The sequence below is a fragment of the Urocampus carinirostris genome, chromosome 8, assembly GCF_059441175.1.
Source record: "Urocampus carinirostris isolate Australia breed hairy pipefish chromosome 8, RoL_Ucar_1.0, whole genome shotgun sequence".
NCBI classification, from domain to species: Eukaryota; Metazoa; Chordata; class Actinopteri; order Syngnathiformes; family Syngnathidae; genus Urocampus; species Urocampus carinirostris.
The window spans coordinates 20,309,490-20,371,568 of NC_142356.1; the positions used below are offsets into that span (position 1 = coordinate 20,309,490).

The 62,079-nt window shown below is 39.9% G+C and overlaps 1 protein-coding gene and 1 long non-coding RNA gene across 3 annotated transcripts; one reads left to right on the forward strand and one right to left on the reverse strand.

The window, feature by feature from the left end:
* The first annotated feature begins 8,183 nt into the window (after positions 1-8,183).
* LOC148361187 (uncharacterized) lies at positions 8,184-12,030 on the forward strand. Its single transcript, XR_015851205.1, has 4 exons — positions 8,184-8,276; positions 9,338-9,418; positions 9,493-9,578; positions 11,791-12,030. It is a non-coding gene; the product is annotated as an uncharacterized LOC148361187 (long non-coding RNA).
* Positions 12,031-21,963: 9,933 nt separating this feature from the next.
* On the reverse strand, positions 21,964-56,696 carry LOC148361188 (vasorin-like). 2 transcript variants are annotated; one of them, XM_088341907.1, is made up of 2 exons: positions 56,534-56,696; positions 21,964-25,647 (listed from the first exon to the last, which is right to left on the reverse strand). In XM_088341907.1, exon 2 carries the CDS (start codon positions 25,624-25,626, stop codon positions 23,512-23,514), a length of 2,115 nt encoding a protein of 704 aa, XP_088198033.1. In that variant the 5' UTR covers positions 25,627-25,647; positions 56,534-56,696; the 3' UTR covers positions 21,964-23,511. The 2 variants fall into 2 exon arrangements, with proteins under 2 accessions (XP_088198033.1, XP_088198034.1); XM_088341908.1 differs by lacking the exon at positions 56,534-56,696 and having other exon boundaries at positions 21,964-25,421; positions 25,495-25,605.
* Between the last annotated feature and the right edge of the window lie 5,383 nt (positions 56,697-62,079).

Consider the following 62,079-nt stretch of genomic DNA (forward strand, 5'->3'; position numbering starts at 1 on the left):
GAATTTTAGCGCAGCAGTTCGTCATCTCGCGGTTCGATGCCACTTCCAGTTGTTAAATGGTCCAGTTTATTGTCCAGAGAGCGAACGTTGGAGAGCAAAATGGATGTTAGAGGGGTTAGCCTTTAGCCTAGCTGTTAGCCCGGCCCGCTTCCTCGTCACGCCGCTGTCTTGCCACTCTGCTTCGCTGCTTTGTAGGCCGCTGGGTCTTGTTGACATAGCAGTCCGTGGCTAATAAACACTCCCGAGTGGTCGTAGCACCGAGCGCTTGATGTCGAGTGGTCGTAGCAGCGCTTGATGTCCTCGTTCGGCGGTCACGCCGCTGTCTTGCCACTCTGCTTCGCTGCTTTGTAGGCCGCTGGGTCTTGTTGACATAGCAGTCCGTGGCTAATAAACACCGAGCGCTTAATGTCTGGATGATCGCATATCCAGCAAAAAAAACTGCGATCGTATCTTAATCTGCAGTTCGAGCCGACTTTGTGCGCCATCAAAACTGAGTCGAAGACTGGATCTTATGGCCGACATGTAAAAAAAACGTTGCAAGCCGATGCAGCCGCAGCCGAACAGGGCGCCGCCATGATGATGATTATTATAATTTCATACATTTGATTAAATCATCAAATGACACACTGTGAAATAAAATGTGCTGAAGAATTAGCTTTTGTCTAGAGAGCGTGTTTGGCAGTTTTTTCAATTTTGTCTGAAAATATATGATGTGGCTCTCTCAATTTCTTTTTAAAACATTTTTTGCTTTTATGGCTCATTGGGTCGAAGGGTTCCTGACCCCTGGTCTACGCCTTGGTCTGGTCCACCAAAATGGAGTGACACCACATGTGCCACTGCGTATACCTGATGTTAGCGAGTCTATATATAAAATATATGATAAGGTTTGGTTTAGTGGATTCATATGTTTGAGTTTGTGCGAGTGCATGAAAACGAGCACGTAAAAGTGTCCATGCATGAGTGAAAGTGTGTGTTGATAGTGACACATGGGATCGTGGGAAGATGCTCTCGCCTAAAAAATATAACAAACAGATCAATAAAATAGCAAAAATAAACCGATTTAACACACAACTGTTCACTCCTCCTGTCACTTTGAGTTATTTTTAGCAACAGTTCCTTTCCACTATGAGGGGTCTGTTTTGGGTCATGTGTGAAATAACACAGCTCCCAGAGGACTTAATGTGTGGGAATATAAGGACATTACAAGCTTTTCTCAGTGTAACATTATAGCTATGAAAGTCAGAAGTTTAGGTTATATTTTTAACGTCTTTTTTTTCCTCAGGAAAAACAAAACAAAAAACGTGGGGCGACCGCGTTGTTTTTGCTGTGATTAGAGTTTCATGGGTGTTGGGAAAAAAACATGAATTTTCAATACTTTTTGGGACTTGAAACCATGTCCAAAAAGTTGCACACTTGTCAGCCAAGTAAAAATGTCTCTAATATAAAGAATATTAACCAGTACAATCCGCCACAGTGATATAAATATACAATCCAAATTGTCCCTAGGTGTGACTGAGCGAGTGAGTTGTCCCCTGCGACGGGCTGGCAACCAGTTCAGGGTGTCCTCTGACCACTGCCCGAAGACGGCTTACCAAAATGATCATACAAAAAAAAAATCAAACAACAAATGTCTTTGGTCTAAAAATCCACATGAGATGAACATTAAATGAAAGGCACCGTCAGTAGCATATTGTCTATGTTTTAACAAAACCGGGCTAAATCACTATAAAAAATGATAACACATTTCCATCACTAAACTTAAACGGAAGTACAATAAAATAAAGTGCAAGGAGAAGTAACGTTCAGTAAACAAATACACAACAATTCCTGGTGTAAAATCATCTCAGGGGCTGAAGAAAACCTCAGTGGGCTGGATACGGCCTGCAGGCCTTGACTTTAACATAGGTGTCCTAGACGATCCATCAAAACGACTTCAAACTTGGGCCATATCATTTCTTCAGACCACAACTAAGCTTGGAAAAAACACATTTTCCTAATCGGCACCAGTGTTAGGAATAACAGCGTCATAAATAACCAGCTCATAACAGTGTTATTTTTTTCAGTAAGTAGTTTATTCTAACTAATTACTTTTTTTAGTGAGCTAAGCCGAAAAAGCCAGTTCTCTACATCGGAATTCCTATCCCTACAACAAACCATTCGAGTGAGATTTAACTGGTTGAACTCACTTTGTATTGTTGACTGGTGCTTGTTAATCATCATCATCCATCATTATCTGCACCACTTCTCCTCAGTAGGGTCGCGGGTCTGCTGGAGCCAATCCCAGCTATCTTCGGGCAGTGGGAAAGGGACACCTTGAACTGGTTGCCAGCCAGTTGCAGGGCACGCAGGGACAGACAACTCACCCGCTCATTCACACCTAGGGACAATTTTTGGACCTGCCAATTAACCTGACATACATGGTTTTGGAATGTGGGAGAAAACAGGAGTGCCCAGAGTAAACCCACGTAAGCACGGGGAGAACATGCAAACTCTGCACAGGAGGATTCGATCCCATGACCTTCGAACTGTCCCGTGGATGCGCTAACCACTCAGCCCCGTGTTCTGCACTGCTGATTGTTATTTTATTATATTTGTTGTTTATTTTTGTCGCACTTCAAGTGTAGGATAAATCTGTTGCTGGTGCGGTGCAATGAATATTACAAGGTTCTATTCAACATACTTGAATACTGCTCAGAAAACCTGATATAGAACTTACGTTTAAAGTAACGTAAATAGTTACTTTCCCTGATAACTGGTTACTTTTACTATAGAGCAGGGGTGGCCAACAAGTTTGAAACAAAGAGCCGAAATTTTTAACCGTGAGAGTCAAAGAGCCACACCACGCACTGACCAGCATTAGACGTAACCTACGCAGATGATTGGCAGTCAGTTATGTGTCCAGAGCAGCATAAAAACAACAAATCTGCCAAATTAATTTCAAAATATTATTTATTATTTGTTATTAACTCTGATGGATTCAAGTGTTTTTAAGAGGGGAAAAAAAGTAAACACGAAACAAGGCAAAGAGCCACAGTACATAGAAAATATGATGAGGCAAAGAGCCGCATTCTCATTGGCCAAGAGCCGAATGCGGCTCTCGAGCCGCGTGTTCGCCACCCCTGCTATAGAGTAACTCCATTACTAACTCGTTTACTATTTGGAAGAAGAATTGAGTAACTCTAATTACTTTTTTAAAGTAACGTGCCCAACACTGTACGGCACTAAATTGTTCTTCGCAGAGGATAAATAATACTTGACGGATCAATTTGTTTTTAAACGCATTAAGGCTGTTTTCCATCATTTCTGTATGAGATAAATTAGCATCATGATAGCGGCTAAGCTACATGTTTGGTTGTTTTGAATACACAAGTTCAATTGACAGTAATCAATGAATCATTTTGGGATTTTATCCCAGAAGGTAAGGAGGCGGAGAGGAAGTGTCTGATGTTCGATTGAGGGACGTGTGGGTGTCGGGGATTAATGCGAATGGGAAGGCCAGGCAAGCCGCAAGACGAGGGAAGACGACTTCCAGGCTTAAGCTAGGATGAAGAATGTGAAGGAGGGAAAGCGAGGGGTTTTGAGTGTGCACACAGCGATCCCGTGCACTGACTGTGATGTTGTTTTGTTAGTATAAACTGCTCAGTCATGTTCCAAAATTGTCAACCCCAAAGATAGACCTCGATAACGCTCTTTTGCTCTGGTATGCTTTAACTCACTCACACATCCTCACAAACTAAGCCAAAACGCCTCCTCAACCACATCTGGACAAAAATCCCAAATTCAAACCATGACATACTCAATAATGCGTGAGTTCATGAGCACGGGGATTTCCAGCCTGATGCTTTTCAGCTGCAAGCCGGCATCCAAAGCGCCGACTACCTATGCCATGACCAGAAATGGCCTTGAAACGCTGCTCTTTTATTATACTCGTCCCTTGTTTTTCGTAATAGTCTAAATGTCATTTTTTTGGAGAATGATGGACCCATGAAAAAGAAAAAATAAATTCCACGGTGGCTGCAGCAATGGAAGCTGAAGGTCCCTGCCCCTGGCCAGTGAGAAATGAAACCAGGGCACGGCAGTATGGGCTTTCTCCTTGCTGCCAAGACAGGAACCTGGCGCTACCTAGGGGGTTTTCTGCTCCCCTCAGTCTCTTCGCGGATGAGCTGGTGGTAATCAGCATTTCTTTGCGCTCTTCTGACTTTCTTTGAAGACCAATTTAATTTATGAATTTCTTTTCAATATAAGGAGCTGCTAGAATACTAGCCGTTGCCATGCTTCACAGTTTATTTGGTGGACATATTGCCTTGTGCACCCGCCCTGCGGTTTGAATGACAGCATACACCAGCCTATCACAATCGCGAAGACAGTCACGCCCACTGCCCCTGTGATAGCAGGGCGGCAGTAGCTCAGGAGGTAGAGCGCTCGTCTTGGGATCAAGGGATCACAGTTCGAATCCCGGCTCGTCCGTGTTACATGTCGAAGTGTCCTTGGGTAAGACACTGAACCCCTAATATCCCCAATAAGCAGGTTAGCGCCTTACATGGTTGCAAGGCCGCAATTGGGAAATGTGTAGCACATTGTAAAGCGCTTAGGGAAGTCATTGACTTGAAAAGCGCTATATAAATGCAGATCATTTCATTTCATTTCATTGTCCGCTGCAGAAATGCATTGGATTGCATGATGAAAATCTGCAAAAAATAAATTGTGATTTTTTTTTAGTTTTTTTCTTTCCCTCGTGTAAGTTTCAGATCAGGGGATGTTGCAAAAGTGGTCTGGACTTTTTTTGATAAGCACTAAACAAATAAATGTGACTTGACCTGAGGTGGGCCTGAAGTCTTAGAACAATGAGCTTTATTTATGTCTTACAATATCTGTGATCTTTACATCTAAGTGTAACAGAGTTGAATTTTGATTGTTTTGAGTTTTTTTGAATTCTCACAAAATCCGTGTTTTTGCATTACTGTTCAAACTCGGTACCGCATTCATTTGTTAAACCATGGGCGTGTGCGACTGTCTTTTTCGTTTGGCACTTTATGGGCTTCTGTGCTTGCCGTACCTTCAGCTATATCACCTCGTGCTGAAGATGTATGCAGTCGTGCACGGACGCCCTGACTTCTTTGTATTGTTTTGTTTACTGAATGCAGGCGATAAACCGAGTGACTGTGAACCCTTGTGTTGTGCATGATTGAGGGTTGTTACATAAAGACCTCATCAACATTTGACTTTGGATGTTACTGTGTTAAGGGACAGATGAGGACGTCTGGGTAGTGAACCCGTAAAATGTATTTAAGATCCCAATGATTAGTGAGACAGTGTCTGTGTTTGCCATGGAAGCCAAAAGTTAGCTGAAAAATGAGCAGAGCTTCAGTTCGCATTATGCAGCATGGAACTATCCATCCAGAAGTTGAATGGTCTACCGGAGAGATGCTGAGCAAAAATCTCCCGCTGTCCTCAGATTCACGTATGTGGAATTTTTCAGTTTATTAGCGGTCGCTCACCGCTCTCGAAATGATCATCGAGCGGTGTTTTGTTTGGCCAGTCGGCGAACGTTCAAGTCTGCAGAAGTCATCACCGGGCTGCAGCTGACTGAGCGTCAGATTGTTGATAGAGACTGAAAACAGAGACAGCATATTGAAAAAAACACATTGGAGAGGGAGAGTACATCATAAATTATTTGGCGTTCTTGACCATTTAAATTTTTTCGGTTCATTTCAGTGTACAGCACTACATACTCTTAGTCAAACGGCCTTCATCCATTCTTTCCATATGTATAAACCGTCTCAGAACATTTTCATCAACCCTACTTGACTCGTTTTGGAGTGCAGAAGGGGTGGCAAATAGGCTACTCAGGGGTCAGAGTTTAAGGTAGATACCACACATGTTTTTGGGGTTCTTGAAGTGATGCTAACTCCTGAGCTAATTTGTGTCCAGTCCCAACCCCTCCCCCCACCATTAACTTTGGCCACCACGCTGGTGTGTTTGTGAGTTTGTCCTAATCTCCTGTTTATCCTACAGCAGTGGCACAATGTGGAAAACAATACGTTTGTTTAAGCTTCACAATAGATGTGTTTTGACTGTTTTCTGTTGAAGACAGAGGGAGGTTTGTCCCTCCTTCTCGTGCTCAAATCAACATCCGAGTTCTGCAAGACTTAGGCGAGTGAAACAAGCAGGTCCATTAAGGTTTTTTTTTTCACAATGAAACAAAAATTTAAATATATTATGGCCCTGTGAAACAGAATGAGCTGTGTGTGGTGTCACAAGGGTGTCGACAACATGGCTATCTATAGTTTACATACCTGAAAGCGAGGTGATGGCTCTATCAAGGACAAGTCTCGAGGTATTTTTTTTGATAGCACACTAGATGTCACTTGGAACACATCCTGAAGTTAATACTTAATTCAAATATATAGAAAATCAATCATTATGTGTAATTAATCAACTAAAAGAAAAGAATGGTAATGTCACGACCAGAACGGAATCAGGACCCAAATGCGTAGCGTTAACCACAAGTTTTTTGATACGGACGTGGGAAGCAAGCCGCTCACACAATCAGATCGTGTTCCGAATACGGAAGTGGATCTTCCAGAGCGGGAGATGGCTGTGTCGAGGACGGAAAACAGGTCAGGAGAGCAAAAACGTGGTCGGGATAAAAAACGAGTCGTAAGCCGGGACGGGAGAGCAAACGTTGTCGGGGTCAAAAAACAGGTCTTAGCCAGAGACAAACGGGGAGATCAGGAACGGACGGGTGGAAAAACGGGTGCAAAAAGCGGGAACGATGGGAGTCAAAGTGATTGACTTGTAGGAACAGAGGTTCGCTGACGGACTGACAACAGGCGAGTGACAGGACTGGGCTTAAAAGGGACCAATCAGGTAGCCCGCAGCTGCTGGCGCCAACGAGTGGGCACATGTGATACTAATCAGTCATCATGACAGATAAAAATGATAATGTGATGATTACAATAAGTCATCATAAAATACTGGAAAACTCATAAAATTATGACTATACTGTATATGCAGTGACATATTTCAATATTCCAACACTATCACAATAAATCATTTAAGAGAAAAATAGTAATAATGATAATATTTTCTATCCAAAAAATAATAAATTTCTGAAATAGATATGAAACTGCACATTACACAATATTGAAAATAGAAGTGCATAAAACGATTTTGATTTACGAGAAAAAATTACTTTGTGCCACTGTCGTCATGACTTCTTCATGTCATGTTTTCTTAAAATGAGTCACCTTGATACATTTTTTATCATTGAAGATAAAAAAAGAGGAAAACATTGTCGGACTATCAGAGCAATCTAAGAAAACCTTGGTGTTTTTACAAACAATGCTTCCCCGAATGTTGGATTCGTTTTCACAATTCAGAAGGTATTCCAAAAAGAATAACTGTATTTGGTTTATTGTTACAGAATGTACCTGGTTTTACAACCGATCCAACACAAAATAACAAAACTGAAAAACAAAAAGCATCCAGGATGTCGTAATCGGGGAAATTTCTCATACCCCAAGGGACAAAAATCTAGCTTGCTGATTTGTCCTTGTATGCAAGCCAGAACATTAATCATAGCAATGTCAATGTAAGGTCACAAATGGAAAAAAAAACACATTTTGCTCTGTTAGCGAGTAGGAAATTGAATTAAGTTGGTACAACAATTAAACCTGTGGCTTTGTCACGGTAATCCAAAAGGATATATGCACATATTCATGAAAACATCATATTAAAGCTGGTTGGGACATCCAGCTCACAGTTCAGAGGTCATGGGTTTGAATTTTGGCTTCCTCCTGACATACTGTATAACTGTAATAACAGGCATTTATTGTTGAACCTCCGGAAGCAATACTTTTTTTTTGAATATTTTGTTTCCCTTTTTTATACTGCTTCCCTAACAAAGGTGTATAAACCATTAGGAGCAAAACAGTTTCCTTTGAAGTAAAGTAAAAAAGTATGCGGTATATAACACATATTCATTTTTGTTGTTGTTGATTTATGGCATTTATGAATGCAATTTTATAAGCAATCACTTGAAGTGCCTTAAAATTCAGTATCCACTTAAAGTGACCAAAGCAAAGAAGAAATATAAACAAAATTCTCTCAGAAACAATGTGCACATGTGGCTGTGTTGCAATTTTGCATATTGTTGTTTCAGCAGTGCTGCAGATGGGATGAATTGTTTTACAACTTTGGAAGGAGAGAGAGAGAGAGAGAGAGAGAGACGGACGGGAGGATGGATGGACGAACAAAAAGATGGGTGAGTTCAGGTAGGTTGGTTGGTAGGTATGTAGGTAGGTAGATAGGTAGTAGAGGTGAGATCGGGCTTAAAAATCCAGCCTGACCCAACCCAGTCTGCGGGGACAAAACTCAAACCAGCCCAAACCTGACTTGATTTGAAGGACCAGACCTGAAGTGCCTTCTTTGACTGAAGTACTCACGGCGCCGAAATTCAGTTGGGTTTACTTCGCGGTCCCTCAAACCAAGTAGTTACTTCAGCGCCGAAGTACACATGGCGCAGAGGTGCAGCACCAATTTGTATTACAGAAGCTCCACAACTTACAAACATTTGAGTTACGAACAACGGTACTTTTTTCGAGATGCCGAAAAATATCCGGACATTGCTGTAAGTAAGATTTTGTATTGTGCACCTTTTTTTCCGAGTACAGGACATTACTGTAGTCATCAAACTTTCTTGTCTTAGTTAAAAGCCTCGCTGCAGCATTTTGTACTAGCTGAAGGCTCTTGATTTTGGACTTCAGGAGACCGGAGAGTAGTGCAATACAGTAATTGAGACGGGAGGTAACGAATGCATGAATTAAAATCTCAGTATCTGACTGAGACAGCAAAGGAATCATGTTCAAGTAGTAATAACCGACTGTGTCAATGTCGCACGACACACGTGTTGTGTTGTCCATGTGAGTCTCCCCTTTGCATAAGAGTCAAAGTGGCAAAATGTTAGCTTTGAAGTGGGTGGCCTGGGGTTGTGGTCCTGTCAGAAAAAAAGGTCAGTCATGTTCAAGGAGCGTGGGGGTTTAACCGTCACACCGCCGCCCTGATTTAAGTTGTCAAGGTCAGATGACTTCCTGACCTGCTGCCTTGACTTCCCATGGTGACCAAGATGAGACTATATTTATACTGTTGCTGGAGAATTGTAACACAAAAGTTTAACTGGTGCTTTAATTCAAATGTACCAAATATATCAAAAGTCCTTCTACTCCCCCACAAAAACACTGCACAAGCGCTCGGACACTGGTAACCTTGAAACTCGGTATGTAGGAACTGCAATAAATCCGTGGACCTCCTGTAATGTTTTCATTTCATCCTGCAGCTATTTGGAGAAATGAGTCTCCTTTCTACGCAGAAAGGCAGGGGGCACGCAGCGGGTATGGTTGTGATTAAACCTGATGAGGTACGGCGCGCAGGATTGCCAGAGTGTTTTCACAGCCTTCATTCCGCCTGTCACTCAGCACTCTATCCGCACAGATTTCAACCCGTGCAAAGACATCGAATAATGGGAAAAACATTCGCCGCGGGAGCTTCTCTCGCACGAATTGTTCACTTCATGTGAGGTGAGACAAGAGGGAAACGTTTCAGGGGGCGCAGGTGTGAGGAGTTCATCATGAAAATAAAATGTTCTTTTTATTTTAAAATGACTTCCGTTAAACACAACCACTTTCCCCCTTGCTGTTTTCTTAGTTTCTTAACAACTTTATTTAAGTATTTTGCATAGTGTCCTCACTTTTTTTGCCAATACAGCATATACACTTTTCTGCTAATGACAAAAAAAATGTTTTTAATCATGCATACAGTTTTGTGTCAAGCAGGGACTTGGAGCCTGAACGCAGATTTGAGAAGGAAATTAAATGTTTTTGAGAGGAAATGTTTGAGGAGCATGTTAGGAGTGACAAGATTGGATGGATTGAGAAATGAAATTGTGATAGCCAGAACTGGAGTAGTAGTAGAACTGAGCAAGCGTGTGGATAAGAGAGTACTCGGTTGGTTTGGACACATGGAAGGATGGATGAGGACCAAATGTTGAAGAGGATCTACAGGGCAGAAGTAAATGGACGGAGACCAAGAGGAATGCCGCCATTGAGGTGGATGGATGGTGTTGAGTGCAATGGAGGAAAGAGGTCTAAATGCAGTGGAAGCTAGAGCTCTTGTTGTTGATAGGAATGAGTGGAGAGGTGTTGTTCAAGGGTAGTGGGATGTTTGGAAGTGTTCTAAGGGATGGGCAGGACACCTGTATGATGCGGCAGGGGTGAAAGCTGTCAGGCCCTGCTGTTGAACAGAAGAGTGTGTTGTGTCACCCTGACCCGAGTGACATGGCCGCTTTCTTGTGTCCCGTTTCATCTGGAGGGACAAAAGTATGACCAGCTTGGGTGCCGAGGTGCTTAACTTGTTCTGGTGTTTGGGCATTTGGGTTGGCCATGATCCAAAAATGTTTGTGCGTGTTTTTTTGCTACTTTTCCCTTTTTTAATTTTCTTTGTTTTTGTATGTGATTGTCTTGCTGTTGGTCATCCCTCTCGAGGGATATGACCAGGGTAGATAAATAGATAGAATTATTTTAATATTATTTTTCTTCATTTCACTATTTATTATTTATATTTTTTTCCTACCTATTCTTACTTTTGCCTGAATTGTTTTGGCTTTACAAAAAAAACAGATTACATCTTCCTAAAAAATATTTTTGAAACACCTTAATGTATTAGTATTATGACGATTATCACTTATATTTATTTATTTGTCCGTACATTTTTACATTTAATTAGTAGTTTTTATTAGTACTGTTGTTATTATTATTTATTTAAATAGCCATGTTCGTCTAGAACAGTGGTGGCGAACACGTGGCTCTAGAGCCGCATGCGGCTCTTGGCCAATAAGAATGCGGCTCTTTGCCTCATCATATTTTCTATATACTGCGGCTCTTTGCCTTGTTTCATGTTTAGTTTTTTTTGTGTGTATTGAGGATGGACACTTTCCTTGAAATCAACACAAGAACAATACTTGTTGTATTGTAAGGAGAGGAGTGTGTCATGTTTTTAATTGTGTGTGTTTGTGGGTGTCTGTGTGTCATGGCAGGTACTGACCGTAGAATGATGGGGTTGAAGCGTGGTGTGGCTTTATGACTCTCAGAGTTAAAGATTTCGCCACCCCTGGTCTAGAATGTTAGCGTCAGACCCAATGTAAAATTGAATACAACTCTTGTCATGTAGTGATGTGGAACAATAACAATGTGTAAAAGATGACAATGGCAGTCTGGATATAATACAATTAACACTTTGTGGCACGGTGCCTTATTTTGTAACATATAGTATCTGCTTCATAGTTCAGTGGTACTTAGTTAATTTGCTGCTAACAGGTGTTTTGTTCTCGAAACTCTGGTTTCCTCCCACAAATTCTGTCATTCTGGCATACAGCATCATACTAAAAGTAATCTACAAAGCCTAGAAAAGAATTGTCTGCTCTCTGCCTAGTCTACCTTGAATATTTTTGCCTATTTATCCTGATATTTTTTCTCTTTTAAGTCTTTATTAGATGTTTATCCTGGACTGCCACGTCTGATCTCGTTGCAAACAAAATTCACTACATCGTTATCAATGATAACAAAAACAGTATGATTTAATATCACTGTCATGATTGCCAAAATGAAGACACCTTTGGCAATCGTTTGGAGCGCAGGAGCGCGCTCTCTGATTGGCTGGCACTCTCCTCTTAAGCTGTCAGCGGCCAGAGGGGGGTGTCAGACTGTACTTGTGTCTCTCTGTGTGTTTCGCCAGATTACCAGTACCAAAGACTTCTGCTGCTTGATTCCTGCCTGCCTTCGGTGTCGACCTGTTTCTACCCCACGCTTTCGACCTGCTCTCCTGCCCTGGCGATCGACCTGCCAGCTAAGACGTATCGATTCTGCCTACCTGTCACGGACCTGCTATTCCGTCCAACGCTGCTAGCGATCGACAATCCTCGGCTTCCTAAGCAAGCTCTGCAGCTCAATCCAATAAAGATTCCTTTAAAACGAACGCAATTGGGTCCGAGATTCCATTCTGGTACTTGACAATCACAGGTCCATTGGCAGATTAAAATGTTCCCTAAGGATGAAAGTTGTACTGTAAGTGTATGTTTGTCCTGGCCTGTCTAGCGTATGTGTAAGCAGTACAGGGTGTCTACAAAATAAATCATTTGGGATAGGTTCAAGTTTTTATGTGCCCCTTGAGATGAAAAGCAGCTCTAAATGAATGAATGAATAACCTGAAAACTAAAAATTCTTTACCATAGGATCTTGAAGCAACCAAGGCTAAACAAGTTGCAATACTTGGTTGCAACCAGAAGAGGCACTGTTTTGTTTCTTCACAGCTTTCATGCATACATTTGTGCATGGTTTTGTGTGTGTCGTCCTGAGTGTCAGCATAGCTGACCTTGTGTGCTCAGTCTCCCAGGGCAAAGCCATTGTGCGACTGCACCTGCTGACAAACTCCATATTAAACCTTTCATCACGGCAAGCCGCGTTAATAAAGAAAGGACGCAATCTCTTTGTGTTTGAGGAGGGAAAAGTCACATATTTATTTAAACGCCTCTTGAGAACTCTATACGCTCAGGAAAGTGGTTGTCAGTCAAAAGACTCATATAGCTTGCCCCATGTTTGGGGAATAGAAAACACATTTTTAGGGTATTACATTCACACACAAGCACACAATTGTTTTTTTTTTGTCGTACTGTCCCGCAGTATTTGGTCTGTTACTGTAAAACGGTAATTACTACAGTTACTAGTTACAATAATTCAGTAACCCCCTAGTTTACTGAAACCAAAAAGTAGCACGTTACCCTGAAAGTAACTATGTAGTTTCAAATAACTGTATATACTCCCATAGAAGCAGACCCCCCAAAACTGCTTTAAAATAGCCATATGATAAAACAACTACAATGGTGGTGTGTGTCTTTAGAGCATCACCCGCATTGAGACTCAAAACCATTTTCTGGGAAAGCTGCTGAGTCAGAAAACCAAAAATCCCAAGTCACATCTGTGGTAATCCACCTCACTGCCAGTAAAAGATGGGATGGACATTCATTGCCGTACGGGCCTGGGAGAGGTGAATGTCTTTTTGGGGAAAGAAAATCTGAGTTAGCAAAACCAAAAGTGCTAAGTTAGCTTGTTTTTGGGCATTTTTCACATCTAAGGTAACCTTCCTGACTGCCTGTGAAAAACAGTGATCATATTTACACTCCTCCCCCCTTTTCTTGGGTATACAGACTCACAAACAGACAATAATTAGAGTCACCGTAGAATGATGGGGTTGAAGCGAAGGCATAATTAAAGGCGACAAGAGAGGCCGGCATGACTTACTGAAAATAGCAAAACGCTTCAGTGCTTTAAAGAGACTCAGGAGAGGCCCTGACTGGAGGGTCAGAGGTGGGATGTTGAAAGGTAAAGGGGTCAGCAGGAATGAGCCCTGCGGACCCTGGAGTTGAAGTTTGCCTCGAGTGAGCAATTTTAGGCTGTTCAAAAAGAGGCAAGTAAACAACTATGTCGTTGTTCTCGGAGGAACTCATTAGAACACTTACAGTAATTGTGGGTAGTTATATGTATGTATTTAATGAATATTTGTGCTTCCCCTCACACAATTACTGTGTTATCCGATGACTCTACTCAACTTATTTTTGCACTTGCACTTGTAAAAGTTATGGTAATTGACCTATTTAACCCGGTTATTGACTTCTTTATGCTTATTAATTCCATTCTTAGATAATAATTTAATTTTTATTAATGAGTCAAATGTATTTAAAAGAGGATTACTGTTTTTTTACACATCATGTTGTTTGATGCTTTTGTCTTTTGAATTTTTTTAAACAAATGTGTTTAATTGGTCATCTATTTATGCTTAAAAAAACCCTCAAGTAAATAATAGAATAACACCTCTTCTTGTTTTTAGTAACAGGTAAGCACAAATACCAGGTGTGGGTATACCTGTCTTGTTTTAAAGGGACAATGTGCATTATTTAGCATCCTAGTGGTAACAAAAAACGTGATTTAATGAAAAAGCAATATTTATTTCAAAAATATGAAGAAAATCTATGAATTATCATGTAAACATGCATTTTTTAATAGTCATTGGTTGAGAAACTAGCACAGGGGGTGCTAATGCACTGAGATGCCTGTGCCAACCGCCATTAAACTTAAAGTAGAAGAAGAAAAATCAGCATTTATTTTACAACATGAGGCTCACCAAGTTGGAGCTGATATGAATGTCCACCATCTTGCTGCTACGGGTACCCTAAAACATCAGAGAAGCAGGGCAAAAGATATACATATAGAAGTAAGATGATGTGTTTTGGTCACTTTGAGTTTCCATAGTTTGTATTCTTTCTTGTGCTTTGTGCTTCTTCTGAGGGTGGGCACGACATAAAATAATTGAGAACCACTGTGTTAGGGAGTTGTAGGATGTTTGGATAAATGATAGGTTAACAAGATTGGCATAAATCCTAGCATAGTCATAGTTTCTTGAGTGAAATTTACTATATACATATATAGTTATTTTATTGTTTTTCTTATTTTTTTTATTTCATTTACAATTGTTCTTTTGAGTAAAAATGTTTTTTTTTCTTGTTTTTTTTTCCTTTTTTTGCATTTTGGATGTGCAAAAACAATCATATACCAATAGTAAAACAATATAAATGATATAGACAAATGGTCTGTAAACAAAATAAGAACGTTTTAATCTTTAAAGCTTTTTTTTCTCTCCAGAATTTAGTATTTCTATTTGACTTTTTTAATGTTTCCTTTTAGTTTACTATAAATGTTCTTGTAATTTCTCTACTGAATTATTTGCAGTTTGGAAGCGCAACTATTTAGTAAAAAAATCTTCTTACCGTAAATTCCGGACTATAGAGCGCACCTGATTATAAGCCGCACCCACCACATTTTAAGAGGAAAAACCGGTTTTGTACTTACAAAAGCCGCACCTGTATATAAGCAGCATGCGAACCCAAACCCGACTTTAAGTCCCGCGATTGAAACTAAAGGCCCTTCATTAAAGTACACAGTCCAAAAATCACAGCGGGCAAAATGAACGGAAAATGATACTGGTACTTAAGGTTTGATGCGGACTTGCAGAGTCCGGGTCCCGTTGAAAGTAATCCAAGGAAAAAAGTGTATATTTCCAAAGGTAACGGTGGGAAAAATATATATCCACTATTGTCCCCCGCGTCCACAAACAGGTCTGTCTGTTCCTCACCTTTACCCCACTTCCGGTCACCCCCCGTTTGTTCCGCCCCTCCTTTTTTATTCGCCCATGCAAAACATAACAGAATAAGTGTCTAAAATAAATACAAATAAATACATTACAAAAATATACAGTTGCAAATACATATTACACATGGGTTACACATATTTACAAAGGAAGACGGTACACCGAGAGAGTTTTCAAAGCTTTAATAAAAATAATATAACTTTCATCCCAAACGGGGCCTGTGACAGGGCAGTTAATGGTAGCAACACGCTAGCAACACGCTCGCAACACAGTAAACAGGTCTGGTAAAAAAAACCATACCATACTTGTAAAAATCACGGTAAACCGTCCTCATCTTCCTCCTTAGAACTGAAGCCATCGAAGTCGTCTTCCTCAGTGTCGGAAAGAAACTTTGTCATATAGACGTCGTCCCACGCTCCCGCAGCGGGACTCGCGCTGTCACTGTCGCTTGTACTCTAATCCACTCCTGTTTCTGTTCTCTCCTCTCAGTCACGCAGCCGACCGGCTTTTCGGAACCCGTTGGTGATGGTGGATTTTTTTTATGTGCCTTGCTTTTTGCATTTTGCATGATGAGGGTATGTTTACGCTAATTGAATCTGTGCACAAGCCAAGAAGTTGAGGTCTTCTTCGGCGCATATATTCCACCGGTCTAAATCTTACCTTTTGTACTCGGTCTCCTGTTTAAAATCCTGCAGGAACTGTAATATATTTTTGAATGATATTTTTTCTCCAAATGTATTGTTTTCATCTGAGGTAAATCTGGAATTGTGTTTGCTTATTGCAAGTAAAGGAGATAGAAGCACAATCTCAAGGTTGCACATGCCTGATTACACCTTCTAATGTTGGTGAGTGCATGGCAGACAGCATGTTGCTAGTATTAAGTCGGGTGTGTATGTTTTGCAGAGAGGGCCCGCAAAGGTTGTTAATCCTGCTCTCTGCTGTCATACCACCGCTTATCAAAACATCGCCCTACCCTCGCCCTCAGGGCCTGGATAGGGGCCAAAGAATGGCGAAGCTCAGGAGTCCCCTGTTCTCTTAAACCTGATGTACTTCCTAGTCACATCGGAAAAAGCAGAGTTTTTTATGCCGTGCCATTCTTCAGTATCTTTGCTTTCTTCTAGCGATCAGCCGAATAACTTTCATCTATATCCGTTGGTGACAGCAGACTACATTTACTTTCTTTTATATTCCACTTACAGTATCTGCCCATGAGATAGTACAGGGAAATATATTTAACAACTAATTTTGTTTGAATAAGCTGTTTAAGATTGCACTGCCAAACATAATCAAATTAGTAAATGGAATAAAGTAAAGTGTACATAATTTTGCTAATTCTAATTGTTTTCTTATTTTGGTTGGTTAAATGGTTGATTGGTTAGTTGGATCCCTTAACCACTAGGGTCCGAGGGGCACCTTTTTCTGTGGTGTGTCTTGGGCAAGTACAGTCTGGTGGCGCCCATTCCTCTCCAGGCCAGAAAGGGAAAAAAGGATGTAGTTAAACATTTTTCATACCACTGGCAGGTACTTTTTTCTCACTTTAGATATAATTTCTGTTATTATTCTAGACAACAAATCACTAAAAATAACCTTAACACTTGATAAACAGAGTAGAAATAAAGACGCTGCCCTACTTACGAACGAGATGATCGATCGTTCGTAAATTGAATTTGTTCGTAAGTTGCTTCAGTGCTATATTTTGTATGGAATGTATGTTTAAGGTTAATATAAGTATGTTTAAGGCTTGTACACATAACCTGTATTGTATTGTACTAAAATATAAGCATTTCATAAAATGATATGCTCTATAAAGATAAATAAAGTTAGGTTTAACTTTCATTAAGCTTTCTTATTCCACTTTATATACCTATAAATATATATATATATATATATATATATATATATATATATATATATATATATAATCTAAGACACATGGACAATGATATAAACGTGCATATTTCAAACTTCTCGAAGGTCGAGAAATTTTACACGTAAGCCTCATATAATAATTGTCAAAAACCTAAAATCTTGCAAAAGACTGACAAAAAATGTAATCAAAAATGGTAGAGTTTTGTAACTTTGTGTCGCCGTAGTTTTTTCTTTTTAGCACTTGTTTTCAGATGCACTAAATAACAGAGCAACCTTGACTGGTCAAATAATACACACGATCCTTTTAATGTGAAGAGCAGCCCATGCATATTATGAATTTATTTATTACTGATTGATTGAATTATTTTCGTATTAATTGTTGGTGCTTTTTCATGTTCAGATCTTGTTTTGTGTCTACATTAAAGACTATATATAAATTTGAAACCAGCGCAATGTTTTAATCAGAGGTTTTCTTGTTGAAAACCTGATTTAGCCAATCCTGACCTAGACACTAGCTCAGGCGGCCCCCAGGTAAATTCAGGTTTAGACCCCTGATTCAGAGACTCTTTTTTTAATTATATAAAACAGCTCAAGGCTCGAGATTCATGCCTCTAAGAGCATGGAAGCTATTAAAGGTCTGGGGTAAGACGGGACCTTTGGCTCTTACCTGCCAATTAAAACTGATTGAAGTAAACCTTGGATCGTCTTTCAAAGCGTAAAAGCAAACTTGTCTTTATTTGTTGCGTTGTTGCAAAGAAAGACAAAATGGTCAGTTCTCAAATTGACACAAAGTAGAGCTGGGCAGATCGATACAAATATCGACATCATCTATATCATACTAATGAAGTACTTGGATCAGATCGATACCATTGTTGTTACTTCGCTCCTCCACCATTGACCTCAAAGCACTCCTTCTCTAGGTAGATAGTGCAGCTCTTCTCTCACTAACCGGCACCCACGGCCACTCTGTAAGTTTGTGCTTGAGTGTGTGACTGAGAGGCACACTTTTAGCACCTAACCCTACCTGGCCTGCTGCTGCATCCTCACTCCCAGGCAGAAGAAAAGGCCAAATGTAGGTTACCATCCCTACCAGGAGCTAAAATGACACTAAGAAACAGGAAGGACAACTACAGAAAAACTACAAAAAGTACAATTCCATGTGTCATTTGTGAGGTAAATTGGTTTGCTACTGTGGCAACGTCAGAAATTGACACAAAACACTGGAAAAAGATAATCCTGCAGAGAATAACAAGTTGCAAAATGTGACTGGTCCTGAACAAAAACATGTAAATAGAATTCTCACTATTGCAACAGAGCCAGTAAGAGACAATTGATACTTTATTTGCACGGCTTGAATTTATTTTTAAAATATTGTGCTGTGGAAAGTACTTTAGCTGTCTTGTTGACACTTTCATTTAGTTTCATTGCTGCTTTTTTGGTTGGACTCTTTTGACTTTTATTATGAAACAGTTCAATGGAAATGTTCTGTTTAAAATGTTGTACTTTTAAAGACTGCAATGTAGGTATTTAATATAAAAAAGCAACATTTTTAGTGCCTAAAATGTAAATGCTGTGTCTATTGAAAATATAAAGGGGGAAAGGTTCAATTATTCAATGATCGTGACATTTCTAAGCAAAAATGATCGGATCGACACCAACATTTTGAGCATTTCCCATCCTTAGAACAATGATTAGCAAAGACGATCCTGGAATATTAATGTACAAACTTATAGTCAAGTCAAGTCACATTTATTTATATAGCCCTTAATCACAAAAATGTCTCAAAGGACTGCATAGTATTACAATGACACAATTACCTGATCTTAAACAGAAAACACTAAAGCAGAATTTCTAGATTCATCTAGTCTTGACATGAAAAGGACCACTGGCAGGGGTCAATCCCAGTAGTTGCCAGGTTAAAGGCCATTCCTGGTTGACGTGCAGAAACAAGCAAGAAGTCAAACACTTCCACGTCTGCAGGCCATTTAGGAGCCGGCAATTAGGACCAAGAGTGTGGTTTTAAGTGGTTCCTGCAGGAAAGCAACACGGGAAATAAATGACCAACTTCAGTCACTATTTTCACTAAATTGTGTTTTTGTTTGCCTCAGTTCGGTTTGGGTTGCTACACCATGATCTGACAGATGTGTTAAATACTTGACTTCCTCCTGTCGTGAACTGGAGGAGCAAATAAGCGCCACGCCTGTTCTTTGTTGGTTGAGTGACAAGCGTGATTAGCTTTTTGTTTTGAGTTACTGTTGCCACACGACTTTACTGAAGACACATTTATGTAAGGAGACAATGGACTTCTTGGCTAAACTTGACTTGGATGCAGCTTTCACAGGTCTTTGAGTCGCTTGGCATTAGAAAATAGACATTTGCAATGTAGTTTGCCATTTGTTTGGTCTTAAATGGGGGGGGGTGTTTTTGAATGTTGCAGGTGAAAAAAAGATAAATAAAACGTTATCACATTAGCAGAAACATGTACTAATAGTAGTTAATTTTGTTTATTTCAATAAATATTTTCCATTAATACTTTTCTGCAGGTCCCTTTCCTTACACGGTTAATCTGTACCTTGCCATACTTATAATTTTTTGATCATCTCATTTGTTTCATCATTCATTTTGTTTTCATTAGATTTTAAACATTGTGCGTTGATGTGTATTTGGTGGTATGGGTTCTTGTGTGGGGAAAAGGCGAGTATTTTATCTTCTTATTGCACAATTAAGTTTTCATACAGTTTCTTTGATTCTAAGATGAGACTAAATAATTAAAATGAGCAAAACAATCTTTTATCTGCTAGTTATAACAATTTGGATTTTTTAAAATATGTATGGAGTTCCATATTTTTTTCAATAACCTAAAATTTCTTAACATAGGGAGAATTAGCTAAATTCCTACCAACGGGTTGATAATTTATTTCCGGTGCATAGGCAATATCTTGAAAATAGAAAAATATTTTTTATTTTGGGGTGGGCTCCAGCACCCCCACAACCTTCCTGAGGTTAAGCGGTGCAGATAATGAATAAATGGATGAAACTCTTTTATAACAGATTTTATGCACAATGGTACGCAATATGCTAAATATACTGGATTTAAATATATATTGTACATTTCAAGTCAACGAAATGTAAAAGCAAAGTTACATACTGTTGGTTGCTAAAAATGGTAAAAGTGCTTAAGAAAGCAAGAAAGCTTTTCAACAGGAAACAAGTTATGTCCTAGTCTGGGCTTCTTTTTTTCTTTTTAACCAAAAACCCTCGTCATTCATGGTTTTGGCTGTTTATATATTGACACAATGACGCAGTGGGCCAATTTGCTTCAGAAGATGCATTGCTTGGATGCTTTCATCAAAGATTTTTCTTCCTGAAACTATGAAATATCCGAATAGGTTGAATTCGCTTTTGATCCATGAACAAGAAAACCATAAATGGCAAAATAAGGGGGATTAGTCATAGGTACTTGGCAAGGAGTAGCACAAAAAATGACCACTGACCAACATCATTCACAGTCATCGTGTTGTGGTCGACGTTAGCGGATTCTCATGTATGCATGGGTGAAAAGAGATAATGTAGGCTACATCTGCTTACGGGAAATCCTTTCTCAGATGGCATGAGACTCCTTTCCGATGGAAACCACTTTGCATCCTCATGTATGTGGAAAAACTAAAGCACCACTGTTAGTCGCTAACTACACTTTTTCCATAGTAATTAGTTCCACCCTAAAGTTAACATACTTCCTAATTGAGGTTAAACCACATAAGTTAAGCACAGAACAACAGTATAACAAAATATGTACCGTATTTTCATGACCCCAAGGTGCACATAAGTCTAAGATTTTCTTCAAATTGTGCGGCGCGCACCCTATCGGGTGGTGCGCCCTGTGTCTCATGTAAAATGATGGATATAGGCCAGCTCGGTGTTCTTAGGGTTTGACGCTCGCCCCTGAAGACAGGTTTGAGCTTTGGTCAAGTTAAGACATACAACATCTTTGGGTAAAATTCGATGTTTTTGCAAATAACTGCGACATGTATGTGATCTCCTGTGACTTTTCTGCCTTATCCCGTGTGAACGCCACAAGTTTCCCACAAGCACAGGAGGACACGTGACGTCACCCGCAATGCATTGTTTCGGAAGCACTCATGGATATGCCGTAGCTTATCCAGCAATTTATTATTTTTTTTTATCGTTTTGGTGCTTTCGTTTCATGAAACTGTCGTTTTACCACCTGGACCAGGACTATAGTGGCGCAGAAATTTCCAGCGGAATTATAATAAGAAGAAGGGATTGCTGACACTTTGGGCTAACCTGTCTTCGGAACAGTTGTTCGAGCTTTCGGAAAGTGACCCTAAAAATAAACCTTTTAATGGAGATATAGTAAAGCTGTTTTGGTCGGAAACAGAGGATGAGGATTTGACGGTCATGTTATGGATTACCACAAAAAAAAAATTGTACCTAACTGTTTTGCACGAGCTCTTTTTAAAAAGCTTAGTTCAATCCGTGTGTTTTACTTTGAAATCAATACAAAATAGATGAAAACAAAACTCAGTTTGGCTTCCATTGTATTTTTAGATACGCACACTTCTATGCTTGGCTGTGTTGTTCTAACGGGGCCGCAAGCAGAGGGCTCCCACGCCCTATCGTGCAGTGCACCCTTTGTAGTGTTAAATACAGAAATACAACCAACAATGGAGACGCCGCCTTTTAACACTCTGTGCCCAATGGTCGTGAGAAAACGGTATTTCTATTAGCGGTCGTAAACCTCAACCTTTCCAGAGGAGCCTGGTGTTTAAGAGAACTTTCTTGACACAAAGTAAATCCCAATTCATAACACAGTTGTGTAGAAAAATGATGTTTTTTAATACTGTACTTTTTCGTTGGCAACATTTTTTAACACATACATATATACACCTTAGACAAACAATACAGAGCATGACGGTGCTTTCGCGAACATGTTGCAAACAGCTGCTGTCCCTTTCACAGTCCAAAACAACATAAAAAGTATTCCAGTTGATGCGTTAAATGGTATGGGCTGATACAGGCAGCGTTGGTTGGGGCATATTTTATGGATTCACATTATAGTTGCAATTTTACCTTTAAAAAAAAAGCGTTTTTTCATCGCATACGCCACTTCATCTGTTGCCAAGATGTTACAAGTTCTTCTGAGCAGTTTTAAAACACAACAGCATGCCAGTTGAATGAAAGGCACATGTAAACCATTTACACAAAGATAAAAATGTACACATCTCAAAGTATGATTATGGTGTCAGTCGATTAAAAGCTTGGACGAAAGTATTTCAGAGTCTCTAAATTTAGTTTTTCTAGTTTTTGCGCTTGTTTGTCAGAATGACTGTAACTCATCAAGCTTAGGAAGGTCTTGAATACCGGAGAAGGGGCTGCAGGATTACAGAGTTTACATTTCCACAGTCTATACTAACACAAGTAGAATTGTTTTGTATTGTACTGAGTACATGGCTACCTGAGTCCTATTGTTTTACTAAAAGTAATTTCAGCTTCTGTTGCAAGGCACCTAAACAATCATTAGTGACTTGTAGGCAGGGTTTTGGCAATACAAAGAAATCGAAAATCAAATCACAATAACAGCAATACTGAATTAACATCTTGCAAAACAATGTAAAAACAACAACACGTATAACAGCCAGACAAATGTGGGAAAAGGCACCAACTCTTGTTCAGTCAATTAGTATTTCATGGCTAATTATTTTCCCTCTGAGCCAAAAGCGATTGGATGTGTGGAGAGTTACAGTTGGGTGTTTTGACAGAGTACAATCAGACATGTTATGCTTATAGGTTTAGCTCCTGAAGTCATCAGTAATTCTGGAGACCCTATTTGAAGTTTTAATCGACGATTGGTCGTATTTCATAATCACAGCAAAGAAAAATAGCAAAGACTCTTCAGTTTCGGTTCAAATGCAGCGGAGTCAAAGTCAAGATGTTGTTTTTTTAGTTTTGTTTCTAGCTATGATGTCCTCCAGTTTCATTTCCAAGTTCAGCAACAGATTTATAATTCATTCTGGAACAAGAAACCATTTTGAAACTAAACACATCAACGGCCGTGTCCATGTAAAAAGAAATGGCACTTTTTCTGCTACAAGGTCTTTTCTCTTCAATTGCACTCTGATGAATCACTTATTTGTAGATTTCGCAAAGTCAAACCCTTTTTTGAAACGCAGCTCAATTGTTGTCCTGAAATCATTTAGTGTAGCTCATTTTCAATATGCTACAAATGTTACCTTGACTCCTCAATTTGCAGGGTGGAGAATGCAGTCAGTAGAGGTATCATCTTATAGAACAAAATATAAGTGCCACGTTCAAATGGTAACAAAAACCCCTACATTGGTGAGAGGCACACTCAATGTATTTTGCATCTTAAAAATAAGATGGCTTTAGTGATGACCGATTGTTAGTGGAAGGAGAGTGTCCTTGCATCAATGGCATTTCATAGTCCATATTGCCATTTTGTTGTAAGGATGTGGGGGGCTGCTGATTGTCTGCCTGTTTGTGGGGTAGTGCTCCATTCCCCCCATTTTCTGCACATGCCTTGATGGCTTCCACTTCCAAGAAATCCTTGGGATCGGCAGGACCCAGCTCCAGTTCCAATCCTGATTTACTCCGCCTCCTTTTCCTTAGACGGATGATAAGACCAATTATCGATGCCAATCCCAGCACCAAAGACAGTGCAGCTACGGCAGGAATGACGGTATATGTGAGTGAGCTCTGCGTCTCCACGCGAGGTTCTGAAGATGTCAGTGGAACCCCTGAAGTCCGAGCTTCTGTACATGATCCCGTCTCCACTGACTTGTTGGCCCTTGTAGACATGATCTCCTCAAGAGGGCTCGCACATACCGAGTAGGTACAGTTGGGTCGTAGGCCACGTAGAGTATATTCCGGGTAGGATGCAGGTACGCTCAAAATGATTGGGCGCCGGTCAGGTCCGGAAAGATTGCGGTAGGTCAGTTTAATGCCACGGATATTTGGCCGTGTCTTGATGAATAGGTGCAGATCGAGAAGAATAGACGTGGAGGTCACCTGGCGGGAGCTGATGGCATCAAGTTCTTCGAATTCTGTGGGGACCTCCACAAATACTTCTGTTGCTGGATGTTTTGGTGGTTCCGTTACATTGTTGACAATTTCACAATAGAGTCCAGATGTTCCTGAAGGACAAAGGCAGCCCAATTGCCCTGTTGGGTCAAAGTTGCAATTGCCGCCATTTAGACAGATGTTTGGTGGACAAATGTGCTGGACATATTCCCTACTTGTGGGGCTTGGGAGGGCAGGAAGTTGCGATGGAAGTGGGTCTGTGTTGGAGTCCTGGGTTTGTTCACTTGGTGGTGGGGGAGGAGGAGGAAGAATTGCATTTGTATGGGTTACTTCTTGAGCTGTAGTAGGCCTGTGTGGTGCTGGAGTACTCCCCAAAGGAGATTTCATGAGCAAAGTAGTGGTCAATGGACATCCAAAGTCTGTGTGGTCCAGTACTGAAAGCATCTTCCCAGCATTAGCGAGAGGAAAGTGGCACCTGGTCTCCCTGAGCCTTCCCAGATTTATATTCTGTTCTTTTAACCATGCAGCAAATGAAGCGAGGGGGCACATACAATTGAATGGATTTTCAGCTACTGCTAGCTGTACAAGTTTAGGAAAGGACTGGAAAAAGTCTTGGGGAAATCCCTGAAGATTGAGACCACTAAGATCTAGTTCTTGGAGCCCGGTTAGCTTCTGAAAGTCTTCTGTTCTGAGCTCAGTCAGCGGATTTGAGGACAAGTTGAATTTGATCAAGCCCTTGAGGGAGTCCTTTTTCAGGGCTTGGGGAACCTCTTCAAATTGGTTCATTGAAATGTCCAGCTCATGTAGGTTCCCCAGGGAAGCTACAAGATCTTCATCGAGGGAGACGAGCCCGAGAGAAGCCATTTTAAGGGTTTCTAAGTGAGGTGTTTGAAGGTCCAAGGCATGCAAGGTTGGAATATTGTTGTAACTTAGGTCAAGCAGCAGAAGTCTAGGTAAATTAAGAGAGGGCAAAGATGTGAGTTTGTTCCCTTGGAGCTTGAGCTCCAGAAGCATTTCCAAACCTTCAAAAGCTTCACTCTGGATGGTTTGAATGTGATTTTGGTGGAGATACAGTCTCTCCAGCTGGACTAAGCCAGAGAAGCTTTCTTTGGAAATGTGTGTAATTAAGTTAGAAGACAAGTCCAAGTTCTTTAGCTTTGACAGCATCTCAAACACACCATCCGGGATGTCTCGAAGTTCGTTCTGGCTCAGATCTAGCAAATCCAAGTCCCCAAGACCTGTGAAGTCATGTTGGGTCAAAGCACTGATGCCGTTTTGAAAAAGGTAAAGATTTATGGTGTGCTCTGGGACCTTGGGAACAGTGCTGGACCGTCGACTAATGCAAAATATTGAACCAGGGTTGTTGCAAGAACAGTCTGCTGGACACTCAGAGGAGGAAACCAGACTGGATGAGAGGAAGACGAGCATGAGTTGAGGCAGCATGGTCAGTCCAAGCTTGGAATTCTAAAAGACAAAACAGAAAGACAAAAAAAAGGTGTTAAATGCGGTTTAGTTATCTGGCTAGCTACAAATGCTGTAAATACATGATGAATGTTAGGCTTGCAAAAGTGCTACTTTAAGCCAAACCATTTATCTTTGTAATCATTTTGGTTTAGACGTTCTTTAATCCCCCCTTTTTAGGGTGTGCAATTTAAAAGGCTTTTAGGACTGACAGCTTCGCCTTAAACAAAACCAGAAATCTGCCAACGAAACCTACAAAGCCAGTTTTTGCTTCTTAAAATGATTTGTTCAATGACACAATTTTCCGACGTCAAGACTTCTCTTTCGTCTCTAGTGCAACCTCGGCCATTGGGAACGTAAAACAGAAATGTTGACATGAGGCAAAACAGATCAAAATTCACACTAATGGCCGACTAACAACCGCATCTTTGCAGCAGCAGAGGAAGTCAAGAGCACAGTTGGATTAAGTTACCCATAATGCATTGCCGCCATCACTCACTCTGAGACAGACCCACATGAACCTTTATTCTTATCACTATAAGAGGGAGTTATTAGGGAGGAAAACTGCGAAGGCAAGGGAAAAGGAAACAGACGGAATAAAAGGATCAAGTGATTAAGTGGCAATTTGGTATGAAAAAAATCAAATGGATATTTGGGAAGAAAAAAAAAATGTGTTTCTAAATTTTTTTTAAAAATGCAAAAAGGGGAAACGCGAAAAAAATCTATTAAAAAAATACTATTTAAGATAAATGAATCTATGACCTTTATTGTCATTAGACAGAAGTACAACAAGATTGGAGGGCTTTCAGTGCAAAGTAAGATTAAGGTAAAGACATAAAAATGTGTAAATGGTTACAAATGTAAAAATACAATCTATCATTGATTTACTGTGGCAGAATTTACAGAGGCAGTACACAACAATTGCACATATGCATTATGCTCATTAACGTAAAATGCAGCAATACATAGAAAAAGTTCCTAAAAAAGATTAAATATACATTAAGAAGTAAAACATATTGCTCTTATATTTATTGTTTTAATGCTGCAGACAATTACATCAAGATACACATTTTGAAATTATATTCAGATGAGGTGGCTGTCCTAAGTGTGTCTATGATAAAATCTGTACTTAAAGCACAGAAAATGTTCAACAATTTAATATTGTGCATTTTTCATCTGCTAAGCCTAATGGTTGTAATTCAAAATCTGGCCACACCATTACGAAAACGATTTCATACAATAATGAATAGAGACACTTAAGGAATTTCATAGTTTTCTTTGCTCTTTTTGGAACATTCTATTCTACCGTATATACTTTTTCCCCCATGGAGTGGCGGCGAGTGATCAAAAGAACTCCCGTGGATGACTCTCAGCAGACCACTGAACCCCAGAGATGGTTGTTTATTTATTCAGCATTCCGATGAAGAGCATTCAAAGGAATAACTGGAAATTTAGGTTATAAAACGACCGTGTTTACATCATTAAAAGAATGATCTGAAGCGGAAGACTACAAAAATGCCTGCTTTGCACAAACATTTCCATTATTTTTAGAAATTTGAGAGGTATACAAGGGACTAAGGGGGTAGTAAGGAATGAAGGTACTAAAGAGCAAAAATGGAGCCCATAAATTACATTTGAGAACATGTGCCTAAGGGGAGGTGACTTCATCTTCTTGGAGGGGGGAAAAAACTCACACTCCCTTTCGTTCCTCAAAGCGAAAAATGCTCTTACTTTTAAAAGCTCTGAGTCACTTTAAAAGCCGCAAAATTAAATTGTGTCAGCAGAGTGAGAAAACTGGTTGCAATCTGAACATCAGTGTGGTAGCATGGGTTGATGGTGGTGATGCTGGGACTATGTATTTTAAGATACTGTACAACCATCTTCATTGTTGGCTTTAACCACCAGACAGGTGCTGTCTAGACTCCAGAGTGAAAAATGCATGGGGGTCTGTCTATATTAAGATGACCACACACTTACGATAGCGCCCGTGAGAACATTCAAATGAGTAGAATTGAGTGACTCTGAGTGAGTGGTGAGATTTATTGCCCTTGCTTGAAATTGGTTGTCCCAAAAGGGCCACAGACTTGTATTGGGACCCGGCTGCACAGAAAAAAATTGGATCCATTATTTTTTGCTTGTTATTATTTAACTGACGTTGCTGTGATTATAAGAAATAATAACCTAGTGTTTGATCGGTTCACTTGGGCGGGCACTTCTCTGTCACATCGGAAACTAGGATCTACGCCCACGGAAGATGCAGCGAGAGAGGAATCAAACCAAATTTCTGCACTTATATCCAATAAACATGGAGAATAACTGCAACCCTCTATGTCATCTTATAATGATTATGCCTGACACGTCTTACATATATGAGTAAACGGTGGTCATAAAGATCGATTGTTGCATTTCAAAGGTGCGTGCAATCCCTTCCTCGCCGACACCACGACTAGCGCACGGAGACCACACAACACACTTTTCAAGATGTTTATTGAGTTAGTTGGAGTAAATTTTTAATTACTTGCCACGCAAATCGACATGACAGGTTGCAATAAAAAATACGATAGAGATCAGAGTGTGTTGCGGTGAGTTTGTTCACCCAAATATTACACAATATTCCACATTATGCCTACTATGATAATTATTATTGTTGTTGTTATTGGAGCCGACCATGAAAATACAGGGAGTGCAGAATTATTAGGCAAATGAGTATTTTGACCACATCATCCTCTTTATGCATGTTGTCTTACTCCAAGCTGTATAGGCTCGAAAGCCTACTACCAATTAAGCATATCAGGTGATGTGCATTTCTGTAATGAGAAGGGGTGTGGTCTAATGACATCAACACCCTATATCAGGTGTGCATAATTATTAGGCAACTTCCTTTCCTTTGGCAAAATGGGTCAGAAGAGGGACTTGACAGGCTCTGAAAAGTCAAAAATAGTGAGATATCTTGCAGAGGGATGCAGCACTCTTAAAATTGCCAAGCTTCTGAAGCGTGATCATCGAACAATCAAGCGTTACATTCAAAATAGTCAACAGGGTTGCAAGAAGCGTGTAGAAAAACCAAGGCGCAAAATAACTGCCCGTGAACTGAGAAAAGTCAAGCGTACAGCTGCCAAGATGCCACTTGCCACCAGTTTTGCCATATTTCAGAGCTGCAACATCACTGGAGTGCCCAAAAGCACAAGGTGTGCAATACTCAGAGACATGGCCAAGGTAAGAAAGGCTGAAAAACGACCACCACTGAACAAGACACACAAGCTGAAACGTCAAGACTGGGCCAAGAAAAATCTCAAGACGGATTTTTCTAAGGTTTTATGGACTGATGAAATGAGAGTGAGTCTTGATGGGCCAGATGGATGGGCCCGTGGCTGGATCGGTAAAGGGCAGAGAGCTCCAGTCCGCCTCAGACGCCAGCAAGGTGGAGGTGGGGTACTGGTATGGGCTGGTATCATCAAAGATGAGCTTGTGGGGCCTTTTCGGGTTGAGGATGGACTCAAGCTCAACTCCCAGTCCTACTGCCAGTTTCTGGAAGACACCTTCTTCAAGCAGTGGTACAGGAAGAAGTCCGCATCCTTCAAGAAAAACATGATTTTCATGCAGGACAACGCTCCATCACACGCATCCAAGTACTCCACAGCGTGGCTGGCAAGAAAGGGTCTAAAAGAAGAAAAAACTAATGACATGGCCTCCTTGTTCACCTGATCTGAACCCCATAGAGAACCTGTGGTCCCTCATCAAATGTGAGATTTACAAGGAGGGAAAACAGTACACCTCTCTGAACAGTGTCTGGGAGGCTGTGGTTGCTGCTGCACGCAATGTTGATCGTGAACAGATCAAAGCACTGACAGAATCCATGGATGGCAGGCTTTTGAGTGTCCTTGCAAAGAAAGGTGGCTATATTGGTCACTGATTTGTTTTTGTTTTGTTTTTGAATGTCAGAAATGTATATTTGTGAATGTTGAGCTGTTATATTGGTTTCCCTGATGAAAATAAATAATTGAAATGGGTATACATTTGTTTTTTGTTAAGTTGCCTAATAATTATGCACAGTAATAGTCACCTGCACACACAGATATCCTCCTAAAATAGCTAAAACTAAAAAAGCCCCACTCCAACTTCCAAAGTATTCAGCTTTGATATTAATGAGACTTTTGGGTTCATTAAGAACATGGTTGTGGTTCAATAATAAAATTAATCCTCAAAAATACAACTTGCCTAATAATTCTGCACTCCCTGTATTGTCGGACATCAAAACAGTCCGTGGTACTGCTTTAAACGGCTGGTTAAACATTTCGGGTTGGACACAAAATAAATACAAAATTGATCTTCATTAGGGCCACACCTCAAAGTTCCTTGCCAACAGGAAATGAAAAGCAGCATATTAAAATGCCAAAAGGAATCTACTCAGATTGGTTGACTAGTTTCTTTGTTCTAAGATTTTCTTTTTAGATCTGTGGTTCTTGTGGCTTTTTGGAAACAAATCATCGCTCAGGTCTACCTGATAAAGCAAAAAAAACAAAACACTGAGAGGAATATGACTTAAAACCAAATACAAAAGACGGCCTATTTGGTTGTTTTATGTCACCATAAAGTAGTATCCTCAAATCTACAAAGGGAATCTACACTTTCTCTCAAATAAAAATTTTTACTAACAAAAAAGTAAATCCCTAAAACCAATTCACTGACTGTCGTTGACGGCTGTAGATGTCAGAAAACCTTAGAACTACGATCTCTACAAGTTCAGACAGGTTGAATTCTGTCTCACGTCCTAAACTGGGCAATAAACCAAGTTTTCTGTATTCCAACAACAAATCTTCACCCAAATCTTTTTTTACCTTGAGGCAACTAGAAAGCTAATTGCCCCTGCTTCCACCCTTCCTAACGAGCTGCTTACATCTGGAAACGGTGTCTGTCCTCCAGACAAAAGCCGTCAAATGCGAGAGAAGCCGTAAATGTTTAGCACGCAACGATTACCCCCAAGGTTTCGATTTTCCTCGTTTTGGAGACAATAAACCTTACTGTACTGTACCACTGCTGCTTTGCAGTCTAGATAAGCTCCACACCGCTCATACAAGTCCACGAAATTGGGTCTGTTTGTCCCAAACGCAACAAATCTCTGCAACAAACCCACATGTGAGCCACTGAGTTTCTAAAAATGGGTTTTCAGTCACAATGGTGACCATCGGTCTTGATGTCGTGAAGGTTTCCGTGACTATTGAAAAATAAACAAACTGGCACAGTCTCGCTCTTTGTTTATTTATCTCATGCTTTGTCGCATCCCTTGAGCCCTGTTGGACGCATTGGTCTGGCCGCTAGCTATAATTTGCTCTCTTGTTTGGTTTCCCTCCGTTTGAGACACGTCTAAACGGGTCTGCTGCGAAACTGACTGGAATTGCACTAGAAACTCAGACCACCTGAGCTGTGACAAACAAAATACTGATTGGGTTGCTACGAGACACGTTCAGAATTGCACTGGCAGTTAATTGAGCTACATTTATTTTGAACAATATGTATTAGTTGCACTTGGCATGTCCCAATACGGATTTTTCGCCTACGAGTTTTTTTATTTGGGCTCGATACCCGATCAGATACTCCCAACAATTTAAATATTGTAAAAACTAAAAATACATAGGAAAGAAGTAACACATCCAGTATATCACTCTTATATTTTTTTTTTATTTGTTTGTTTTTTGTTTGTTTGTTTATTCATTTAACTAAAACAAGAAAGTTTGAATACATTACCTTGATTGTGGCTAACCTGCACTGGCTCCCTGTCAGTTTAAGTTGTGACTTTAATGTTCTGTTGGTATTATACAGAATTATGCATGGACTTGCCCCCTAATATCTTTCAGATTCAATTTAGCCCTATGTTCCTGCTTGGAGCCTTTGCTCAGAAAATACTGGTCTACTAGTGATCCCATTTAAAATAGAATATTAATTTCAATAAAAGGCAAAAATACATCCCTATATATAAATGAAAAAAGGACTCATTGTCACGGTTGCCATGGCGCCCAAGTGGCGCCAGCTGCGGCTCGTTGACAGATTGGCTTTCCGTCTATTTAAGCTTAGTGCTCTCACTCTTCCTTTGTCGAAGAACCTCTGCCCCGCAAGACGTGGGTTTCGACTCGGTCCTGTTTCTAGTTGGTATTTCCTGTCCGGTATTGTTCCCGTTTATTTTGTCCTGTTTAATTTTGGTTTCCAGTCTCGTTCCCGTCTAGTTTGTCCTGTTTATTTTCGATATCCTGTTTTGATATATATCCTGTCTGTCCCGTCCTGTCCGATATCTGCTCGGGCAGTTGGGATTGATCTGGTCGGCCTCTGGCTTCCTGTCATTCCACGCCAGACTGCTGCCTAACGTGCATGACTCCGCATTTCCCGTAAAATAAAAAGCTTGTGTAAGAAACGTCACGCATTTGGGTCCTGATCCTGTTTCGGTTCTTGACACTCATAGGTTGAGAAATTTCTACATTTTACATAACATGAGCCTAACTTAGAGGGGGAAGACATATTGGAACCATATGGCAGACCATCTTGCTGCTATAGTTAACCAAAAAATTAAAGTTTGAGACCCCTGCATACTCGGATTTCTGCTAGACTTATCATCATTTTCAGCCAGATGTGCATGAACTCACTAGCTCACAAAGACCCACATAGAACTCAAAAGTGTCCCTCTCTCCTTGGATCACCTCATTACGGCAGCGTTAGTTCCAGAGTGTTGACGGATTTACGTCTGACGTGAACTTGGAAGAACTGTAGAAACCGCTACATGTATGCACACAGACTGATCTAATATTCTGCAAATGGGTATGACTCAATTTATTAACAAGATGAAGCAATGTGGACGCGGAAACGTCCGTGTGTGTGATGAAGGGCGTATGTTTACTTAAGTCACTTATCTATTTACTCTTCGAGTGCACAAACCCCTTCAGTAAAGTAAACAAGCGCAAATGCAAGCAAGCGGGGGAATCAATTAGAGCGTTTGTCTTTGCAAGCGTTCCAATCTGGCGACCTTGACCTGTTCATAGAGAAACAATGGCTTCATTCTGAGCAAAATCACACCAGGCAGGGTGTTTTGACTCTTTGTTGGCAATGGCTACGTCAGGGGTGGGCAGAGTACAGCCCGCGGGCCACATGCCACCCGCCAAGCTTCTGAAGTTAAAAATATAATGATAATATTTTTAAAATAGTAAAAAAAGATAAAGTATTACTGTACTAAAAAAATGTGGCGATTCGGTGCCACTCTTTTCCCCAGTCCCTCTAACTTTCAAAATGCTGGGTATATTTTTCTATAAATAGTAAGTATTCTTTTTATTTATCAAGATATTTCATACAAAAAATAGCTACATGTATTTAATTTGAAATTTTACAATGCATATGATCAAATTAGGCAGCACGGCAGTGCAGTGGGTAGCGCGTGTGCGGCACAGTTCTGAGGTCATAAGATTGAACCTTCCAGTGTGGAGTTTGCATGTTTTCCCCGTGCACTCCGGTTTCCTCGCTCATTCCAGAAACATGCATGTCAGGTTAATTGGCCGGTCCAAACTGTCCCTCGGTGTGAGTGAGTGAGTTGTCTGTCTCTGTGTGCCCTGCGAATGGCTGGCAACCGGTTCAGGGTGTCTTCTGCCTACTGCCCGAAGACAGCTGGGATAGGCTCCAGCATCTCCGCGACCTTACTGAGAATAAGCGGTGCAGATAATGGGGGGGGGGGTTTTGGGGTTTTTAAGGGTTATTGATCTATCTTCGTTATTCATTATCCATTATCCGTTATCGGTCAGTTCATAATACGCTACAAAGCCTAGGAGCCGGGACACTTACTCTCAGCCAAAAGGCCAAGCTAAGGTCCTAGCCCATGATCAAATTTAGTGTTTAAAAAGGGATGTATTATCCATCCGTCTATCCAACCATCCATTTTCTGCATCACTTATCCTCACTAGGGGGCGCTGGAGCCTCATCCCCAGCTATCTTCAGGCAGTGGGCAGGGGACACCCTGATATGGTAGGTTGGTCTATTACAGTCCAAAAATATAAAATATCAAATGTACATGTTGTTTTCTACACATTTATTTATTCATAAATGCATCACTGCTGCTATTATAAAAAAAAATGGTCCCCAGATCCTTTCTTCTTCCGTGCGCAACAGAAAATAGTTGAGAAGCACTGCTCTAGGTGAGGCTTAAGTTATGTCAAGTCATGTTTATTTGTGACGCCCTTTATCACAAGGAGTCTCAAAGGGATGCACAGACCACAGATTATTGCAAACCACAGACTATTACACCTTGCCCTGATCTAAAACCAACATGAGGGCAAGGAAAAAGTCCAAAACCTCAACACGAGGAAAACAAAGAAACCTTGAGAAGAGACCGCACACGAGGTAATCCCCCTTCCAGGTTGACCAGGCTGCAACGGATGTTGTAATAACAATTAATACACATATATCATCAACAGGAAATGTAGGTCATTCATGAGTTATAGAATAGAAGTGTGTTTTAAGCCTGGATTTAAACAGTTCCACTGAGGTTGCAGATCGAATCTCAGAGGGCAGAGCATTCCACAGCACGCTCTCGAACCTGCGGTTCTCTCCTTGGCTCTTATGTAAAATAAATGTTAAAATAAAAGTTTTTAAACCTATGGGTTTGTTTTTAAATGTAACTTTGCACGATTGTCCATATAATTCAGCTTTTTTTAACGTATTCATTTTTTAAAACACTAGGAGGCTCTAAATAATACAAACTGTCCCTTTCAGTGCATCTGGCACATGTTGTCACGTGAAATAAATCATCTCCAAATTCATCCCAACGGTCTTTCCTCAATGGTTTATTAAAGAATTATTTGAAGATAAATTACTTTTCGAAATGTGGTGATATTAAATGTATTGTTGTGTCCATTAAAAAAACTCTAACATTTTTATTTGGGGGGGAATAATAATGGTTTTTTTTCTATTCTTCCTGAAAATAAACAATTTGAGATATAAGTGTTTTTCACATGTCAGCAACAAAATATCATAAGTCGCTTTATACAAAATGTTGTGTACATAAATGTGCTTTATTTACTATTATAATTAGCGCTGTGCAAGTACCAATAGGTTCCCATGTCAAGGTATCGACATTTCGTTCTGTGTACATTGTTACAAAGAATGACAATACAAAGGAAATTATTATTATTATTATTATTAGTGCTTTGTAAGGTATTAGTACCTCCAATATTATTATGGGTTGCCCTCCTTTTAATCATGAATCCTAAAGTAGAATAATGGTAAATTGACGTTTGATACATATATTAAGGGAATTACTATGTTAGGATATACAGGTATTTCCTCTGGCATTTTTTGCTGAAGAGACGGGATTCCATATACTAATTGTGTGTGGTATCGGCATTGATGACTACTCAAGAATTGAGGTGTTTTAAGGAAAATGCTAATGTCAGAACCAGAACAGATGGTAGACCCAAACGTGTAATGTTTCACACAAAGGTTTATTGGATAATCGAGGAAGTCAGGTGCGAGGGAAACAAACGCCAGCGATACGGTGCTCGCTGGACAGGAGGAGCAAGGAGATCTGAGCGTGTTCAGAATGCGAAAACGAGTAGATTTGCCGGGACGGCAGATCGGAGCGTGGTCGACGTGCAAAACGGGTCAAGTAGTCGGGGCGGGAGATCGGAGTGTGGTCAATGGGCAAATTGGGTCGAGTAGCCGGAGCGGGAGATCGGAGCGTGGTCGATGGGCAAAAACGGGTCACTAGCCGGAGTCTAAGATCAGAGCGTTGTCAAAGGAAGGGAAAAGTCAGGGAGCCGGAGACGATCGGGAAATCAGGGACAGACGAGTAGGATACGGATGAGAACATGACAGATGGGAGCCAGAGTCAAAGTGCTTGCCTTGTGTATGCGGAGGTTTGCTGACGGACTGACAGGGAGTGACTGGAGTACTGATTTTAAAAAGGAGGGGGATCAATCAGGCAACGAGGGCAATGAGTAATCATGACAGCTATGTTGGGATCCACAGGTATTTTTTGAGCATTTGTGCTTAGGAAAGGGAATTTTATTTTCTGATGGTATCTTATATGTGGTATGGATGTTGACGACTTCTCAAGAATTGAGCTTTAGTATCGATCAGAAAAAGATATTCTATTGAACATCCATCCCTAGTAATGATCAAGTTGTATTTTACATTTTAGAACTTGGATGTGTTTTTCAGTCTGGGTTATAAAAGCTGAAAGACTATACAATGTCACGGTTGCCATGGCGGCCAATTGACCCCGCCCGTGTGGCGCCAGCTGCAGCTCATTAACAGATTGGCTTTCCGTCTTTTTAAGCTCAGTGCGCTCTCTCTTACTTTGTCGGTCCGTCAACGAACCTCCGCCCAGCAATACGTGGGTTCTGACTCGGTCCTGTTTTCCTGTTGATATTTCCAGTCTGGTATTGTTCCCGTTTATTTTTGTCCTGTTTAAGATCGGTTTCCAGTTTCGTTCCCGTCTATTTTTTTTCTGTTTATAATTCTCTCCAGTTTTCGTTCCCGTCTTGTTTGTCCTGTTTATTTTCGATATCCTGTTTCATTATCTATCCTGTCTGTCTGTCCCGTCCTGTCCGGTATCAACCTCATCTGTCCGATATCAACTCGGGCAATTGGAATCGATCTCGTCGGTCTCCGGCTTCCTGTTTTTCCACGCCAGACCGCTGTCTGACGTGCATGACTCATTATTTCCCGTAAAATAAAAGGTTTGTGAGAGAACATCACGCGTTTGGGTCCTGATCCTGTTCTGGTTCATGACATACAAATACCAAAATACGTATTTGGGTGATAGCCATGGCACTGGTGTCAGCAATAAGCAGCTCTGGAGCTGTATGCGGCTCTTTGGCGCTCACTAGTGGGTCCCTGGCTCCTTTTCAAAAATGTTTGATAACGTAAAATGATATGGTTTTTGTAGGACAAACATGACACAAACATTGTTAACATTTTCCAATAAATATAGATCAATACGATACACACACACACACACACATACACACACATATTATATACAAAATGTGTTGCCTTTCTCATAAGGCTCATGAAGCTTTTCTTTTTCTTTTTAGCAGTTCCAAACATCTTTTAGGTTGGTTTTTTTTGGTCCAAAATGGCTCTTTCAACATTTTGGGTGTCGCCAATCCCTGTCCTAGCCTTATTTGTACTTGTTTGTTCATACGGTGTATACTCTCAAAACACTTGGTTACATATTGAGCCAAAAGTGTGTCCAAAATAGACAGACAGTATTTATATTATATTAAACAATTTTGGTTGGGGAAAAAAAGCAGTGAGGCGCTCAACTGAACGCATGCCTGAATTGGAGTCAAAATGATGCTGTTGTGTAGCAGCAATTGAGTTACACACACCAACACACACTCCAGAACCAATTTTGATTGTACGCTGATAACATGATTAATGCGTCTTTGTTGGAAAGACCCGGGTGTGACTTTTGACATAGTTATGCTCCATTAAAACTAGCTAAACGGTGCCTTAAAGGGCCATGACATCACATGGTATGAAAAAAGTAGTCATAATAAGGCTGAGACATGCATGTTATCAACTTTGGAGAACACGACACCCGATTGGAGGTCGCCTCCAAACCGAGGACAACCAATTCAGACATTTCCAAAGAGAACATGTTTTAATGTGATTTTCTTACTATTATTTGAGTTACTATTGCATAGTCTTTCATTGGCTTTCTGTAAGAGCCTTCCAGACTTTTAAGGTCCAAAGTTTAAAGATACATCTTAGTATCTTGGACATATTCATTCTAAGGTGGGGAGTGGTTTTGTATTGCCGGAAACTCAGCAAAATGTAATTTGATGTCGAGTTCTGGACACGTTTGATAATGATTTGGACAGGTAACTTAAAATTAGTTTTACCTGGTTATATCAGTATCAGAAATTATTTTCCCCCCATTTTATTAACACTCCACTTATTGAAACATGAATATTTTGTTTATTTGTTTGTTTGTACATGATTCAAATTGAATCTTTTCTTCCGGCGCCGTCACGAATGGCAGCCACTCCAGCAGCTCCCGTGTTATTTTCGATTGTTCTCGATTGTTCTCAGCTCAGGGATGCTGCTGGAAATGTGAATTTCCCTTCGGGGATGAACAAAGTATCTATCTATCTATCTATCTATCTATCTATCTATCTATCTATCTATCTATCTATCTATCTATCTATCTATCTATCTATCTATCTATCTATCTATCTATCTATCTATCTATCTATCTATCTATCTATCTATCTATCTATTACTAGACTATTTCTAAGGAATGTTACGTTCAAAGTGTGAAACACTATGAGAATTATTGATATCTTGCAAACAAAAATGCTCTCTAGAGCTTTTGAATGGTATTCATCTTAAAAATTCTAGACCACAGGCTTGGCCATTTTGAATACAGTTCTGGCTTGAATGAGTCTTAAGTTCGGTGATTTACTTACACCATCCAAAATACAATAAGCCTTTAAGCCAACCCACTAAAACTGAAATAGCTACATAGAAAAATAAATACCTAAACAGTAAATAATTAAATGTGTGATAATAAAGATTCATATAATGGTAATGAAGATAAAAATAAAACAATTTGATAACATTCACTGTATTTTGAAGCTGTATTTTGATGGCAGACACTCATACGCCATTTTCATATTTTGCAATCTTTTATTTCTTTGACTCTATCGTAGTCACTGTTTAACCTTCTTGAGATCCTTTATTATCAGCACAATTGAAAAAAACCAGTGGATCACAAAAAAGGGGTACCTCTTTAAACACACCAATTGAACAGGAAGGAGAGATTGGGGTAGGGGGAAGCATTAGGACATGGCATTGCTGTGGGCCATTGGGTGGTTTGGGTGGTTATGCCTGTATTTTAATGGACTGTGTTTTTCTTACCAGTTTTTCTATTCCCTTTCTCTATGGGGCATACTTTGTTACTTTTTTGTCCCCTTTAAGGACTATCAAATCCGACGTATGTTTCTACATTTGGATCATCTCCACGCATCATAATAGGTGGAGGTCATAAAGCTGTATTTGGCTGTCGTGTTCTGGAACATTTATGGGATGACAGAAGTCTGTAAACGGACCAATCCAAGGCAACAGAGATATACTGTATGACTTTAATGGCTTCTAAAGCTGTCGAATCAAACTTTGCAATAAGAACCATGTGCAAACCAGTAAACTCCAAATCGTCTGTAACCATGACGATTCTCCTCTGCTGGCCCGTTGGTCTTGGACAATGTTTGTTTTTGGAACGTCTCGTCTGGTGAGGGACTGAGGCTACGCTCAACATAACAAATGGCATTCGGAACGACTAAGTCACAAAGACTGGTCAGACACTTTTGAAGGCACCAAACCTATTTGGGGGTTAAAAATAAATAGATTTCCACACAAATAAATGGTAATATTTGGACACAACTCATCCAAAGCTGACTTTTTTAATGTTTTACTGTCCAACTGCGCACTAAAAACACACTTCCGTAATCGCTCGTCCCGCATGTTTGCATCTGTTTGTTGTCTCTTCCATGGGGCGTTTTGCTCTCATCTGTGAACAAGATGTCCACATACCACACAAGCTGCAGGACACGTGCAACGAAAAAAAGCTTCTTTGGTTGAAACAGAAAGGTTGCACCCACGTTGTCCAAACTAGAGGCCATACAGAAGATGCTGTCAAGTGCAGGCCAGGCCACTAGTTGCCATTGTTTTCCTTTTACTGTGCTGATTTACCTTCTTTTATTTTTCCTCTTTTGAATTATATTGAATTGAATTTGAATTAGGAAAAAACCATGCACCCTGATACTTTGTCCAGTATAGTCTTAGTTAGTTTTCAAAAAATTGTTTTTGTTTTAATCATTATCCAAATCATTCCTCAATGGTTTATTGAAAAGTTAGATAATCATTTTCTAAATCCATCAATAATAACGTTATTGTGACTTTTATGTAAAAAAAACAAAAAAAAAAATTTTTTGCGGAGGATTAAAGGTGTGTTTTTCTTCATTGTCTTGAAAAAATATATTTATCACCCACAAGCAAAGACTAGGTGCTGATAAAGTTTTGTTTTGGATCTTTCTACCTAAGAAAAAGGGGAAGGAATTATATAGGAATTATATATATATATATATATATGACCACCGTCTTTCTCAGGTTTTGAGGTAAGTTACCCCAGATGTGAAAAATGCAAAAGAAAAAAAGCTGACTCAGCCCTTTTGGTTTTGTTGAAGTGATGTTTATTTGTATAGCCTTTAATCACAAAATATCTCAAAGTGGTGCTCAGGCCACTATCACACAATCCCCTGATCTGCAACCGAAAACGAAAAACTCAAAACCTCAACATAAGAAAAATAAGAAACCTTGAGAAACAAGTGGTAATCTCACTCTCCCAGGCCAGAGCGACATTGAATATAGCCACTATCTTTTACAGGCACTGAAGTAGGTTTCCCCAGATGTGAAAACCTTCCCAAAAAAAGTCTGACTTGGCATTTTGGTTTTGCTGAGACTGAGTTCTACACTTTGGGTTTTATATTTTTATGTGCCAATGACCCTGCCAAAAAGGGAAATGCTACAAAAAATTTGGTTTTGTGTCTCAATGTGGGTGATGCTCCTATGGACCACGGCCATTCTCGTTTGGAGATAAGTTTACATTACAGACATGAAATCCTTGTCTTGCAGACTTCAAGACTTTATTTTCTGGGATTGTGTTGGAATATTGAAATAGGTGACTGCCCATGGAATTCATTAAAACATGTATTCATTTAAAACGTCTTCATTTAATGAGACCTAATTAGGTAACTTCAGTTTTATTGTGTTGCCAGAAGTGGCCTTAAGACCCATTGTTGGGTCTATTACCTTACTTCATTGAGTGGGATACACAAGTAGAGACAGAAAACATGAATTTCAGCTCAAGATCACATTAAGCAAGCTCTCGCCCCTGTTAATGGATTACAATTGATTTCCTCAGGAAAAGGTTGAACGGATTGAGCAAGATTTCCCCATGGATGATTAAGCGACCATCAGTAATCAGAACAATGCTTAATCAACTGAGGGGATGTTTAGTGTTAAACTTTGTAATATATCCACAAACAGTTAACCAACCGCCCTTCTTGTGTAAAAATGACAGTAAAGAACCTCAGTCTTCCCAATATTCTACAGCAGGGATATTCTGTTATAAAAACCTCAAAGGAACTGCTTTTCTCCAGCTCTTATTTTGACTGACCTCTCGTCTCATAACCCAAATATATGAACCAACATGCAGAGGAAGAAAATCCATTATTTTTCATTGCATATGCATTTTGTCACTTTGCCACATACAGGCCTAGAACGAATATTGACAACAAAATAGTAATATTTTCTATCCAGTATTAAAATGTTTGCAAACATCTGCTTTTACGTCGGCAAAGTTTGACAATTCTAGCTTAATACGGATCTAAATAAAAATACAGACGCTTCCCTACTTACGAACGAGATACGTTCCAGATGATCGTTCGTAAGTTGAATTTGTTCGTAAGTTGCTTCAGTGCTATATTTTGAATGGAATGTATGTTTAGGTGTTATATAAGTATGTTTAAGGCTTGTATAAGTAACCTGTATTGTTTTGTACTAAAAATAAACATTTAATAAAATAATATGCCCTATAAGGATAAATAAAGTTAAATTTAACTTAATTTTGGAAGAAGAGCTTCAAGATTTAGGTGACCTCCCCCGTGGTCAAAAGTGTCCAGAAAAAAAGATATCCAACCTTTTTCTCAACCGCATCAAGCTTTCTTATTTCACTTTCATTTCAAATGAAACGGCTTGCCTTTTCTTTACACTTTACACCAACTATATTGAATGGATGCACAAGCTGTTAAACAATAAAATAAGTTCTTAGCGCGCTGGAGATACAGTATGTTTACACACGAACTAGGAAGAGGAAGACTGATTTCTTCTTCGGGATGGATGCTGGGCTAGCTCTCAGAGCGCCACATGGCAGTAGCGGCGGAAAAAAAGCATACAGTACTGTCGTGTACTCGGAAAACGGTGCACACAATACAAAATCTTACTTACAGCAATGTCCGGATCTTTTACGGCATCCCGAAAATCTACTGTTTTTCGTAACTTGAATGTTCGTGAGTAGGGGAGCGTCTGTATATGAAGTACGTAAAATAACACCAATGCATCATAAATGATATTATTTGTTTGATGTTTTTATCATCAATGAGAGTTCATAAACAGTATTTTGTGGGGAGAAATAATTAAATACCTTTACGCAAGATGGATATTTTACACAATCTGCAAAAAAATGATTCTGACATTTCTCAAGAATTATGCTTTCTGTATTTTTTTTCTATATTGCAGACTGTAAACGTAAACAATAACATACCTACGTGAGACGTATTCTTTGTTGAAATTCAAACATGCTTCTTCGTGGAAACACAACTTGGTAAATGAACCCGTTTACTCCCGATTCGAAGTGTTTGTAAAAAAACAACAGTAATAATAAATATTTATACAGGAAGCAGATGCTTTCCAAACAAATGATTCAAAATGTCTAGAAGCAAACAACAGCTGTGGAGATGTCGCCATCCTTTCCTTTTCTTTTCAAGTGGTTTCTGGATGACGTGAATTATCCATCTCTCTGCATGCTTTGCTGATATTTGTTCTTCATTTGGTCTATTGACAGGGACCACCCGAGCCCTCCCCTCCGTTCTCCCTAAACGATGACTTTTCACCCCTTAATCCCCAAACAGCCTCCAGCGAGGCATGCGACACTGACTACATTGTATGTTTTTCCACACTTGATGTGGCAGTATTATGCCCGTTGTGCATTTTTGAATGAGTTTCTTAATGACCCAGACACAGTTCTTAATACATCTGGCATGATATAGCCTCAGGGTCCCAGAAGAATTTGCCTACTATTTTGTCATGTCATTTAAAAAAATGTAATAAAAAGCTTTGATATAGCTTGAAAATATCATTAAAATAATAAGGTCGTGTTTTGAATGAAATCTGTTTACGGCACAGCATGTTTTGATCTATTTAGTTAGTTAATTTTTGGGTGTGATTTGGGGTTGGATTCCTAAAAGGCCCAACTTATTACATTATTATAGTTATTATTATTATTATTAAAGTTCTGCAAATGACAATTAGTTATGCTTAGAAGCATTTTTATTGAGCATTTATGTTTTAAAGGGACACTGTGTATTATTTAAGGGCTCCTAGTGGTAAAAAAGGTAAACATTCACTATGTATTGTTTATTGTTACCGTGGTCATCCTGGAAGGGGGATTACGACTTGTGAGGCTCGTTCTCGAGGTTTTTTTTCCTCATGCTGAGGATTTTGAGTTTTCCCTTGCCCGCATGTTGGTTTTGGATCAGGGGATGGTGTCATTGTAATCTGTGCAGTCCTTTAAGGCACTTAGTGATTAAGGGCTATACAAATAAATGTACTTAATGTACTATACTTAATCGAGAAAGTATTTTACTTTAGAATTTTTAAAGACACCACAAATGATATTGTCACAACCAGAACGGAATCAGGAACCAATTGCGTAACGTTTACCACAAGTTTTATTGATGGAAAGAGGAAGGGCTGCACCCACGATCCAGTTTTCGGTGGACGCGGGAAGCAAGTCGCTCTCGCACTCTGATTGTGGTCCGAATACGAAAGTGGATCTTCCGTAGCGAGCATTTGCGGTGTCAGGGACGGAAACACAGGTCGGTAGCCGGGACAAGGAGAGCAAAAACGTGATTGGGTCGTAAACGAGTCGTAAGCCAGGACGGGAGAGTAGACGTAGTCGGGATCAAAATGGGTCGTAGCCGGGACGGGGGAGCAGACGTGGTCAGGATCAAAACAAGTCGTAGCCGGAGACAAACGGGAGTAAAAACGGGACAGGGGGGAATCCGGGTCAAAAAAGGCTTGCCTTGTATCTACATAGGTTCGCAGATGAACTGACAACAGGAGAGTGACAGGACTGGGTTTTAATAGGGACAGGGAGCCAATCAGAGCCTGCAGCAGTTGGCGCCAAATTAGCGGGCACAGGTGATTCACATCGGTAATCATGACAGATATAGCTTGGATATACCTTTCAAATAAATTTAAGATTTTTTTTCATAAGTCATCAGTTATCATTTGTTTACCAGTTCTTTGACATGTTGTTCTCTGGTAGGCGCTACAGGTCTCTCAAAACAATGACTAATATGCTACAGTTCCTTTCTCAGGGCCACCACCACTCAAAATAAACGCACAATACCGTTAAAAATATACATCTTGCCAGTTGTATTGAAAAAGGGGTATATATTTTTTTGATTGCTCTAAATGTTACCGCACTAGTTGTCATTGCACTATTTTTCCGATGCACTTTTTTCATTGTAAAATAAGCAGAGAGAGTGGGAAAGGTGAGATGGCACAACATTCATTTGGACAGGTAACTTAAAATTAGTTTTACCTGGTTATATCAGTATCAGAAATTATTTTCCCCCCATTTTATTAACACTCCACTTATTGAAACATAAATATTTTGTTTGTTTGTTGTACATGATTCAATTGTTTGTTTGTTTGTACATGATTCAGATTGAATCGTTTCTTGTACATGATTCAATTGTTTGTTTGTTTGTACATGATTCAAATTGAATCGTTTCTCCGGCGCCGTCACGAATGGCAGCCACTCCAGCAGCTCCCGTGTTATTTTCGATTGTTCTCAGTTATTTTCGATTGTTCTCAGCTTAGGGATGCTGCTGGAAAAGTGAATTTCCCTTCGGGGATGAATAAAGTATCTATCTATCTATCTATCTATCTATCTAATTACAACGTAGGCCAGTCTGGAAGCTCTACCTTGTAAATAGTTTTGCCTATTTATCCTTTAAGTCAGGGGTCACCAAGAGCAACTTTTTGTGACTTATTGGCGCAAAGGGGACCAGGTTTGATATGCGTTTGTAAAAATAAAAAAATAAATTAAAAAAAACATATAACGTTATTAATATGTTATTACCAGGTTAATTATTGCAAGTAGTGTTAAATAGACTCAGTCAACCACTGAAAAATAATTTTACTAGAAAATCACAATGATCCAGCACATGCGAGCTATTTTCAGAACAGGTTTGCGGGCACCGTGGGCGTCCTAAGGGAGTACCCTGGTGCCCACAGGCACTACGATAGAGACCCCTGCTTTAAATCTTTTTTACCGGTTTATCCTGGAGTGCCATGTCTAATCTCGTTCCATGTTCACTACGTTGATATCGATGACGATAAAGACAAATCGAATTCTAAAATCATGAAGAAGTCCAAAAAGTATACACCTGGCCTCAAAAGGTTTGAAAACTCCTGGCCTCCGGGCTAAGAACAAACTTGAAAAGAGAGAGGTTGTGACCCCTCGGAACACCTCACAGGCACAACAGGTGGCGGGAGGAGCAGTTCGTACGACACATGCGTCAGTTACACGGACACGCGTGTGTCACACAGTCTGAACAGAGGTTACAGGATGACAGGGAGAAGAACCGCCTCGGGTGAGAGAGGCTTTATGCTTTTGTCTTGGTGTCTTCCTTGCATCCATTTTTCAGTGACATGAATGGTTGTTGCATTGCGGTAACCTTGAAGTGGCACTACAATAACATCGGAGTAGCTTCAGTTGGTATGCACGGTATGCGCAAGGTAGGTCTTTGCTGACATGCTTGAAAAAGTTGCCGAACCACAAACCGCTTATGCCAGGGTCATCATCTCAGCCCGCTCCTAATCATGTCACCGGATTTCAAGTTTTGTATGCTGGTGCCTCCTAGAACGGCTGCGGAATGCGCTCTTCACGCTTTTTACCTTCCTACTGAAGCGCTGTGTTTATACAAGACGGCAGGGGAATGGGGGAGTTGAGGGAGGGGGCACACTTCATGGCTTACAAAAGGAATAGCAAGCCTCAAGGCCTCCCTGGGGGGTGGACTTCTAAAGGAAAAGAAGTTCCCCTCTGGTGAGCGTGCCGAGGCTTGGGCTGGGTCTGTAAGTTTTGTTTCTAGGATTCCTCAGGTGTCAAGATGACTTGTAAAGATGTAACATGAGCCTGTTTTCATTGTAAACTAAAACCGAATTAGGCGGGAAAAGACCAAGTACAAACAACATTACATATATTGGTGTATATTAAATATCAGTAGGAGGGCCGTGCATTTCACACCCTGGCCTTCTGTAATGCTATGTCTAAATCAATCCAACCCTAATAGCTTTAGCTACAGCGATGACGCATAAAAATGCATCAATAATACTAATAAACAGACTCAGAGACAGTTTCTTCCCCAGAGCCATTACCTCCCTAAACACACACCGCACAAAAAACTGAAAACTCTTGCAAACACACTACCTCATACGAACATAAAATGGTACTCATGTCTATGTTTCTTGCACAATGTTGACTGCACTATGTTTACTGCTCACCTTACACAATGTTGACTATTTTTTTGCACTATTTTGACTATTTTTGCACCAAATGCATAATTGCACAAACCCTTACGATACCAACTGGATTACGATACCAAACTGTATGTAACATCCTACATGCCGACATTTCTTTGTGTAAATTTTGTGTAAATTATAACTATAACCTTATCCTCCTCATTTTATAACCTTATCTTCTCTGTTCCTTATCTTCTTGGTTTCTTTACCTCACTTTGAATGTGTGAAACAGGAGTGACATGCCCAATCTCGTTGTCACAATATGTTAACCCATTTTGTAACAATGACAATAAAGGTATATTCTATTCTATTCTATTCTATTCTATTCTATTCTATTCTATTCTATTCTATTCTATTCTATTCTATTCTAATAACCTCATACAATTGCAATATTCTTTAGGAATAAAGCCACATTTTACTCACCAAAAATCTATTTAGAATCCACCCTCCTTTCTATTCAAGGAAGATTTCAACTACGCTGTCGTACAGAATATCTGTGGGTTTCAGTTCGATTAAGGAGTTCTTTCTACCACCATGTAAGCTAATGCTGAAAGTCTTGCCTACCTGGTCGTATTTTATTTTATTTAGGACTGAAAAAGTCAGTTTGACAGTGGCAGTGGACACTAGGTTTTTTTTTTGTTTGCTTTATTGTTGGGATACTTCCATTGCCGCCCCCTAGCCAATCATAGTTTGTGAAACTGCTGACGTTTCCTTAAGCCTTCTAGAAGGCCCTGCCAACTCAAAATCTGTCTGACCAAATCAAAATCCAAGTTACGAGAATTTCCAGAAGCCACCACTAGAAGGCCCGCATTAGCTCATCACATTTAGAACATGTGTTTCCTGCCATAAAGATCTGATCCCGCACGATAGTGGGGTTTTTTTTTGTTTCCTCATTCCTCTACCACCTCGGATACACCTCCGTTAGCAACCGCTGACTTCCTCCTAAGAACTTTTTTTATTAGTAATATCTTATTTTTGGTATTCGTGTATTGTTTATGTCCATTTACTATGTGTTTTTAGTGATCAGGAAGATGTGATTTATAGCTTTTTTAGGTAAACCTGGATGATTTTTGGGAGGCCGGAATCGGATTAATTGTTTTTCAGTTATTTCTAATGGGGAAAACTTGTTCAAGATACAAGGACTTCTAGATACAAGATTGATCTGGAAAGAAAACAATCGTGTATGTAGAAGGGCCGAGATATTTACAATATTTATTAGTTTTTTGTGGCCGGGATAAATTTTTATGAGCAAAAAAGTTGTCATTCTTTTTAATGACAGAAAAGATATATTAAAATGAGATGAAATGGTGTTGGGATCGTTTGATAAGAAAAATGACATATTACACTAACCTTTTACTTTTATAAGGACCAAGACCCAAACTTATCAGTTATTCACTTTTGAGTAGAAAAATTTTAAATTTACTTCTGCCCCAAAAAAGGTTTCATTGTTACAAACTACAAAATGTTGCAAACAAAAATAGAACAAAGGCATAAGAGAACTTGTGTGGACCGGCTGATCCAGATTTTCTTGCGATACCATTTTGTATCTCAGCCATTTTGGCAGGAAAGTTTCTGCCAAACTGTGTGTGCCGGAAAAAACGTCATAGGGGTGGGAGGAAGCCAATCTAGGTCTGCTCAGAACATGTCTAAGTTAGAAAGTCATTTGCATTCCTGGGGAACGTGGTGGCGTGCAGGCAGGTAGATACTAGCTATGTCAAAACCATTTTTTTTCAAAGCGTGTTATCAGCGTATATTAATCAATTCATCCTCAGTGACGTGTCGTCAGGCGAGGCACGGGGGGGCGGTGCCTCACTGTCATAATTAAAATATAAATAAAAAATATATTAAATAGTTATACAGTATTTATTCAGTGTTAAAGTTTCTTCTAATTTAACTTATTAACATTTTTGGGAATTTCTTACCAAAACTTTCTGAATTTCCACATTATATTGTGAATCATGGATCCCTTAACAGCCTAGGTCCTTGGCGCACTAATGAGGACTCAACTCTGGACGGCTTTCTCCACTGTTTACGGTCCCTGGCCTGATCTTGGGTCATGGCAAAGTTGGCACCAGTCCATTACTTAATGTTGTCGGTGCAATTCCTTTTTGGTCTTTCTCTCCACCTGCCTCTTTGGGCTGTGCTTAGAGAATTATTTTGGCCGGTCCTGATAATCTTGAGACATGACCATACCACTGCAGTTTCCGTCTGCACATAGTTGATAACAGTTCTTTGTAGGGTCCACTTAACCTGGTAATAACGCACTTTTGATGGCGTTGCTATTGTTATTCCTATTGTCACATGGGATAAGTAGCTGATGCCTAGAAGTTTCTGTAGCATCGTATCTCCAATAGTGAGACCAAGGATTCTGATTTGCCACACACCTCAACCTCAAACAATAGAATTAGTGAAAGCCCACTGCTCAAAGATCACTGGGATGGGTTCGATCACCCCCGCGACCCTACTGAGTATAAGCGGCGCAGAAAATGGATTATCAATCGAACAGCACATCAAGCCATTCAGTAATTTCTTTCTCGTTGCATGGGCTCATTCTTAGAATGGAGGATTACCCACCCATTACTGTTTTTATTCAAAAGTAGCCGTGTGTGGACCTCTTTTATACGTTATCGTATGACAATAAAACTTTTTTCCCATGCTACATTTTATATATCACTTTTTTGCTCTGCCAATCAATCGATGAACAAAATGTATGTTGGTTTATTGGTAAATCTGACTGTGCCTCACTAGACACAAACCTCAGCGGACGTCACTGTTTATACAATCATTGATAAAGATTACAATTACCATTTTATTGGCTGGGATCGAAATCCATTGTAGTAAAAGCCTGCGGTGGAAGAGACCATCTCTAAACAGCCTTGTTAGTTGCGCTATATTAAGTGTTACGTTTTCATTTGTACGACGATAATCAAGCCAAAACCATTAGAGTGCCTGTGGGGCATTTAAATACTGGACTTGGAGCCAAAGCATCCAATTGTATTTAGAAAAAATCTCACCAGACTTGATGTAAATCATTAAGAAGAGGCAAAATTCCGAATATTGTTTTTTTACTAATTAGAATAAAGAATAATTTATCGTTTTGCACTTTATGCATACAGTAGTTACGAGTATATTCTACCCTGTTTGTACACCAAAACAGTTCTACAAATTTCCACAAGAATACATAAATCTGCTACAGGCATGTGATGGCCACAGAACGGTTGTAAGACAGGCAAAGCCACCCCAGGGCACCCAGCCGTGCGGTGTCCGCATGCTCCCCCACTCACCCAATTTTTTATTTTTGTGTTTGAGTGGGACAACATCTCATTGTGTTGTGATTTAGGGTGCCTTTTTGCCTTTTGTCCAATTTTGCCTATTGTCCCAAATTAAGCATCCTTTAAAGGTAAGGTAAATGGTTTAAAATTGGTCTATTTCTGTCTTTGTGAACAGTATATCAATCTTAATGATCCACACATTTTAAAAAAATTATTGTTGTTTAGGTACAATATTTTGAGTATGTATTGTTTTAAGAATGTGGCTATTTTCTATCAGTTTACATGCAATATATGTCAGGACCAGAACAGGAAACAGGACCTACTCGCGTAACGTTACTCACAGTTTTATTGGGGAAAGAAGAAAGGAGCGCACACTCGATCCGCGGATCGTTGGTCGAGGGGAGTAGGTTGCTCAGCCGCGGAAGTGGAACTTCCGTGGCTAGCAATGACGGTGTCAGGAACGGAAAAAGCCAAAATCAAACAGATCGTAGCGGGAGCAAAACAGGAAAAACGGAGATTCTCAGACGCACCGACAAAAGGCGACTCACAGACAGCGTTTAAGTAGTGACAGGGAGCAATCTGTCAACGAGTTTCAGCTGGTGTCCATGGGCAGGGCCAATTGGGCGCCATGGCAACCGTGACAGAAGCTGGCACCACACGGCGGGGGCTAATTGGGCGCCATGGCAACCGTGACAATAAAGGCTTATATAGTTGTATATACGGTAAAATATTTGGGCAAAACAGATAATGGCCACCAATCTTTGAAATTATTGCAACCATTGTTAATTTCCTGTTTCAAAAACACTCGTTTTGTCAAGTTGGATTCAGTTGATCCAGAAATATAAGGTGGACTCGCCCCTTTTTTCTTGCAAAAATGTGGCTGTTTGGACCTAATATATCAGATTTGGGATGATGGCTATCAAAAAGTAAACATTTTAATCAAAATCTGCTTGTTTGTGTGTTCTTTATGAAATATAGATGAAAACAAGAAATGCATCGTTGCATTGTAAAACACTCTTTCAGCTTACACAATGCTTTAGATGACACATCCAACTCAAAACACAAACACAGTAGAGACATGTTCACCTTTCACCCCTGAGTTCCTCGATTAGACTTAAGTGGCTAATTGGGGGTCTTTCCTCGCGCTTTAGGGCCGACCCTCAGGATTACTCCAAGCTGGGATGCAAAAGGGGGGCATCACCTTAAGGGTGCTGGCCTTACTCGCAGCATCTTCCTCTATGTGACCCCCACACCAAAATGAAAAAAAGAGAACTTAATTAAATTGCTGAGGCAGCGAGTAAGGAATGTTTGCTTTCCTCTTGCTCTCTGCTTGAGCCCGACTGTCTGCGAACGTTCTTTGCATTTCTCAGCCTTCCGAACTCTCTGTCACAAAAAAGATAGTTTGTTTTGGGTAAATCTATCTGAAGAGGCTCCTACCTTTCATTCTATTGTACTGTCTGGCATAATTTTGATTACTTTTAAGTGCTTTTCAGGAATAATTCTCAATGAATCTTCCGCTTTTTTGTCAGTCCTGCTGGACTGCATCAAAACTAACTCCTGTTTGTGCAAGTAACTAAAGTTGAATTATAGCTATACCTATTACATACATTAAATCTATGATTATATCATTCAAAATCAGACTCCTTTTATTTTAATTCTCTTTGATATATCTGTTCTAGGGCAGCACAGCGGCACATTGGTTAGGGCCCGGTCACACAGCCGTTTGCGTCTGTATCGCGGGTAAAATTTTGCGATTTTTTTTTGCCCGTGGTTGCCCGCGATGGAAAATGCGCAAAATTGGCCAACCCGCTGTTCATCGGTGGTATGCCCGCAAAACAGACGCCGGCGACTGTTCCGCTTCCTCATCGCGTCATTTCCGCGTCATTTCCGCGTGTGGACCACGGGTATAAAAGCTGCCGAGCCGGGGTTATGCCGAGAAATGCATCCTTGCCGAGATTTGCATCCCCTCGCTACTACAACCACTTTTACCTCGTTTTATCTCACTTTTATATCACTTTTAGGGAATTTAATGGCGACCATACAACCAAAACCACTTCGTCTTGCATTAGTTGGGAATGTAATACAACTTAAACCATTCCGTCTTTGTATTTGTTGTGAATGTAATCGAACGGTAATGCACGCCGTATACAAATCACATTTGAGCAGGTAACATGTTTATTTTTCCTTTTTCTATTCAAATCGCTTGTATTGAAACTGTTATGCACTCTACCATAAAGCTTATTTCTGCATAATAAGCTTTACGGTAGAGTGCATAACAGTTCTCAAAAATGATTTATGTACAGTGTGCATCACCGTTCGATTACGTTCACAACAAAAAAAAAAACGGAATGGTTTAAGTTGTATTACATTCCCAACAAATGCAAGACGAATTGGATTTGGTTATATCTTTGCCATTACATTCCCTAAAAGTGATATAAAAGTGAGATAAAACGAGGTAAAAGTGGTTGTAGTAGCAAGGGGATGCAAATCTCGGCAGGGATGCATTTCTCGGCATAACACCGGGCTGTAGAAATCATAACCGCTCAAGACACAGTCCCGTGAAGATCAAGATTTCAAGCTATGGCACCGAAGAAGCCAATATGTTATTATTGTAATAGTTTTTCATTTTTATTTTATTATCTTGTTATGAAATGAAAAGAAATGTCAAGAAATAAAAATGGATTAAGCCTCGGCCGAGTCATACCTAAGACTTACAACATTGGTACTCATTGCCTCCCTGCTTGGCGCTCAGCATTAAGGGTTGGAATTGGTTGTTTGGTCACCTAATGACTAAAATGGCTGCGCCCTGTTTGGCTGCGGCTGGATCGGCTCGCTACAGTTTAACTTTACGGGTCAGGTGTATCGACATTTCGTTCTGTGTGCATTGTTACAAAGAATGACAATAAAAGTAAATTCTATTCTATTCTCTATTTTATTCTATGAGTTCACACTAAAATAGATATTTGACAGTTCAAGTTAATTCACACATTTCTATATTTCTGCTGCACCGCAAATTTTCAAGTACCAAGATAAATTAACTATAAAAACTGTTTAAATGGGCCCAAGCCTATTAGTGGTTTCAAAGACCTTTCCCCTTTGTTTCTTTTGTGTTTTTTGTTTGTTTATTGTAGTTGCTTTTTACACTTACTATCAAATTATATTGGATTTTTAATCAAATAATTTTGTAATAATTTGTTTAACTAATAATTTTACTTTTACAAATAAAAACACAACACATACTAATAAAATATTAATTAAATAATGAATAATAATAATATTAATAATAGTAATATTTAAAAGAACAGAATTAATGACGATGATAACAATAATAATAATAATAATATAATGGGAGTAGTAGCACTATAATATTACTAATAAAAAAATCGTAGTGTAACGATGATAATAACAATAATAATAAGTTGGATACTATTGTTATGTTTATCATTAAACATAATTCAATAATAAAAATATAATGAAAAATAATAAGGGTACTTTGATAATTATCGTAATTGTATTCATGATAATAACAATTATAATAATACATATGCTTATTCTTAGTCGTATTACTCTTAAAATATAATAATAATAATAATAATATTAAGACTCATAATAATATGATAATCATAAAAATCTGAATAATACCAATAATAAATATTTTATTACCAAACAATAAACTTTTGCTAATACACAGTTTACTTTTCACAGTTACGCTACTTCATGGAATTGCATCATGAATTGTGTTACGCATTCTCAATGGTTAAACAGTCTCCCTGCTAATTGTTATTCTATGGTTCAGTAGGGTTTTTTTTATGGATAAAATGGATTTTTAATTTGGTTACACAGTACTTGTATTTGTTAAACAAATCTTTGAGCCTTTTTAGGAGGTTTATTGTTGGGTTTTAGTGTATACTCAAGGATTTAATGGATTTTGCCTGCTACAAGTTCTTTTTGGAACTTAAACCCCGTGATAAACAAGGGATTACTGAAATTATAATATAATTAGAAATATGGAACAATATAACAAAATATTGCAAAGAAGTTTTATCAGGTGGGGTTAACATTCATTGTTCATAATTTAGAAAAATGTAGAAGGAAAACTATAAAAATGTGTATATTTAGATGTCGATGTAAAACTGTGGGTGTGATGTACCCGCATACAGTTGGACAAATCAATCTGTCATTGTGATCGTCAACAGTTTTTAATTTCTTTAAACTCTGAGGGACTTTTTTTTGTACATGTCACTTCCTAACCTTGTGCCAATCGGGAGAAATGTGGGCTGTTTCTTCCTTGTTGTCAATTAGCCAAAAAGAGTAACGATTTTGAGAAAACGAAACCATGGAGGAAACAGGCAGAGCCACTCTCACACGTGGACAAACATGTTCATCAGGCACATAAAAAAGAATCAGTTTCTATGTTTGTGCGAGCATGTGCGTTTTCCTGTTGTCAAGAGCATTAATGTGAATAATATAGAAAATTGTGTATAAGAGATCATTTCAGTATTGCAAATAAAGAGAAATACTAAATGTCATTAACGGAATACATGGAGCAACAGCAGAGTACAAAATTACAATAGCAATCCCTTGCATTGTCAACGAAATGATCATGATTAAGATTATAAGTGCTCTTATTAATATACAGTATATCATATTGGACTGCAAGTGCTCTCATGTAAGGATTCGCTGACTTTAAATGTTGCATATGCAAATGACGGTTTTGGATCGTCAACTTGTGACCAAATACTTCACTAAATGTCGCCACAAATAACCCACAACTATTTCAACTTCATAGTTCCATATTTTGCAAACTGCTACATTCGTCACCATAGCTTTAAAAAAAATACAAACAACACCAATTTGACTGTCTTCCGATTCTTTTGATTCATCTATTCCTTTCTGCAACTCCAATCACTTGGATTTGGATTGCGGGTGTTCAGGCTTGTCCGGAATTCCAAAACTAAGCATATAGGGCAGAAACGACCAGTCAAAAGCATAAAGATGTATATTATATATCATACTGTGTCATGAACCAGAACAGGATCAGGACCCAAACGCGTGACGTTCTCAAACAAGCCTTTTATTTCACGGGAATTGGGGAGTCATGCACGTGGCGTGGAAAGACCTGAAGCCAGAGAACGACGAGATCGATTCCAATTGCACGAGTTGATATCGGACAGATGGAGTCGATACCGGACAGGGCGGGACAGACAGGATAGATAATGAATCAGGATATCGAAAATAAACAGGACGAACTACACGGGAACGAAAACAGGAGAAAATAATAAACAGGACAAAAAGACGGAAACTAAACTGAAAACCGATATTAAACAGGATACAATAAACGGGAACAATACCGTACAGGAAATACTAACAGGGACAGGCCCGAGTCGAAACCCACGTCTTGCGGGGGCGGAAGTTCGTTGACGGTCTGACAAGGTAAGAGAGAGCGCACTGACCTTAAAAAGACGGAAAGCCAATCTATTAATGAGCCGCAGCTGGTGCCACACGGGCGGGGCCAATTGGGCGCCATGGAAACTGTGACATGCTGATGTTTTATTACACATTTGATATAATTTTCAAAAGATTATTCAAAAGTATCCATGTGCTGTGGAATGCTCTACCCTCTGAAGTTTGATCTGCAACCTCAGTGGAACTGTTTAAATCTAGGCTTAAAACACACTTCTATTCTAGTTTATGAATGACCTATATTTCACCTTGACAATATCCGTGTATTATTTGTTATTGCAACATCCAGCGCAGCCTGGTCATACTGGAAGGGGGATTACCTCATGTGCAGTCCCTTCTCAAGGTTTCTTCATTTTCCTCATGTTGAGGTTTTTGAGTGTTTCCTTGCCCTCATGTAGGTTTTAGATCAGGGGATGGTATCATAATAGTCTGTGGTTTGCAATAGTCTGTGCAGCCCTTTGAGACTCCTTGTGATTAAGAGCTATACAAATAAACATGACTTGAATTGACGTGTAAATGTATATGTAGGTTTATAAGAACAGAGGCATAGGTTGTGCTAAATAGTGTGCCCTTTCTCCCAAAATATCCTTTTGTGGATGTTGTTTTCTTTAAATGTGGTGATTCTTAAACAGGGCATTTAAGTCAACAATAACTAACAGGGTCCTTTAAAACAAATGCACCTAGTTTTGTGCAAGTTAATTCGAAGCTTTTCACAGTGCAGTATGAAACGGTACTCAAATTAGTTGAATGTATTCTAAGGCAATGTGTATATATTTATCAAAAAGTATTCAAATAAGCCAACTATGATAATAAATAAATATGTATGTGATGTATGAGTACAATACAATTGTACACGGTTCCACAGTTATTGTAAGCAAAAACAAAACAAAAAAACAAGAAAAAAACAGTTTGAAAATGTGACGGCCACAAAACTTTTCCCTCCTCTGATAAAGTGTTTGGGTCAATTTGTGAAAGGAAAAGTGTAATAATTGCCTAGATGTAAAAATGTAGTTCTACAGAAATTATTCACAGAACAAAAGTCAGAAAATACTTTTCCTGAAATAAATAATAACCAAATACTGTTCTTTAGATTTGTCAAAGAACAACACTGTTAGTCCAGTGGTAAAAGTTCTGCACGCTCATAGCCGTAATTTCAGTATAAATCCTGTACAATCAAAAGCATGCATCCAGACTTAGTGTTCATTTTAAGTTAAAACAAAGTGCACATTACGGTATATGAAATAAAAAATCAAAATGCTCTGTGTAATTGATCAGGGGATCGGACCAGAACTGGAGAGGGGACGTAGTTGGGGGACCATTGATGTAAAGTGTCTGGAGCAGCAGCTGATAGATAAGACATTTCAGTCGTGACCAAAGGAGAGCAATTCCGTAAGGTATTCATACTTGCTCTTGCGTATAACATCATACTCTCACACATTCACAATTATACTCTCATACAGACAGTCATACCCATGCACAAAAACTACTATACTCTCGCATGCACCCTGCGTCCGTGTGAGAGTATAGTTGTGCATGTGTGAGAGTGTAATGATATATATGAGAACAAGTATGATTTTCTACTCAGACAGCCTCTCATAGTTCCATTCATTGACAAGTTATCCATCCAACTCTGGTACAATCCAAAGCAACGCACTCTTGAATCAACTTTTCAAATCGTCCTTTCCACGCGCGATTGTGCTTGCGTGATGGCGAGTGGGTGTAAAATGCGAGCTGTCACTCACCTTTTTTATGTAAGATGTGATCCAAAGCGCAACAAAAATCCCAGCGGCATAAATCTATCTGCTGGACTCACAATTTATTATCCAAATTGTGCACGTCGCAAAATGTCCACGACGTGCCAGGCTCCGTTTCTCCTCTTTGCGTGTCCCGATCCAAACTGAGTGTTCCGCCTCCGATCCACGAGCGGAGGAAGACTTGAAGAAGGAGGAGATGGAGGGGGAGGTGCGCACAGGACTGAAATGGGCGAGGCGGAGACTTCTACCTGCATGCGTAGGAGTCCCGAACCAAAAGTGTGCACTAATCACATAAGGATTCTATAACCAGAGTGCCACGCATGAAACATCCCAATTTTATCATTGCACAAAAGCATAGGCCTACCATTGTTAAGTATATTTGCTCAAAGTGATTGAGTGAGTTACTGTAACATTCTTCCACATCAATGGGTGGCTGCAGATTAGTTATTCTAATGGTGCATGAGAACTCCCACCTTAATCTTGCGATTTGAATTCTAAGTATTGTTGGGAATCAAATATTAAAGTGTATCGTTTACCAAATTGTTCGAATTAGTTATCTGACTCCATTAACTAAACACAACCTACATCCACCCAACAATGCACGCTCATTTCTTGATGGAAAAGATGAACAAGAATAGCCGACATTTTCACACGGGGGCAGATTTAATTTCTTTAACAATTTAACTAAGTGAACTCCATCGAATATGGCCGAATTAGTCGAATTAGTCTCTGGGAGTCTCTGGGAAGCATTCTCTCCAAATCCTTTAGCCTTCTTCTCTCGGCCTACGTCTTTCCGCAAGATGGTGTCCCGGCTCCTCCCATGGGCGCGCAAATGAAGCCCCCTGGGCTCCACCATCTTGAAGAAGATCGCTGTGATGTCTGGAATTAACCAAAACAACAGAGCGTTTATCAAAACAATGTCGGCGGTCCTCCGTCATCAGGGCCCCTCCGCATCTGGATGCGCTGATTATCTTATCAGCCTCACCTCAGTTCCCGCCACTCCTGTAAACAATATTTCCTACCAGACCAGGGTGCCCTGAACTTTCACAGCTCATTGAACTTAAGCCTATTCGGAGAAAATCTTCATTGCACTCAATAAATGTAACTTGTATTCAATCGTATAAAATCCTTCTTAGTCAAATGTATAAAATCCTTCAGTATGTAGCAACCTAGCTAATTTCTAAGGAGCTCCTCACAATTTGGAACCTTTTTACTCATCTCCTGGCGTGTTGCATACTCTCAGCCTCTGTCAAGCTTCTTATTTTGCGCATGCAATTACATGCGTTTCATAAACACGCTCGTATAAACTCTTTTTGGGGTTTGGATTACCGTTGTGACTGTACTTGAAACAGGCGTTTTCTTACTTTCACCATTTTCATGCTCCACTGGCAAATACAAGGAAAATAAATGCATTGACAAGAATATCTTTCCAAAGACCCTCTCTCCCTAGTGCCTCCATTTCTTCCAACCTGATGTGTTCCACCCTAAACAGCTTTGGATAAAGGCAGATAGGTGCGGTGGAAAACCAAATAATAAGGGCTCTTTGAACTCAGTTGGGAATTGTTAACACATACTTAAAAGGGAAAATATTATAATTTCAACCTTTTAGGAAGACCTCGAACGACTCACCCTACCTTTGATTTTTTTATAATTAAGTGAGTCTTAAGTGAACTGCCCCCAAACTCAAACATAAAAATAAAAAAATCTGTCTATCTATCTATCTATCTATCTATCTATCTATCTATCTATCTATCTATCTATCTATCTATCTATCTATCTATCTATCTATCTATCTATCTATCTATCTATCTATCTATCTATCTAATCGCTAACTCCCATGTTAGCGACAAACATGTGTCTGTATCTCTAGCAGTGTGAACAATCACCATATTAACAATATTCAAATAAAACATTACACTGTAAACAACTCAGCACATGTTCACGTTTAGAAATTTGACTTATACTGGCATCACTTAAAGTGTTACGTCTGAGTATCTATTTCAAGCGGGCATCTTGGGAAAGCATTGGCACAGGTGCTCTTCTTCTCAAAATTCAGCGTGCCAACGAGCTGTCGACGGAGATGTTAGAGGCGATAATGTGAGGGCCCTGACCGGGGTTGGGTGAGGACGGGAGGGCCCCTGACCCCACATTCAGGGACATCAAGAAATGTGAATCCACACACAAACATACTGTATATGCGAGGGTGACCGCCAAAGTGTAGAATATATAGTTTTCCTATCTTGATCATTTTGTGCTGCTCATTTTCTCATGTGCTTCTTGGCCACCAGGGGCCAGTATGGTATGTGAAAAATAAATGCATAAAGAATATGGTTACAGCAGCTCAATAAGCATTTGCTTTTACAGAGAGCCAAGTTTGGGGATTTATGGAATACATGCGACTTTTTTACATATTAACCATTTAAATATAAAAAATTGCATTCTGTTACAGTTACAGAAAAAAATACTCAAATAACAGGTATATTTAGTTGAAATGAGGATTGCTTTGCATGATTAAAATTTGATTCAAAAGTATCTTTACATATACATAATGTGCCGATAGACAAATTGTGGCTATAATATTTTTTATCATTGCCACTGGAGAGACAGAGAGATGAAGCTTACACACAACGTGCACACGGTGTCACGACCAGAACTGAATCAGGACCCAAATGCGTAACGTTAACTACAAGTTTATTGATAGAAAGAGGAAGGGCAGCGCCGGCGATCCGGTGCCCGCTGGACGCAAGAAGCAAGCCGCTCACAAAATAGGATCGTAAACCAAACACGGAAGTGGATCCTTCGGAGCAGGAGATGGTGGTGTCGAGGAAGGAAAAAACAGGTCAAAAACGTGGTCGGAATCAAAAACGGGTCGTAAGAAGGATGGGAGAGCGAAACAGGTCGTAGCCTGAGACAAACAGGTAGATCAGGAGCGGACGGGTGGAAAAAACGGGTGCAAAAAGCGGGACCGACCGGAGTCAGAGTCAAAGTGCTTACCCTGTATAAACAGAGGTTTGCTGACTGACCGACAACAGGCGAGTGAAAGGACTGAGATTAAAAAGGACAGGGAACCAATCAGGTGGCCCACAGCGGCTTGCGCCAAACAAGCGGGCACAGGTGATCCTAATCAGTCATCATGACACACAGATTGTAGTAACGTCTGTGTCTGTTGCGCAGATTGTATAAATTGCATGTTTGTTTGTGTGTTGCAGGTAAAAGACAATTAATTTTTGTATGCATTTTATTTGTCCTTCAATATTGCACTCATTTTGTTGAATTGGGCCGAGCTTGCAGTTTTGTGGAGCTGTTTATGTGTGTGCATATTGGTGTGCTTGTGATGCGTTTAAGGACGTTTAAATTGGATTGACCATCTTCTTTTTGTATTCGCAGGTAATTTTTGTTGAAAATCCATGAGACAATGTGTTCAAATTGTGGACAAAAACAGCCTATCTGGTATGCCGTTTGAAAGAGAATGTTTAATTTTTGCTAAATCTTACATGGTAAAAATGAGTGCAGTTTTTGTAGGATTACGAGAAATCACCTGACTTTGGTTTTCTCCAATTCCTTTTCAAGGTTACATTGTAACTTTATCTTAAACAAATTTTTGTATTTTTTTTCATGTTGTGTTATTTTTGTCGTTTATTAGAATATTTTGTACTGGAGTAATCCAAAAGTAATTAAAAGAACTCCTGTTACATTCCCCAATGTTATGGTGGTCCGATTATTTTACTATTATACATATTTCATATTTTAACAGTTAACTAGTAATTGTGTTGGATTACATTTTTAGAGTAACAGACCCAACCACGCAGAGAGCAAGCAATATAGTTCCATTATTTCTGTCTAGATGTGTTGCAGCACTATTTGTTTTTGAAAATCTGTTCCCCACTGTGACTTTGATGCCATTCCCTCACATCCATGGCATTAATGAGCTAGCTGGTTGTTGCGAAGGAAAAGAACATGATCTAATCCTGATAAAGTCAGCAGAGAATTTGTAGTTGCACGTGAGAAGAAGGTGCAGAAAGAGGAACATTTGACAGGAGCAGGTGAAAACAAACACAGGTGTTTGCTCTGCTGCTTTACAATGACTAGTTACAGTGTGAACTTTTCATGGGAAGCGTCACACAAACGGGTGATGGGCCTGCTTTCCATTGATCGCACTTTACCGATACATCGGGGAAACAATGGGCTGCTTGAGTTCAACATTGAACCTTGGATGTACAAATAAGAATCAACTGGTTCTTTTTAAACTTCAAAAGAAGCCCAATGTGCATGTGGAAAGAAATGTCTTTTGTGGTAATCCAGTACAAAGTCATGAATATAAGGCAATTGAAATCTTGGTTTTGATTGGTAACAGAATTAAATTCATGTTTTTATTTTTGTTGTCATTGCTGTCATTGCTGTCATTTATTTATTCTGAATATGCAAAAATTTCGGGAAATAAAAACATGTAAAAATGGAAAAAAGAAAACTGAGAAAGCTACATAAACCACAAAACGGAGTAAAATAAAACAAAATACATATTCAGAAAGGAGTGAAAAGAAGCATAGCTCATTAGATCTCACCCCTTTAAGAAAACAAATATAAATAAATGTACATACACTGACACTGTCATGGTCGCCTTGGCGACCGGTCTGCCCCGCCCCCTGGGCACCAGCTGAAGCAGTTCAACTAATCGCGTGTCTGCTATTTAAGGCTGGATTGTGGGCTTTGCGGGTGCTGGCTCATTATATATATATACACATTGTCCGTTCTGTTATGCCTTGTCCTGTTTTGTTGAGTTGGAAGAAGCCTGTGTTTGCACGTTTTGTTAAAACCTGTGTGTTCTGTCTTGTCCCTGAGTTATGGACAACTTTTATTTTGGTAAATAAAAGTTTTGGATCGTCACGCAATTGAGTTCTCCATTCCTGCCTCCTGCCTCCGTTCTGGTCCGGTCACCACTTCCACTCCATTCTGTGACAGAATGAGCCAGCCAACATTTGAACTCAGCGGACGATCCCTGCGCGATTTGGGGAGAACTGGAGGACGCCGTTTGGCAAGCACCCATTGAGGTATCCTTCCCTACCCGTTCGGACCACGGCCCCGCCCGTCGTGGCCTATGCTGTGCCTCGAATGGGGTCCCGGGAGGATTTGACGCCTGCCAGTCCGACTCCCCGTCCTGCCAGTCCGACTCCCCGTCCTGCCAGTCCGACTCCCCGTCCTGCCAGTCCGACTCCGACTCCGCCGCCTGCCAGTCCGACTCCGCTGCCTGCCAGTCCGACTCCGCCTGTCCTGTTTTCGCCTGTCCTGTTCGACTCCCCTGCCTGTCTTGTTCGACTCCCCTGCCTGTCTTGTTCGACTCCCCTGCCTGTCTTGTTCGACTCCCCTGCCTGTCTTGTTCGACTCCCCTGCCTGTCTTGTTCGACTCCCCTGCCTGTCCGACTTCGACTCCCCTGCCTGTCCGACTTCGACTCCCCGGCCTGCCTGTCCGACTCCGACCCCCCGGCCTGCCTGTCCGACTCCGACCCCCCGGCCTGCCTGTCCGACTCCGACCCCCC

What these genes read in the sequence shown, in the direction of transcription:
- LOC148361188 (XM_088341907.1), bottom strand. Translation starts at nt 25,626, where the DNA reads ATGCTGCCTCAACTCATGCTCGTCTTCCTCTCATCCAGTCTGGTTTCC.